General features: G+C 44.4%; 7 protein-coding genes across 7 annotated transcripts; 4 read left to right on the top strand and 3 right to left on the bottom strand.

Annotated features, from left to right (window-relative positions):
- Positions 1–11,634: 11,634 nt before the first annotated feature.
- LOC131427738 (histone H1B-like) lies at positions 11,635–12,309 on the top strand. Its single transcript, XM_058591195.1, has one exon. It carries the CDS (start codon positions 11,635–11,637, stop codon positions 12,307–12,309), a length of 675 nt encoding a protein of 224 aa, XP_058447178.1.
- A 6,902-nt stretch (positions 12,310–19,211) lies between these two features.
- On the bottom strand, positions 19,212–19,523 carry LOC131427728 (histone H4). The gene has a single exon (XM_058591183.1). It carries the CDS (start codon positions 19,521–19,523, stop codon positions 19,212–19,214), a length of 312 nt encoding a protein of 103 aa, XP_058447166.1.
- A 13,150-nt stretch (positions 19,524–32,673) lies between these two features.
- On the top strand, positions 32,674–33,348 carry LOC131427723 (histone H1B-like). Its single transcript, XM_058591172.1, has one exon. The coding sequence runs from the start codon at positions 32,674–32,676 to the stop codon at positions 33,346–33,348; it is 675 nt and encodes a 224-aa protein (XP_058447155.1).
- A 6,909-nt stretch (positions 33,349–40,257) lies between these two features.
- LOC131427717 (histone H4) lies at positions 40,258–40,569 on the bottom strand. The gene has a single exon (XM_058591163.1). The coding sequence runs from the start codon at positions 40,567–40,569 to the stop codon at positions 40,258–40,260; it is 312 nt and encodes a 103-aa protein (XP_058447146.1).
- A 6,893-nt stretch (positions 40,570–47,462) lies between these two features.
- Positions 47,463–48,137, top strand: LOC131425149 (histone H1B-like). The gene has a single exon (XM_058586777.1). It carries the CDS (start codon positions 47,463–47,465, stop codon positions 48,135–48,137), a length of 675 nt encoding a protein of 224 aa, XP_058442760.1.
- Positions 48,138–57,936: 9,799 nt separating this feature from the next.
- LOC131427710 (histone H1B-like) lies at positions 57,937–58,611 on the top strand. Its single transcript, XM_058591151.1, has one exon. It carries the CDS (start codon positions 57,937–57,939, stop codon positions 58,609–58,611), a length of 675 nt encoding a protein of 224 aa, XP_058447134.1.
- A 6,907-nt stretch (positions 58,612–65,518) lies between these two features.
- Positions 65,519–65,830, bottom strand: LOC131427700 (histone H4). The gene has a single exon (XM_058591138.1). It carries the CDS (start codon positions 65,828–65,830, stop codon positions 65,519–65,521), a length of 312 nt encoding a protein of 103 aa, XP_058447121.1.
- Positions 65,831–66,350: the final 520 nt, after the last annotated feature.

Here is a 66,350-nt window from a genome sequence, read left to right as displayed (position 1 = left end):
ATTATTATTATTTAATGGTAATACTTGCACCGTATATTTTGCATGTAAAATCCTAAATGCGCTCCACAATTCCGGTATTCTGATTTGGGAAAGATTGTTTTTTGGTTATTGCTTCTGATGACAAATATTCTCAGCCCAGCCAGCCGTTTGTGGTACGTGAACAACACACCACACATTTGACTCGTTGTGTTAGAAAGGACTTCGGTTTGTTTGATTCTAATTTTTCACTGTCGAAATTTTTAAACATCCTCTCTCTTGGAATTGACCTGTCCTGATGTTCAGGTTTAATATTTGCAAGATGAACCAAATTCAAATGGCAAAACAAGTTCATTACAAAAAATAGTAACCAAAATGCTTTCAGAACAACCGACACGCCCGGGCGTTGGCGACGTTGGCCAGCATTATTCGTTGGCAGTGCCATCGTGTTCCAGATTTCGGAAGGCATGTTCGGAAATATTATGCTCACGTAACATATCTGTTAGTCAAATTGTTTAAAAATTGTATTTTCCAAATGCAGAACACGGAAAAATTGAAAAGCTTAGTCACCGGTTCGTACTGCGTTTTGGTCGTTTGATCGATTTGCGCCAGACAGCAGGTTCAAGTTTGACCGATTCAATCTCGTGCGCGTCGCAACCGTCATCGAACGGGTTGTGTTAGTTGTCAAGAGAAAATATTTCTCTTCCCAATGAACCATGTTTCGTTGGAGTCCGCATTGTTTAAATGGTACTGTTTTACTATTTTTGACAATTCGAAATAAGCATGTACCGTTTGTCCGATATTGAATGCATATTTCGCTATCATCACTGCCCGTCCGGCTGTTCGCGAATGGTGGAGCAGAAAGTTCAAACATCGTAGCAAACATAAAACCACTCTTTGGCGATACTTCCGCTGCTGTCGATTCATTGTTTACAATTTAAAAAACAATAGTCCAGAAAAATTACCTACACCTACCTAGCACCGAATGGTAACCGTCATGTGCGTATTCCCTAACAGGGCCGACGGATTCGGTGCCCGAACGTATCGCACGATTCTACTGCATTCACACACTCGTTTGTATTCGCTTAGTCGTTCGCTCGTTCTACCTGCTTTAGAAAAGTGCACATTAGAAAAAATGGCTGAAACCGCTGTTGACGTATCGGCCGCAGCTCCGGTTGCTGCTTCACCGGCCAAGGCACCGAAGAAAGCCAAAGCCGCCAAGGGAGAAGCCAAAAAACCGAAGAAGCCATCGACACATCCACCAGTCAATGACATGGTAGTGGCTGCCATCAAGACGCTGAAGGAACGCAACGGATCTTCGCTGCAGGCCATCAAGAAGTACATCGCCGCCAACTACAAGTGCGACGTCGCCAAGCTGGCCCCGTTCATCAAGAAGGCCCTGAAATCTGGCGTCGAGAAGGGAAAGCTCACCCAGACCAAGGGTTCCGGTGCATCCGGCTCGTTCAAAATCAAAGCCGGTGCCAAGCAACCGGCTGGCGAGAAGAAGCCGAAGAAGGCTGCTGCCAAAAAACCGAAGAAGGCTGCCGGAGAGAAGAAAAAGGTTGCCAAGAAACCCGCTGGCGAGAAGAAACCGAAGGCCAAAAAGCCTGCAGGTGAGAAAAAGCCGAAAGCCGCCGCTGCAAAGAAGGCTAAGGCAGCACCAGCCAAGGCCGCCAAGAAGGCTGCTGCACCGAAGCAGAAGGCCACCAAGCCATCGAAAGCCGCTGCCAACAAGCCCAAGACCCCGAAGCCAAAGAAGGCCGCGCCAGCCAAAAAAGCTGCCCCGAAGAAGGTGGCTGCCAAGAAGTAAATTGACCCATCGTCAGTCAGTCATCATCATCATGTCGAATTCTACCGTTCTTATTTCGACGGTGTTCAACAAAACAGTCCTTTTCAGGACTACCAAAAAATCCATGCAAAGAATTAATCGATATTTCCTACTTCGCTCGCTTTTGGGTAGTCCGCTTCAACAAAACTGCACAGTAAGAAAAAAAAAAAAAGTATGCTTTTATCCATCACAGCAGCACTACTTTCTGAGCGTGTGCTTCACCGACACGCTATAGTGGATAAATTGGTGCGCAGCCATAGAGCCGACCCCGCTGCTACGCGCATGCTTCTCTTGTAGTACAATCAAATATGTTCGTTCGCTCAGTCGGTAAGCAGCGACGAAAGGATCGGTAGGTGATCAAATGAAAATGCGGACGGATTATGCACGATGATTGATGAAGTCCGTTCGTAAAAATCTAGCTTGCGAAAATTCATCAATAAAAATGGTTGATGTTTTTGTTCCCAATTATATTTGTATTTTAAAACTATCCCAGTTTTCCTTTTCTTGGAAAATGAATGCCGTTATAGTTTCCATTTAGTGTAGAGCCAGTTCGGACACGGTATCGCTCTGTACGCGGTTTTTCGTATAATCATATTTAATTTAGTAGCTTGACTCTCCAGACGATTGTCGTTTTCATTCAACCAACCTTGCTTGATCGGTAAAAAAAAAATAAATCTATTCTCCAGCGCAATCGACCACCGACCATCGACTTTTCACTTGTAATGTGGGAAATTATCCTAGAAGCTATGGAAAAAAAAACAAGTCTTATGGCGCTTGCATGAGTAAATATGATTGATCGATAGTAAAATAGTAAATTTCTATAAGTTCTTTATCAGAAAATTGTGGTCGTCCTGAAAAGGACGTTTTTTCGATTGGTTTCAGTGCGAATCAAGTGCAATTTAGGCCTTCTTTTCGGTTTTCTTCGGGAGCAACACTGCCTGGATGTTTGGCAGTACACCGCCCTGTGCGATGGTAACTCCGGAGAGCAGTTTGTTCAACTCCTCGTCGTTACGGATGGCCAGCTGCAGATGACGAGGGATGATTCTCGTTTTCTTGTTGTCACGGGCAGCGTTACCGGCCAATTCCAGCACTTCGGCGGCCAGGTATTCCATCACTGCCGCCAGATAGACCGGTGCACCGGCACCGACACGTTCGGCGTAGTTTCCTTTCCGAAGCAGACGGTGGATTCTGCCTACTGGGAACTGCAGACCAGCACGGTTCGAGCGGGACTTTGCCTTTCCCTTAACTTTTCCTCCTTTGCCACGGCCAGACATTTTCTTTTATGTGTTTTGTTTTCGTAAAAAATCCACGAAACGATGCTAACAGCTAGGATGCTAACTCGGTAATACTGGCTGCCGCAGTACTAACCCTCTGTTTTATACCATCTCGCTGTTTCTCGTTCTGCGAATAGGCAGAGCATAAAGCGCAAAAGAGGATCAAATTTTGACAAAGGGGCTGTCCCTACTGCGTTGCCTGTAGCAGGTATAAAACGGGGTTTCTTGGGCGAGCTAGCGTCATTTACGTGAAAACAGCTACTCTGAACGCACGTCAACGTTAGAACGATGGCACCGAAAACTAGTGGAAAGGCGGCCAAAAAATCCGGCAAGGCCCAGAAGAACATCGCCAAGGGTGATAAGAAGAAGAAGAAGATCCGCAGGAAGGAAAGCTACGCTATCTACATCTACAAAGTGTTGAAGCAGGTCCACCCTGATACCGGAGTATCCTCGAAGGCGATGAGCATCATGAACAGTTTCGTCAATGACATCTTCGAACGCATTGCATCCGAGGCATCGCGTTTGGCTCATTACAACAAACGTTCGACGATTACCTCTCGCGAAATCCAGACTGCCGTTCGTCTGCTTTTGCCAGGAGAGTTGGCCAAGCACGCCGTTTCTGAGGGAACCAAAGCCGTCACCAAGTACACCAGCTCCAAGTAAACTGAGAACAACACCGACCCCGTGTATGCGAGAACTAACAAACGGCCCTTTTAAGGGCCACAAACAAATCTACACAAAGTGTTAAATTCGAATTCTCGTGTGTTGTTTTGCTTGCTTCTTCTTTACTCGTTTCGATTGTGATGGTGGTGGCCGTTTGTGAAAGAAAGTGCAATAGAGGGAAGGTGCTGGGCAATTGGTTTGAGTGAGTTTAGTTGTTTTGAACAATCTCATCCAATTTGTGCATTACATTATGCTGGAACTGAATTCCTTGAAACCAGCCACACACCGTTGCGGAAGCGAGAGAGAGCGAATTGTTTTAGGCACTACTTTTGTACAGGGATGACCAAAGATTTCCCGCCTTTTCCGAAGAACGGCGAAAGAAGACATTGATAAAACAAAAAACTTATCACATTCTCAGAGGGTAAATTTTGAAAAGGCGTCCCATAGTAAAGTATTCTTCTATGATGCTTTGATGGTAAGACTTCATCACGAAGACGACAAGCAAATGTAAATTTCTTTCGAACATGCACTTTTTCATTTGATTGCGCGCGTGCGTGTGTGTTTGTTTTCGTGAAAATCGCAGGTTTTCGAGAAGAATAAATCTCCTGTGCCAAAATAACGAAAATGTCATTATCTCTAGCAACCGAAGTTTACTGTTTGCTTGTTAGGAACAATTAGATTTGTACCTGCAGGACAGAAAACATTAGTTTGTTCGATTTTGCGAGTGGTGATTTATATTTTAATAGCGATTTGAGTTAGCATTCATCATTTATCACTCATCCATCGATTATCAATGAAAGGAGATGAATTCGGAGACAAAGAACGAAAAAGAAGATTTTCCGCTTTCCAAAAACATACACCAATACATATGTATATCAACGTCATACTGGTTTACTTCAATGTATGGGTATTGGTTTTTCCCTCAGTCATAATAAAGTTCATTCTTATGTTCTCTAACTTGCTTTTCTCTCTCTCTCGCTCTCCCAACGCACCTCTGTTTGCGATAAGTTGGAACATGTTGTTCATGGCAGTCTACACACACACACACACACACACACACACAATTTGCGCAATAGTGCAACTGAGGTATGCGATTCACAAAATTGCTTGCTACTGAAAATTGCGGAAAAGAAAACACAAGACAAATTTTTTCAATTTTGTAGGCACAAGCGTTTTGAAACACGTACAATAACGGGAAGGTATCATATAAAGATTGGTTTTTACTTTTGTCGTTAAGTTTTTTTTTTCATGTACGTATTGTTTACCTCTCGGATGGTGGTAGGTAGAAACGAACAACCGTTTATACGACGCAAAGTCAAACCGATTTCCCATATCCCATCCATGAGCATGAGCAGAGGGAGAAAAAATACCGGTTAACCTGGACTACTTTTCACTTGAGAGTTTGAGAGATTTTTCACCATTTCAACCATTTTTCGTTCAGTTGCCATTTGTCATTGTTGCTAAGCTAACCTAACCATCCGAACAGCGAGAGTTCCGTTCACTGCGTTAGGATTGAGTAAGCCGCGTTCATCGTTTGATCATGTCAACGAAACTCAACAATCGATGCTAAATAAGCAACTTGCTATTGAGTAATCTTTCAGTAATTTCTTACATGGACCGTCGGAAAACAATTCGGAGTTCCTGTTTTCCAAGTAGATAGTCTTTCCAATAGGATATTCTAATGAGCAGCAGTTTTTATTTTTCCTGCTAGAATCGCACACCAATACACACTTACCAACCACTAAACTGCGGTTCGGTCTAGACAATTGGTGTACACTGTTGCCATAGTTGTTCGTCGGTTATTTTCATTCTCTCTTTCACGCCTCTCGCATTCTCGTAGTAGCCAATATTACTCTCCTTATTGTTTACGTTCGTGTCGCTATCGTATTTGTGGCATTCGTATTCGTTCGAAAATATATGTTAGTCGAATGGTCGAAACATCATCGGATTGATGAAAATATGTTCAAACAATCAAAATTATTCGCCAATCCAACAAAACTTTCATTGGCGAGAGTGTACTGTTTAATGAACTCTTCTCTCAATGTTTCAATATTCAGTTGCAATACTTAAAGCTCTAAACGTTTTCTCGAAAAATACCGACACAAGTTACCAAGCTAATTGGATTGGTGGTACTGACGATGCTTTTGGTTGTCAATAATAAACAATGCCACGTGTAGGGGCCGCTAATGTAATGTAAATGAATATACAGACACACACACACACACACACACACGCACGCGCGCGTTTATGCGACCTTGCCCTCCGGTTCTGAGACCGATGGCTGAACTTAGGTACAGCTTGATTTTCGTTTCCTCATATACACATTACATTACCATTTGTTTTTGGCCTGTGTGTGTGGCAGTGTTTATTCACCATCATGGTGGTAGCTACGATATCTTCTTCTTCTTCTTCTTTTTTTCTAGTCGGTCGTCACCATTCATGAGATGATGCCGACCAATGACACAGATACATGCGCTATATTGGATCGGTGTGTCGTCACGGATACGAACGAAAATTATTCTCTTATTTCTCGTGCGACACTTTCTCTAAGATTATATGATCAAGTTTGGATGTTTTAATGGCTGCATTTTCCGGTAAATCGATGGGAAAGATTTTCGCCATTGAACTCACATCGATCATTCTAAAATTCCGATTCGTCTGGTATGACCGATTTTGTCTTCTGTTTTCCAAACACTGAAAAAGCGGACATCATTTTCGCATCAGGTAGATACACCGATTCAGGGTAAAATTCCGAAAACGAAAATGAACAAAGGTCGCTATACTTGATTTGCGCATTATACTTTCCAGGCGTATCACAACTTTAGCAATCTTTAATTCAAAGCAATCTTAAATATTTCTTTATCACAGTGAGGTGGTCGTCCTGAAAAGGACGGGTTCTGTAAGGGGGGTAACACCAATATGTTCCGGAAATCGCAATTTAGGCCTTTTTCTCGGTTTTCTTCGGGAGCAGCACTGCCTGGATGTTTGGCAGTACACCGCCCTGTGCGATGGTAACTCCGGAGAGCAGTTTGTTCAACTCCTCGTCGTTACGGATGGCCAGCTGCAGATGGCGAGGGATGATTCTCGTTTTCTTGTTGTCACGGGCAGCGTTACCGGCCAATTCCAGCACTTCGGCGGCCAGGTATTCCATCACTGCCGCCAGATAGACCGGTGCACCGGCACCGACACGTTCGGCGTAGTTTCCCTTCCGGAGCAGACGGTGGATTCTGCCTACTGGGAACTGCAGACCAGCACGGTTTGAGCGGGACTTTGCCTTTCCCTTAACTTTTCCTCCTTTACCACGGCCAGACATTTTGTGTGTGCGTGTTTCTGCGTAAAAAATCCACGAGATGCTGTTAACGACTAGACAGCCAATTCAGTAATACTGGCTGCCGCCGTACTAACCCTCTGTTTTATATCGTCTCACTGTTTCCCGTTCTGCGAACAGGAAAAGGAATTCTAACAAAGGGGCAGTCCATGCGCCGCTCTCAATAGCAGGTATAAAACGAGCTGTCATATGGCAAATAGCGTCATTTAAGTTAAAGCAGTTACTCTGAACGTACGAGAACCGTCAAGCACGATGGCACCGAAAACCAGTGGAAAGGCAGCCAAAAAATCCGGCAAGGCCCAGAAAAACATCGCCAAGGGAGATAAGAAAAAGAAGAAGATCCGCAGGAAGGAAAGCTACGCTATCTACATCTACAAAGTGTTGAAGCAGGTCCACCCTGATACCGGAGTATCCTCGAAGGCGATGAGCATCATGAACAGTTTCGTCAATGACATCTTCGAACGCATTGCATCCGAGGCATCGCGTTTGGCCCATTACAACAAACGTTCGACGATTACCTCTCGCGAAATCCAGACCGCCGTTCGTCTGCTTTTGCCAGGAGAGTTGGCCAAGCACGCCGTTTCGGAAGGAACCAAAGCCGTCACCAAGTACACTAGCTCCAAGTAAACTGAGTGAGAACAACCAAACCCCCCCGATCGTGTGTGTGCATACGAATCGCCAAGCATAATCGGCCCTTTTAAGGGCCACAAACAAATCTACACAAAGTGTTAAGTTCGCATATTTCCCTCATTCAATCACCAAACACATTTTGTTCGTTGATGATTTTACTTTCATCAGCCAACAAACACCTAACGAGAAAAACAGAACAAATTATGAACAACACAGGTACAATTGTTCTCGCGTTTCGGAGTATTCATCCATGCCATATGGACAATATATTGTTCGGAGCAAAAATATGTTGGTTTCGAAATAAAGAAAAGTATCGATTACTTTTCGGACCAATCGACAGACTTGGTCGACCAACCAAATAATAAATTGCTACACATACACATGCATGCTACTGTAAACCAACCAATGACATATCAACAGCAATCGTTTTTCTATCCTAGGCGGCTTTGAGCAAATGCTGCATGTTGTATAGTCGAAATTCGAAGCCAACAGCATTGACAGTTGACCAGAACAGTTGAATGGGAATGAATGATTTCGAAAAGATAGTTCATGTTAAACAACATAACTAATTTCTTTTCTCAAATGTTACGTTTTTCAGCGGCGCGTTGAGTAGTACTCAAGTGTCAACAGCAGTTTGAAACTCACAACCGACCAGAAATAATAATGTCGTGTTTGCTTGATGCGAAACCGAAAACCAGTTTCCACCCTAACGACTGCTGGTTAAATTGTTTGTTTGAAAACCTAGTTGTTGGACTGAAAAATCTAGTCAGTTTCGAACCCGGTTGAATTCACACTACTCACTACTCTATTGCACACTTCTTACTATTCTCATATCATCACCACCACCACCACCATCATCATCATCATCATCATCATGATTATAGATTATAATGAATACCAGCAAATGCTAACTAATTCTTTGCGAAACATATTGGTGGCCCTGAAAAGGGCCTTTTATCCTTCCGTATTATGTTATGTGTGTTCTCGTTACGACGTTTAACCTCCGAAACCATACAGAGTGCGACCCTGTCGCTTCAGAGCATACACGACATCCATGGCGGTGACGGTCTTGCGCTTGGCGTGTTCAGTGTAGGTTACTGCATCTCGGATCACATTTTCCAGGAACACCTTCAGCACTCCACGAGTTTCCTCATAGATCAGACCGGAGATACGCTTGACACCACCACGACGAGCCAGACGACGGATAGCGGGCTTGGTAATTCCCTGGATGTTATCACGAAGCACTTTACGATGACGCTTGGCGCCTCCTTTTCCGAGTCCCTTTCCTCCTTTGCCGCGACCAGTCATTTTTCTCTGCTAGCTGCTTGTTCTTGCAAGTAAGACAGTACAAGTGAAACTAATGCCACTTCGCAGACCGGTGCTTTTTTTTATACCTACCGAGAGGGTCCGTTTCGTGCTTTGCTTTGTGCTGATTGGCTGCTTCAGAGCGGTCGGGCAGGTATAAAACAGCCAGCCAGGTCCGTTTTGAGCTCATTCTGTGTTTTGTTTTCAACGCGTACAGTACGGTGTAGAGAGAAAGGATAAGCAAAAGAAAGAAATAATGGCTCGTACCAAGCAGACCGCTCGTAAATCGACCGGAGGAAAGGCTCCTCGTAAGCAACTGGCGACAAAGGCTGCTCGCAAAAGTGCTCCTGCTACTGGCGGAGTGAAGAAACCCCATCGTTATCGGCCAGGAACAGTAGCCCTTCGGGAGATCCGTCGTTACCAGAAATCGACTGAGCTGTTGATTCGCAAGCTGCCGTTCCAGCGTTTAGTGCGTGAAATTGCCCAAGATTTCAAGACCGACCTTCGCTTCCAGAGTTCCGCCGTCATGGCACTGCAGGAGGCCAGCGAAGCCTATCTAGTCGGTTTGTTCGAGGACACCAATCTATGCGCGATCCACGCCAAGCGTGTTACCATCATGCCAAAGGACATCCAGCTGGCTCGTCGGATCCGTGGCGAACGTGCTTAAACAGGCTATCGGCTTTCGTTTGATCTCACAACATATACCCCAAAGGCCCTTTTCAGGGCCACCCAATCAATTACCAACGAGTTTACGAATTCGAATATTTTCCCTTAAACAATCACATACTCAGACACACACACACAAGTTGCGCGCGCACAGAAAATGACATCCGATCCGTTGCACAATTCATGCCCCCCATATGGAAAGTCAGTAATCTATAGGTGTTTGAAATGTTTTCCTTATTTTTTGGTCTTTCATTTTTGTTTCTGCTAAAGTAGCAGTTGAGAGGAGAATAGACGACCTGCTGACAGACAAGCAGCACAGACAATACACATTGCTTCCCTGTTACATAGTTCAGCAAAATTTGTAACCCAGCTTGCAACACATCGTGCACTCGCCGTGTCATGCCATGTGACTGACTGCCTGACAATTCTGACGGGATTCGGCCACCAGTTACTAGTATTACTCTGCTACTGCTACTCTCAATACACTATACTATACAATATTGGTTCAAAATCATGAAAATACCAATTTGTTTCGTTCCAAGACTACCCCGACAGACGCTTGCTTGCCGTTGACATAGTCAACGTCCCATCCCCAGACGACTGGTGGGGATGTTTCTGGCGAAAGAAATACACAGCAATTGCCAATCTTTGAATAGTAGGCTAATGTTCGGTTGGGTTCGGTGCTTTCTTCCGGTACGTGACAATTTTCGGCCAATATCTATCAAATATAAGCAACACTCAAATTCGGTATCAAATCAAATCACTGCTCGAGTTCTTTGTTGCCAATCGATTGAGACTGAGAGACTGACTATGTCTGGCACGCACGCTAGACAGATGGAGGTGTCGAAGGATTATTATTATTATTTAATGGTAATACTTGCACCGTATATTTTGCATGTAAAATCCTAAATGCGCTCCACAATTCCGGTATTCTGATTTGGGAAAGATTGTTTTTTGGTTATTGCTTCTGATGACAAATATTCTCAGCCCAGCCAGCCGTTTGTGGTACGTGAACAACACACCACACATTTGACTCGTTGTGTTAGAAAGGACTTCGGTTTGTTTGATTCTAATTTTTCACTGTCGAAATTTTTAAACATCCTCTCTCTTGGAATTGACCTGTCCTGATGTTCAGGTTTAATATTTGCAAGATGAACCAAATTCAAATGGCAAAACAAGTTCATTACAAAAAATAGTAACCAAAATGCTTTCAGAACAACCGACACGCCCGGGCGTTGGCGACGTTGGCCAGCATTATTCGTTGGCAGTGCCATCGTGTTCCAGATTTCGGAAGGCATGTTCGGAAATATTATGCTCACGTAACATATCTGTTAGTCAAATTGTTTAAAAATTGTATTTTCCAAATGCAGAACACGGAAAAATTGAAAAGCTTAGTCACCGGTTCGTACTGCGTTTTGGTCGTTTGATCGATTTGCGCCAGACAGCAGGTTCAAGTTTGACCGATTCAATCTCGTGCGCGTCGCAACCGTCATCGAACGGGTTGTGTTAGTTGTCAAGAGAAAATATTTCTCTTCCCAATGAACCATGTTTCGTTGGAGTCCGCATTGTTTAAATGGTACTGTTTTACTATTTTTGACAATTCGAAATAAGCATGTACCGTTTGTCCGATATTGAATGCATATTTCGCTATCATCACTGCCCGTCCGGCTGTTCGCGAATGGTGGAGCAGAAAGTTCAAACATCGTAGCAAACATAAAACCACTCTTTGGCGATACTTCCGCTGCTGTCGATTCATTGTTTACAATTTAAAAAACAATAGTCCAGAAAAATTACCTACACCTACCTAGCACCGAATGGTAACCGTCATGTGCGTATTCCCTAACAGGGCCGACGGATTCGGTGCCCGAACGTATCGCACGATTCTACTGCATTCACACACTCGTTTGTATTCGCTTAGTCGTTCGCTCGTTCTACCTGCTTTAGAAAAGTGCACATTAGAAAAAATGGCTGAAACCGCTGTTGACGTATCGGCCGCAGCTCCGGTTGCTGCTTCACCGGCCAAGGCACCGAAGAAAGCCAAAGCCGCCAAGGGAGAAGCCAAAAAACCGAAGAAGCCATCGACACATCCACCAGTCAATGACATGGTAGTGGCTGCCATCAAGACGCTGAAGGAACGCAACGGATCTTCGCTGCAGGCCATCAAGAAGTACATCGCCGCCAACTACAAGTGCGACGTCGCCAAGCTGGCCCCGTTCATCAAGAAGGCCCTGAAATCTGGCGTCGAGAAGGGAAAGCTCACCCAGACCAAGGGTTCCGGTGCATCCGGCTCGTTCAAAATCAAAGCCGGTGCCAAGCAACCGGCTGGCGAGAAGAAGCCGAAGAAGGCTGCTGCCAAAAAACCGAAGAAGGCTGCCGGAGAGAAGAAAAAGGTTGCCAAGAAACCCGCTGGCGAGAAGAAACCGAAGGCCAAAAAGCCTGCAGGTGAGAAAAAGCCGAAAGCCGCCGCTGCAAAGAAGGCTAAGGCAGCACCAGCCAAGGCCGCCAAGAAGGCTGCTGCACCGAAGCAGAAGGCCACCAAGCCATCGAAAGCCGCTGCCAACAAGCCCAAGACCCCGAAGCCAAAGAAGGCCGCGCCAGCCAAAAAAGCTGCCCCGAAGAAGGTGGCTGCCAAGAAGTAAATTGACCCATCGTCAGTCAGTCATCATCATCATGTCGAATTCTACCGTTCTTATTTCGACGGTGTTCAACAAAACAGTCCTTTTCAGGACTACCAAAAAATCCATGCAAAGAATTAATCGATATTTCCTACTTCGCTCGCTTTTGGGTAGTCCGCTTCAACAAAACTGCACAGTAAGAAAAAAAAAAAAAGTATGCTTTTATCCATCACAGCAGCACTACTTTCTGAGCGTGTGCTTCACCGACACGCTATAGTGGATAAATTGGTGCGCAGCCATAGAGCCGACCCCGCTGCTACGCGCATGCTTCTCTTGTAGTACAATCAAATATGTTCGTTCGCTCAGTCGGTAAGCAGCGACGAAAGGATCGGTAGGTGATCAAATGAAAATGCGGACGGATTATGCACGATGATTGATGAAGTCCGTTCGTAAAAATCTAGCTTGCGAAAATTCATCAATAAAAATGGTTGATGTTTTTGTTCCCAATTATATTTGTATTTTAAAACTATCCCAGTTTTCCTTTTCTTGGAAAATGAATGCCGTTATAGTTTCCATTTAGTGTAGAGCCAGTTCGGACACGGTATCGCTCTGTACGCGGTTTTTCGTATAATCATATTTAATTTAGTAGCTTGACTCTCCAGACGATTGTCGTTTTCATTCAACCAACCTTGCTTGATCGGTAAAAAAAAAATAAATCTATTCTCCAGCGCAATCGACCACCGACCATCGACTTTTCACTTGTAATGTGGGAAATTATCCTAGAAGCTATGGAAAAAAAAACAAGTCTTATGGCGCTTGCATGAGTAAATATGATTGATCGATAGTAAAATAGTAAATTTCTATAAGTTCTTTATCAGAAAATTGTGGTCGTCCTGAAAAGGACGTTTTTTCGATTGGTTTCAGTGCGAATCAAGTGCAATTTAGGCCTTCTTTTCGGTTTTCTTCGGGAGCAACACTGCCTGGATGTTTGGCAGTACACCGCCCTGTGCGATGGTAACTCCGGAGAGCAGTTTGTTCAACTCCTCGTCGTTACGGATGGCCAGCTGCAGATGACGAGGGATGATTCTCGTTTTCTTGTTGTCACGGGCAGCGTTACCGGCCAATTCCAGCACTTCGGCGGCCAGGTATTCCATCACTGCCGCCAGATAGACCGGTGCACCGGCACCGACACGTTCGGCGTAGTTTCCTTTCCGAAGCAGACGGTGGATTCTGCCTACTGGGAACTGCAGACCAGCACGGTTCGAGCGGGACTTTGCCTTTCCCTTAACTTTTCCTCCTTTGCCACGGCCAGACATTTTCTTTTATGTGTTTTGTTTTCGTAAAAAATCCACGAAACGATGCTAACAGCTAGGATGCTAACTCGGTAATACTGGCTGCCGCAGTACTAACCCTCTGTTTTATACCATCTCGCTGTTTCTCGTTCTGCGAATAGGCAGAGCATAAAGCGCAAAAGAGGATCAAATTTTGACAAAGGGGCTGTCCCTACTGCGTTGCCTGTAGCAGGTATAAAACGGGGTTTCTTGGGCGAGCTAGCGTCATTTACGTGAAAACAGCTACTCTGAACGCACGTCAACGTTAGAACGATGGCACCGAAAACTAGTGGAAAGGCGGCCAAAAAATCCGGCAAGGCCCAGAAGAACATCGCCAAGGGTGATAAGAAGAAGAAGAAGATCCGCAGGAAGGAAAGCTACGCTATCTACATCTACAAAGTGTTGAAGCAGGTCCACCCTGATACCGGAGTATCCTCGAAGGCGATGAGCATCATGAACAGTTTCGTCAATGACATCTTCGAACGCATTGCATCCGAGGCATCGCGTTTGGCTCATTACAACAAACGTTCGACGATTACCTCTCGCGAAATCCAGACTGCCGTTCGTCTGCTTTTGCCAGGAGAGTTGGCCAAGCACGCCGTTTCTGAGGGAACCAAAGCCGTCACCAAGTACACCAGCTCCAAGTAAACTGAGAACAACACCGACCCCGTGTATGCGAGAACTAACAAACGGCCCTTTTAAGGGCCACAAACAAATCTACACAAAGTGTTAAATTCGAATTCTCGTGTGTTGTTTTGCTTGCTTCTTCTTTACTCGTTTCGATTGTGATGGTGGTGGCCGTTTGTGAAAGAAAGTGCAATAGAGGGAAGGTGCTGGGCAATTGGTTTGAGTGAGTTTAGTTGTTTTGAACAATATCATCCAATTTGTGCATTACATTATGCTGGAACTGAATTCCTTGAAACCAGCCACACACCGTTGCGGAAGCGAGAGAGAGCGAATTGTTTTAGGCACTACTTTTGTACAGGGATGACCAAAGATTTCCCGCCTTTTCCGAAGAACGGCGAAAGAAGACATTGATAAAACAAAAAACTTATCACATTCTCAGAGGGTAAATTTTGAAAAGGCGTCCCATAGTAAAGTATTCTTCTATGATGCTTTGATGGTAAGACTTCATCACGAAGACGACAAGCAAATGTAAATTTCTTTCGAACATGCACTTTTTCATTTGATTGCGCGCGTGCGTGTGTGTTTGTTTTCGTGAAAATCGCAGGTTTTCGAGAAGAATAAATCTCCTGTGCCAAAATAACGAAAATGTCATTATCTCTAGCAACCGAAGTTTACTGTTTGCTTGTTAGGAACAATTAGATTTGTACCTGCAGGACAGAAAACATTAGTTTGTTCGATTTTGCGAGTGGTGATTTATATTTTAATAGCGATTTGAGTTAGCATTCATCATTTATCACTCATCCATCGATTATCAATGAAAGGAGATGAATTCGGAGACAAAGAACGAAAAAGAAGATTTTCCGCTTTCCAAAAACATACACCAATACATATGTATATCAACGTCATACTGGTTTACTTCAATGTATGGGTATTGGTTTTTCCCTCAGTCATAATAAAGTTCATTCTTATGTTCTCTAACTTGCTTTTCTCTCTCTCTCGCTCTCCCAACGCACCTCTGTTTGCGATAAGTTGGAACATGTTGTTCATGGCAGTCTACACACACACACACACACACACACAATTTGCGCAATAGTGCAACTGAGGTATGCGATTCACAAAATTGCTTGCTACTGAAAATTGCGGAAAAGAAAACACAAGACAAATTTTTTCAATTTTGTAGGCACAAGCGTTTTGAAACACGTACAATAACGGGAAGGTATCATATAAAGATTGGTTTTTACTTTTGTCGTTAAGTTTTTTTTTTCATGTACGTATTGTTTACCTCTCGGATGGTGGTAGGTAGAAACGAACAACCGTTTATACGACGCAAAGTCAAACCGATTTCCCATATCCCATCCATGAGCATGAGCAGAGGGAGAAAAAATACCGGTTAACCTGGACTACTTTTCACTTGAGAGTTTGAGAGATTTTTCACCATTTCAACCATTTTTCGTTCAGTTGCCATTTGTCATTGTTGCTAAGCTAACCTAACCATCCGAACAGCGAGAGTTCCGTTCACTGCGTTAGGATTGAGTAAGCCGCGTTCATCGTTTGATCATGTCAACGAAACTCAACAATCGATGCAATAGCAACTTGCTATTGAGTAATCTTTCAGTAATTTCTTACATGGACCGTCGGAAAACAATTCGGAGTTCCTGTTTTCCAAGTAGATAGTCTTTCCAATAGGATATTCTAATGAGCAGCAGTTTTTATTTTTCCTGCTAGAATCGCACACCAATACACACTTACCAACCACTAAACTGCGGTTCGGTCTAGACAATTGGTGTACACTGTTGCCATAGTTGTTCGTCGGTTATTTTCATTCTCTCTTTCACGCCTCTCGCATTCTCGTAGTAGCCAATATTACTCTCCTTATTGTTTACGTTCGTGTCGCTATCGTATTTGTGGCATTCGTATTCGTTCGAAAATATATGTTAGTCGAATGGTCGAAACATCATCGGATTGATGAAAATATGTTCAAACAATCAAAATTATTCGCCAATCCAACAAAACTTTCATTGGCGAGAGTGTACTGTTTAATGAACTCTTCTCTCAATGTTTCAATATTCAGTTGCAATACTTAAAGCTCTAAACGTTTTCTCGAAAAATACCGACACAAGTTACCAAGCTAATTGGATTGGTGGTACTGACGATGCTTTTGGTTGTCAATAATAAACAATGCCACGTGTAGGGGCCGCTAATGTAATGTAAATGAATATACAGACACACACACACACACACACACACGCACGCGCGCGTTTATGCGACCTTGCCCTCCGGTTCTGAGACCGATGGCTGAACTTAGGTACAGCTTGATTTTCGTTTCCTCATATACACATTACATTACCATTTGTTTTTGGCCTGTGTGTGTGGCAGTGTTTATTCACCATCATGGTGGTAGCTACGATATCTTCTTCTTCTTCTTCTTTTTTTCTAGTCGGTCGTCACCATTCATGAGATGATGCCGACCAATGACACAGATACATGCGCTATATTGGATCGGTGTGTCGTCACGGATACGAACGAAAATTATTCTCTTATTTCTCGTGCGACACTTTCTCTAAGATTATATGATCAAGTTTGGATGTTTTAATGGCTGCATTTTCCGGTAAATCGATGGGAAAGATTTTCGCCATTGAACTCACATCGATCATTCTAAAATTCCGATTCGTCTGGTATGACCGATTTTGTCTTCTGTTTTCCAAACACTGAAAAAGCGGACATCATTTTCGCATCAGGTAGATACACCGATTCAGGGTAAAATTCCGAAAACGAAAATGAACAAAGGTCGCTATACTTGATTTGCGCATTATACTTTCCAGGCGTATCACAACTTTAGCAATCTTTAATTCAAAGCAATCTTAAATATTTCTTTATCACAGTGAGGTGGTCGTCCTGAAAAGGACGGGTTCTGTAAGGGGGGTAACACCAATATGTTCCGGAAATCGCAATTTAGGCCTTTTTCTCGGTTTTCTTCGGGAGCAGCACTGCCTGGATGTTTGGCAGTACACCGCCCTGTGCGATAGTAACTCCGGAGAGCAGTTTGTTCAACTCCTCGTCGTTACGGATGGCCAGCTGCAGATGGCGAGGGATGATTCTCGTTTTCTTGTTGTCACGGGCAGCGTTACCGGCCAATTCCAGCACTTCGGCGGCCAGGTATTCCATCACTGCCGCCAGATAGACCGGTGCACCGGCACCGACACGTTCGGCGTAGTTTCCCTTCCGGAGCAGACGGTGGATTCTGCCTACTGGGAACTGCAGACCAGCACGGTTTGAGCGGGACTTTGCCTTTCCCTTAACTTTTCCTCCTTTACCACGGCCAGACATTTTGTGTGTGCGTGTTTCTGCGTAAAAAATCCACGAGATGCTGTTAACGACTAGACAGCCAATTCAGTAATACTGGCTGCCGCCGTACTAACCCTCTGTTTTATATCGTCTCACTGTTTCCCGTTCTGCGAACAGGAAAAGGAATTCTAACAAAGGGGCAGTCCATGCGCCGCTCTCAATAGCAGGTATAAAACGAGCTGTCATATGGCAAATAGCGTCATTTAAGTTAAAGCAGTTACTCTGAACGTACGAGAACCGTCAAGCACGATGGCACCGAAAACCAGTGGAAAGGCAGCCAAAAAATCCGGCAAGGCCCAGAAAAACATCGCCAAGGGAGATAAGAAAAAGAAGAAGATCCGCAGGAAGGAAAGCTACGCTATCTACATCTACAAAGTGTTGAAGCAGGTCCACCCTGATACCGGAGTATCCTCGAAGGCGATGAGCATCATGAACAGTTTCGTCAATGACATCTTCGAACGCATTGCATCCGAGGCATCGCGTTTGGCCCATTACAACAAACGTTCGACGATTACCTCTCGCGAAATCCAGACCGCCGTTCGTCTGCTTTTGCCAGGAGAGTTGGCCAAGCACGCCGTTTCGGAAGGAACCAAAGCCGTCACCAAGTACACTAGCTCCAAGTAAACTGAGTGAGAACAACCAAACCCCCCCGATCGTGTGTGTGCATACGAATCGCCAAGCATAATCGGCCCTTTTAAGGGCCACAAACAAATCTACACAAAGTGTTAAGTTCGCATATTTCCCTCATTCAATCACCAAACACATTTTGTTCGTTGATGATTTTACTTTCATCAGCCAACAAACACCTAACGAGAAAAACAGAACAAATTATGAACAACACAGGTACAATTGTTCTCGCGTTTCGGAGTATTCATCCATGCCATATGGACAATATATTGTTCGGAGCAAAAATATGTTGGTTTCGAAATAAAGAAAAGTATCGATTACTTTTCGGACCAATCGACAGACTTGGTCGACCAACCAAATAATAAATTGCTACACATACACATGCATGCTACTGTAAACCAACCAATGACATATCAACAGCAATCGTTTTTCTATCCTAGGCGGCTTTGAGCAAATGCTGCATGTTGTATAGTCGAAATTCGAAGCCAACAGCATTGACAGTTGACCAGAACAGTTGAATGGGAATGAATGATTTCGAAAAGATAGTTCATGTTAAACAACATAACTAATTTCTTTTCTCAAATGTTACGTTTTTCAGCGGCGCGTTGAGTAGTACTCAAGTGTCAACAGCAGTTTGAAACTCACAACCGACCAGAAATAATAATGTCGTGTTTGCTTGATGCGAAACCGAAAACCAGTTTCCACCCTAACGACTGCTGGTTAAATTGTTTGTTTGAAAACCTAGTTGTTGGACTGAAAAATCTAGTCAGTTTCGAACCCGGTTGAATTCACACTACTCACTACTCTATTGCACACTTCTTACTATTCTCATATCATCACCACCACCACCACCATCATCATCATCATCATCATCATGATTATAGATTATAATGAATACCAGCAAATGCTAACTAATTCTTTGCGAAACATATTGGTGGCCCTGAAAAGGGCCTTTTATCCTTCCGTATTATGTTATGTGTGTTCTCGTTACGACGTTTAACCTCCGAAACCATACAGAGTGCGACCCTGTCGCTTCAGAGCATACACGACATCCATGGCGGTGACGGTCTTGCGCTTGGCGTGTTCAGTGTAGGTTACTGCATCTCGGATCACATTTTCCAGGAACACCTTCAGCACTCCACGAGTTTCCTCATAGATCAGACCGGAGATACGCTTGACACCACCACGACGAGCCAGACGACGGATAGCGGGCTTGGTAATTCCCTGGATGTTATCACGAAGCACTTTACGATGACGCTTGGCGCCTCCTTTTCCGAGTCCCTTTCCTCCTTTGCCGCGACCAGTCATTTTTCTCTGCTAGCTGCTTGTTCTTGCAAGTAAGACAGTACAAGTGAAACTAATGCCACTTCGCAGACCGGTGCTTTTTTTTATACCTACCGAGAGGGTCCGTTTCGTGCTTTGCTTTGTGCTGATTGGCTGCTTCAGAGCGGTCGGGCAGGTATAAAACAGCCAGCCAGGTCCGTTTTGAGCTCATTCTGTGTTTTGTTTTCAACGCGTACAGTACGGTGTAGAGAGAAAGGATAAGCAAAAGAAAGAAATAATGGCTCGTACCAAGCAGACCGCTCGTAAATCGACCGGAGGAAAGGCTCCTCGTAAGCAACTGGCGACAAAGGCTGCTCGCAAAAGTGCTCCTGCTACTGGCGGAGTGAAGAAACCCCATCGTTATCGGCCAGGAACAGTAGCCCTTCGGGAGATCCGTCGTTACCAGAAATCGACTGAGCTGTTGATTCGCAAGCTGCCGTTCCAGCGTTTAGTGCGTGAAATTGCCCAAGATTTCAAGACCGACCTTCGCTTCCAGAGTTCCGCCGTCATGGCACTGCAGGAGGCCAGCGAAGCCTATCTAGTCGGTTTGTTCGAGGACACCAATCTATGCGCGATCCACGCCAAGCGTGTTACCATCATGCCAAAGGACATCCAGCTGGCTCGTCGGATCCGTGGCGAACGTGCTTAAACAGGCTATCGGCTTTCGTTTGATCTCACAACATATACCCCAAAGGCCCTTTTCAGGGCCACCCAATCAATTACCAACGAGTTTACGAATTCGAATATTTTCCCTTAAACAATCACATACTCAGACACACACACACAAGTTGCGCGCGCACAGAAAATGACATCCGATCCGTTGCACAATTCATGCCCCCCATATGGAAAGTCAGTAATCTATAGGTGTTTGAAATGTTTTCCTTATTTTTTGGTCTTTCATTTTTGTTTCTGCTAAAGTAGCAGTTGAGAGGAGAATAGACGACCTGCTGACAGACAAGCAGCACAGACAATACACATTGCTTCCCTGTTACATAGTTCAGCAAAATTTGTAACCCAGCTTGCAACACATCGTGCACTCGCCGTGTCATGCCATGTGACTGACTGCCTGACAATTCTGACGGGATTCGGCCACCAGTTACTAGTATTACTCTGCTACTGCTACTCTCAATACACTATACTATACAATATTGGTTCAAAATCATGAAAATACCAATTTGTTTCGTTCCAAGACTACCCCGACAGACGCTTGCTTGCCGTTGACATAGTCAACGTCCCATCCCCAGACGACTGGTGGGGATGTTTCTGGCGAAAGAAATACACAGCAATTGCCAATCTTTGAATAGTAGGCTAATGTTCGGTTGGGTTCGGTGCTTTCTTCCGGTACGTGACAATTTTCGGCCAATATCTATCAAATATAAGCAACACTCAAATTCGGTATCAAATCAAATCACTGCTCGAGTTCTTTGTTGCCAATCGATTGAGACTGAGAGACTGACTATGTCTGGCACGCACGCTAGACAGATGGAGGTGTCGAAGGATTATTATTATTATTTAATGGTAATACTTGCACCGTATATTTTGCATGTAAAATCCTAAATGCGCTCCACAATTCCGGTATTCTGATTTGGGAAAGATTGTTTTTTGGTTATTGCTTCTGATGACAAATATTCTCAGCCCAGCCAGCCGTTTGTGGTACGTGAACAACACACCACACATTTGACTCGTTGTGTTAGAAAGGACTTCGGTTTGTTTGATTCTAATTTTTCACTGTCGAAATTTTTAAACATCCTCTCTCTTGGAATTGACCTGTCCTGATGTTCAGGTTTAATATTTGCAAGATGAACCAAATTCAAATGGCAAAACAAGTTCATTACAAAAAATAGTAACCAAAATGCTTTCAGAACAACCGACACGCCCGGGCGTTGGCGACGTTGGCCAGCATTATTCGTTGGCAGTGCCATCGTGTTCCAGATTTCGGAAGGCATGTTCGGAAATATTATGCTCACGTAACATATCTGTTAGTCAAATTGTTTAAAAATTGTATTTTCCAAATGCAGAACACGGAAAAATTGAAAAGCTTAGTCACCGGTTCGTACTGCGTTTTGGTCGTTTGATCGATTTGCGCCAGACAGCAGGTTCAAGTTTGACCGATTCAATCTCGTGCGCGTCGCAACCGTCATCGAACGGGTTGTGTTAGTTGTCAAGAGAAAATATTTCTCTTCCCAATGAACCATGTTTCGTTGGAGTCCGCATTGTTTAAATGGTACTGTTTTACTATTTTTGACAATTCGAAATAAGCATGTACCGTTTGTCCGATATTGAATGCATATTTCGCTATCATCACTGCCCGTCCGGCTGTTCGCGAATGGTGGAGCAGAAAGTTCAAACATCGTAGCAAACATAAAACCACTCTTTGGCGATACTTCCGCTGCTGTCGATTCATTGTTTACAATTTAAAAAACAATAGTCCAGAAAAATTACCTACACCTACCTAGCACCGAATGGTAACCGTCATGTGCGTATTCCCTAACAGGGCCGACGGATTCGGTGCCCGAACGTATCGCACGATTCTACTGCATTCACACACTCGTTTGTATTCGCTTAGTCGTTCGCTCGTTCTACCTGCTTTAGAAAAGTGCACATTAGAAAAAATGGCTGAAACCGCTGTTGACGTATCGGCCGCAGCTCCGGTTGCTGCTTCACCGGCCAAGGCACCGAAGAAAGCCAAAGCCGCCAAGGGAGAAGCCAAAAAACCGAAGAAGCCATCGACACATCCACCAGTCAATGACATGGTAGTGGCTGCCATCAAGACGCTGAAGGAACGCAACGGATCTTCGCTGCAGGCCATCAAGAAGTACATCGCCGCCAACTACAAGTGCGACGTCGCCAAGCTGGCCCCGTTCATCAAGAAGGCCCTGAAATCTGGCGTCGAGAAGGGAAAGCTCACCCAGACCAAGGGTTCCGGTGCATCCGGCTCGTTCAAAATCAAAGCCGGTGCCAAGCAACCGGCTGGCGAGAAGAAGCCGAAGAAGGCTGCTGCCAAAAAACCGAAGAAGGCTGCCGGAGAGAAGAAAAAGGTTGCCAAGAAACCCGCTGGCGAGAAGAAACCGAAGGCCAAAAAGCCTGCAGGTGAGAAAAAGCCGAAAGCCGCCGCTGCAAAGAAGGCTAAGGCAGCACCAGCCAAGGCCGCCAAGAAGGCTGCTGCACCGAAGCAGAAGGCCACCAAGCCATCGAAAGCCGCTGCCAACAAGCCCAAGACCCCGAAGCCAAAGAAGGCCGCGCCAGCCAAAAAAGCTGCCCCGAAGAAGGTGGCTGCCAAGAAGTAAATTGACCCATCGTCAGTCAGTCATCATCATCATGTCGAATTCTACCGTTCTTATTTCGACGGTGTTCAACAAAACAGTCCTTTTCAGGACTACCAAAAAATCCATGCAAAGAATTAATCGATATTTCCTACTTCGCTCGCTTTTGGGTAGTCCGCTTCAACAAAACTGCACAGTAAGAAAAAAAAAAAAAGTATGCTTTTATCCATCACAGCAGCACTACTTTCTGAGCGTGTGCTTCACCGACACGCTATAGTGGATAAATTGGTGCGCAGCCATAGAGCCGACCCCGCTGCTACGCGCATGCTTCTCTTGTAGTACAATCAAATATGTTCGTTCGCTCAGTCGGTAAGCAGCGACGAAAGGATCGGTAGGTGATCAAATGAAAATGCGGACGGATTATGCACGATGATTGATGAAGTCCGTTCGTAAAAATCTAGCTTGCGAAAATTCATCAATAAAAATGGTTGATGTTTTTGTTCCCAATTATATTTGTATTTTAAAACTATCCCAGTTTTCCTTTTCTTGGAAAATGAATGCCGTTATAGTTTCCATTTAGTGTAGAGCCAGTTCGGACACGGTATCGCTCTGTACGCGGTTTTTCGTATAATCATATTTAATTTAGTAGCTTGACTCTCCAGACGATTGTCGTTTTCATTCAACCAACCTTGCTTGATCGGTAAAAAAAAAATAAATCTATTCTCCAGCGCAATCGACCACCGACCATCGACTTTTCACTTGTAATGTGGGAAATTATCCTAGAAGCTATGGAAAAAAAAACAAGTCTTATGGCGCTTGCATGAGTAAATATGATTGATCGATAGTAAAATAGTAAATTTCTATAAGTTCTTTATCAGAAAATTGTGGTCGTCCTGAAAAGGACGTTTTTTCGATTGGTTTCAGTGCGAATCAAGTGCAATTTAGGCCTTCTTTTCGGTTTTCTTCGGGAGCAACACTGCCTGGATGTTTGGCAGTACACCGCCCTGTGCGATGGTAACTCCGGAGAGCAGTTTGTTCAACTCCTCGTCGTTACGGATGGCCAGCTGCAGATGACGAGGGATGATTCTCGTTTTCTTGTTGTCACGGGCAGCGTTACCGGCCAATTCCAGCACTTCGGCGGCCAGGTATTCCATCACTGCCGCCAGATAGACCGGTGCACCGGCACCGACACGTTCGGCGTAGTTTCCTTTCCGAAGCAGACGGTGGATTCTGCCTACTGGGAACTGCAGACCAGCACGGTTCGAGCGGGACTTTGCCTTTCCCTTAACTTTTCCTCCTTTGCCACGGCCAGACATTTTCTTTTATGTGTTTTGTTTTCGTAAAAAATCCACGAAACGATGCTAACAGCTAGGATGCTAACTCGGTAATACTGGCTGCCGCAGTACTAACCCTCTGTTTTATACCATCTCGCTGTTTCTCGTTCTGCGAATAGGCAGAGCATAAAGCGCAAAAGAGGATCAAATTTTGACAAAGGGGCTGTCCCTACTGCGTTGCCTGTAGCAGGTATAAAACGGGGTTTCTTGGGCGAGCTAGCGTCATTTACGTGAAAACAGCTACTCTGAACGCACGTCAACGTTAGAACGATGGCACCGAAAACTAGTGGAAAGGCGGCCAAAAAATCCGGCAAGGCCCAGAAGAACATCGCCAAGGGTGATAAGAAGAAGAAGAAGATCCGCAGGAAGGAAAGCTACGCTATCTACATCTACAAAGTGTTGAAGCAGGTCCACCCTGATACCGGAGTATCCTCGAAGGCGATGAGCATCATGAACAGTTTCGTCAATGACATCTTCGAACGCATTGCATCCGAGGCATCGCGTTTGGCTCATTACAACAAACGTTCGACGATTACCTCTCGCGAAATCCAGACTGCCGTTCGTCTGCTTTTGCCAGGAGAGTTGGCCAAGCACGCCGTTTCTGAGGGAACCAAAGCCGTCACCAAGTACACCAGCTCCAAGTAAACTGAGAACAACACCGACCCCGTGTATGCGAGAACTAACAAACGGCCCTTTTAAGGGCCACAAACAAATCTACACAAAGTGTTAAATTCGAATTCTCGTGTGTTGTTTTGCTTGCTTCTTCTTTACTCGTTTCGATTGTGATGGTGGTGGCCGTTTGTGAAAGAAAGTGCAATAGAGGGAAGGTGCTGGGCAATTGGTTTGAGTGAGTTTAGTTGTTTTGAACAATCTCATCCAATTTGTGCATTACATTATGCTGGAACTGAATTCCTTGAAACCAGCCACACACCGTTGCGGAAGCGAGAGAGAGCGAATTGTTTTAGGCACTACTTTTGTACAGGGATGACCAAAGATTTCCCGCCTTTTCCGAAGAACGGCGAAAGAAGACATTGATAAAACAAAAAACTTATCACATTCTCAGAGGGTAAATTTTGAAAAGGCGTCCCATAGTAAAGTATTCTTCTATGATGCTTTGATGGTAAGACTTCATCACGAAGACGACAAGCAAATGTAAATTTCTTTCGAACATGCACTTTTTCATTTGATTGCGCGCGTGCGTGTGTGTTTGTTTTCGTGAAAATCGCAGGTTTTCGAGAAGAATAAATCTCCTGTGCCAAAATAACGAAAATGTCATTATCTCTAGCAACCGAAGTTTACTGTTTGCTTGTTAGGAACAATTAGATTTGTACCTGCAGGACAGAAAACATTAGTTTGTTCGATTTTGCGAGTGGTGATTTATATTTTAATAGCGATTTGAGTTAGCATTCATCATTTATCACTCATCCATCGATTATCAATGAAAGGAGATGAATTCGGAGACAAAGAACGAAAAAGAAGATTTTCCGCTTTCCAAAAACATACACCAATACATATGTATATCAACGTCATACTGGTTTACTTCAATGTATGGGTATTGGTTTTTCCCTCAGTCATAATAAAGTTCATTCTTATGTTCTCTAACTTGCTTTTCTCTCTCTCTCGCTCTCCCAACGCACCTCTGTTTGCGATAAGTTGGAACATGTTGTTCATGGCAGTCTACACACACACACACACACACACACACACAATTTGCGCAATAGTGCAACTGAGGTATGCGATTCACAAAATTGCTTGCTACTGAAAATTGCGGAAAAGAAAACACAAGACAAATTTTTTCAATTTTGTAGGCACAAGCGTTTTGAAACACGTACAATAACGGGAAGGTATCATATAAAGATTGGTTTTTACTTTTGTCGTTAAGTTTTTTTTTTCATGTACGTATTGTTTACCTCTCGGATGGTGGTAGGTAGAAACGAACAACCGTTTATACGACGCAAAGTCAAACCGATTTCCCATATCCCATCCATGAGCATGAGCAGAGGGAGAAAAAATACCGGTTAACCTGGACTACTTTTCACTTGAGAGTTTGAGAGATTTTTCACCATTTCAACCATTTTTCGTTCAGTTGCCATTTGTCATTGTTGCTAAGCTAACCTAACCATCCGAACAGCGAGAGTTCCGTTCACTGCGTTAGGATTGAGTAAGCCGCGTTCATCGTTTGATCATGTCAACGAAACTCAACAATCGATGCTAAATAAGCAACTTGCTATTGAGTAATCTTTCAGTAATTTCTTACATGGACCGTCGGAAAACAATTCGGAGTTCCTGTTTTCCAAGTAGATAGTCTTTCCAATAGGATATTCTAATGAGCAGCAGTTTTTATTTTTCCTGCTAGAATCGCACACCAATACACACTTACCAACCACTAAACTGCGGTTCGGTCTAGACAATTGGTGTACACTGTTGCCATAGTTGTTCGTCGGTTATTTTCATTCTCTCTTTCACGCCTCTCGCATTCTCGTAGTAGCCAATATTACTCTCCTTATTGTTTACGTTCGTGTCGCTATCGTATTTGTGGCATTCGTATTCGTTCGAAAATATATGTTAGTCGAATGGTCGAAACATCATCGGATTGATGAAAATATGTTCAAACAATCAAAATTATTCGCCAATCCAACAAAACTTTCATTGGCGAGAGTGTACTGTTTAATGAACTCTTCTCTCAATGTTTCAATATTCAGTTGCAATACTTAAAGCTCTAAACGTTTTCTCGAAAAATACCGACACAAGTTACCAAGCTAATTGGATTGGTGGTACTGACGATGCTTTTGGTTGTCAATAATAAACAATGCCACGTGTAGGGGCCGCTAATGTAATGTAAATGAATATACAGACACACACACACACACACACACACGCACGCGCGCGTTTATGCGACCTTGCCCTCCGGTTCTGAGACCGATGGCTGAACTTAGGTACAGCTTGATTTTCGTTTCCTCATATACACATTACATTACCATTTGTTTTTGGCCTGTGTGTGTGGCAGTGTTTATTCACCATCATGGTGGTAGCTACGATATCTTCTTCTTCTTCTTCTTTTTTTCTAGTCGGTCGTCACCATTCATGAGATGATGCCGACCAATGACACAGATACATGCGCTATATTGGATCGGTGTGTCGTCACGGATACGAACGAAAATTATTCTCTTATTTCTCGTGCGACACTTTCTCTAAGATTATATGATCAAGTTTGGATGTTTTAATGGCTGCATTTTCCGGTAAATCGATGGGAAAGATTTTCGCCATTGAACTCACATCGATCATTCTAAAATTCCGATTCGTCTGGTATGACCGATTTTGTCTTCTGTTTTCCAAACACTGAAAAAGCGGACATCATTTTCGCATCAGGTAGATACACCGATTCAGGGTAAAATTCCGAAAACGAAAATGAACAAAGGTCGCTATACTTGATTTGCGCATTATACTTTCCAGGCGTATCACAACTTTAGCAATCTTTAATTCAAAGCAATCTTAAATATTTCTTTATCACAGTGAGGTGGTCGTCCTGAAAAGGACGGGTTCTGTAAGGGGGGTAACACCAATATGTTCCGGAAATCGCAATTTAGGCCTTTTTCTCGGTTTTCTTCGGGAGCAGCACTGCCTGGATGTTTGGCAGTACACCGCCCTGTGCGATGGTAACTCCGGAGAGCAGTTTGTTCAACTCCTCGTCGTTACGGATGGCCAGCTGCAGATGGCGAGGGATGATTCTCGTTTTCTTGTTGTCACGGGCAGCGTTACCGGCCAATTCCAGCACTTCGGCGGCCAGGTATTCCATCACTGCCGCCAGATAGACCGGTGCACCGGCACCGACACGTTCGGCGTAGTTTCCCTTCCGGAGCAGACGGTGGATTCTGCCTACTGGGAACTGCAGACCAGCACGGTTTGAGCGGGACTTTGCCTTTCCCTTAACTTTTCCTCCTTTACCACGGCCAGACATTTTGTGTGTGCGTGTTTCTGCGTAAAAAATCCACGAGATGCTGTTAACGACTAGACAGCCAATTCAGTAATACTGGCTGCCGCCGTACTAACCCTCTGTTTTATATCGTCTCACTGTTTCCCGTTCTGCGAACAGGAAAAGGAATTCTAACAAAGGGGCAGTCCATGCGCCGCTCTCAATAGCAGGTATAAAACGAGCTGTCATATGGCAAATAGCGTCATTTAAGTTAAAGCAGTTACTCTGAACGTACGAGAACCGTCAAGCACGATGGCACCGAAAACCAGTGGAAAGGCAGCCAAAAAATCCGGCAAGGCCCAGAAAAACATCGCCAAGGGAGATAAGAAAAAGAAGAAGATCCGCAGGAAGGAAAGCTACGCTATCTACATCTACAAAGTGTTGAAGCAGGTCCACCCTGATACCGGAGTATCCTCGAAGGCGATGAGCATCATGAACAGTTTCGTCAATGACATCTTCGAACGCATTGCATCCGAGGCATCGCGTTTGGCCCATTACAACAAACGTTCGACGATTACCTCTCGCGAAATCCAGACCGCCGTTCGTCTGCTTTTGCCAGGAGAGTTGGCCAAGCACGCCGTTTCGGAAGGAACCAAAGCCGTCACCAAGTACACTAGCTCCAAGTAAACTGAGTGAGAACAACCAAACCCCCCCGATCGTGTGTGTGCATACGAATCGCCAAGCATAATCGGCCCTTTTAAGGGCCACAAACAAATCTACACAAAGTGTTAAGTTCGCATATTTCCCTCATTCAATCACCAAACACATTTTGTTCGTTGATGATTTTACTTTCATCAGCCAACAAACACCTAACGAGAAAAACAGAACAAATTATGAACAACACAGGTACAATTGTTCTCGCGTTTCGGAGTATTCATCCATGCCATATGGACAATATATTGTTCGGAGCAAAAATATGTTGGTTTCGAAATAAAGAAAAGTATCGATTACTTTTCGGACCAATCGACAGACTTGGTCGACCAACCAAATAATAAATTGCTACACATACACATGCATGCTACTGTAAACCAACCAATGACATATCAACAGCAATCGTTTTTCTATCCTAGGCGGCTTTGAGCAAATGCTGCATGTTGTATAGTCGAAATTCGAAGCCAACAGCATTGACAGTTGACCAGAACAGTTGAATGGGAATGAATGATTTCGAAAAGATAGTTCATGTTAAACAACATAACTAATTTCTTTTCTCAAATGTTACGTTTTTCAGCGGCGCGTTGAGTAGTACTCAAGTGTCAACAGCAGTTTGAAACTCACAACCGACCAGAAATAATAATGTCGTGTTTGCTTGATGCGAAACCGAAAACCAGTTTCCACCCTAACGACTGCTGGTTAAATTGTTTGTTTGAAAACCTAGTTGTTGGACTGAAAAATCTAGTCAGTTTCGAACCCGGTTGAATTCACACTACTCACTACTCTATTGCACACTTCTTACTATTCTCATATCATCACCACCACCACCACCATCATCATCATCATCATCATCATGATTATAGATTATAATGAATACCAGCAAATGCTAACTAATTCTTTGCGAAACATATTGGTGGCCCTGAAAAGGGCCTTTTATCCTTCCGTATTATGTTATGTGTGTTCTCGTTACGACGTTTAACCTCCGAAACCATACAGAGTGCGACCCTGTCGCTTCAGAGCATACACGACATCCATGGCGGTGACGGTCTTGCGCTTGGCGTGTTCAGTGTAGGTTACTGCATCTCGGATCACATTTTCCAGGAACACCTTCAGCACTCCACGAGTTTCCTCATAGATCAGACCGGAGATACGCTTGACACCACCACGACGAGCCAGACGACGGATAGCGGGCTTGGTAATTCCCTGGATGTTATCACGAAGCACTTTACGATGACGCTTGGCGCCTCCTTTTCCGAGTCCCTTTCCTCCTTTGCCGCGACCAGTCATTTTTCTCTGCTAGCTGCTTGTTCTTGCAAGTAAGACAGTACAAGTGAAACTAATGCCACTTCGCAGACCGGTGCTTTTTTTTATACCTACCGAGAGGGTCCGTTTCGTGCTTTGCTTTGTGCTGATTGGCTGCTTCAGAGCGGTCGGGCAGGTATAAAACAGCCAGCCAGGTCCGTTTTGAGCTCATTCTGTGTTTTGTTTTCAACGCGTACAGTACGGTGTAGAGAGAAAGGATAAGCAAAAGAAAGAAATAATGGCTCGTACCAAGCAGACCGCTCGTAAATCGACCGGAGGAAAGGCTCCTCGTAAGCAACTGGCGACAAAGGCTGCTCGCAAAAGTGCTCCTGCTACTGGCGGAGTGAAGAAACCCCATCGTTATCGGCCAGGAACAGTAGCCCTTCGGGAGATCCGTCGTTACCAGAAATCGACTGAGCTGTTGATTCGCAAGCTGCCGTTCCAGCGTTTAGTGCGTGAAATTGCCCAAGATTTCAAGACCGACCTTCGCTTCCAGAGTTCCGCCGTCATGGCACTGCAGGAGGCCAGCGAAGCCTATCTAGTCGGTTTGTTCGAGGACACCAATCTATGCGCGATCCACGCCAAGCGTGTTACCATCATGCCAAAGGACATCCAGCTGGCTCGTCGGATCCGTGGCGAACGTGCTTAAACAGGCTATCGGCTTTCGTTTGATCTCACAACATATACCCCAAAGGCCCTTTTCAGGGCCACCCAATCAATTACCAACGAGTTTACGAATTCGAATATTTTCCCTTAAACAATCACATACTCAGACACACACACACAAGTTGCGCGCGCACAGAAAATGACATCCGATCCGTTGCACAATTCATGCCCCCCATATGGAAAGTCAGTAATCTATAGGTGTTTGAAATGTTTTCCTTATTTTTTGGTCTTTCATTTTTGTTTCTGCTAAAGTAGCAGTTGAGAGGAGAATAGACGACCTGCTGACAGACAAGCAGCACAGACAATACACATTGCTTCCCTGTTACATAGTTCAGCAAAATTTGTAACCCAGCTTGCAACACATCGTGCACTCGCCGTGTCATGCCATGTGACTGACTGCCTGACAATTCTGACGGGATTCGGCCACCAGTTACTAGTATTACTCTGCTACTGCTACTCTCAATACACTATACTATACAATATTGGTTCAAAATCATGAAAATACCAATTTGTTTCGTTCCAAGACTACCCCGACAGACGCTTGCTTGCCGTTGACATAGTCAACGTCCCATCCCCAGACGACTGGTGGGGATGTTTCTGGCGAAAGAAATACACAGCAATTGCCAATCTTTGAATAGTAGGCTAATGTTCGGTTGGGTTCGGTGCTTTCTTCCGGTACGTGACAATTTTCGGCCAATATCTATCAAATATAAGCAACACTCAAATTCGGTATCAAATCAAATCACTGCTCGAGTTCTTTGTTGCCAATCGATTGAGACTGAGAGACTGACTATGTCTGGCACGCACGCTAGACAGATGGAGGTGTCGAAGGATTATTATTATTATTTAATGGTAATACTTGCACCGTATATTTTGCATGTAAAATCCTAAATGCGCTCCACAATTCCGGTATTCTGATTTGGGAAAGATTGTTTTTTGGTTATTGCTTCTGATGACAAATATTCTCAGCCCAGCCAGCCGTTTGTGGTACGTGAACAACACACCACACATTTGACTCGTTGTGTTAGAAAGGACTTCGGTTTGTTTGATTCTAATTTTTCACTGTCGAAATTTTTAAACATCCTCTCTCTTGGAATTGACCTGTCCTGATGTTCAGGTTTAATATTTGCAAGATGAACCAAATTCAAATGGCAAAACAAGTTCATTACAAAAAATAGTAACCAAAATGCTTTCAGAACAACCGACACGCCCGGGCGTTGGCGACGTTGGCCAGCATTATTCGTTGGCAGTGCCATCGTGTTCCAGATTTCGGAAGGCATGTTCGGAAATATTATGCTCACGTAACATATCTGTTAGTCAAATTGTTTAAAAATTGTATTTTCCAAATGCAGAACACGGAAAAATTGAAAAGCTTAGTCACCGGTTCGTACTGCGTTTTGGTCGTTTGATCGATTTGCGCCAGACAGCAGGTTCAAGTTTGACCGATTCAATCTCGTGCGCGTCGCAACCGTCATCGAACGGGTTGTGTTAGTTGTCAAGAGAAAATATTTCTCTTCCCAATGAACCATGTTTCGTTGGAGTCCGCATTGTTTAAATGGTACTGTTTTACTATTTTTGACAATTCGAAATAAGCATGTACCGTTTGTCCGATATTGAATGCATATTTCGCTATCATCACTGCCCGTCCGGCTGTTCGCGAATGGTGGAGCAGAAAGTTCAAACATCGTAGCAAACATAAAACCACTCTTTGGCGATACTTCCGCTGCTGTCGATTCATTGTTTACAATTTAAAAAACAATAGTCCAGAAAAATTACCTACACCTACCTAGCACCGAATGGTAACCGTCATGTGCGTATTCCCTAACAGGGCCGACGGATTCGGTGCCCGAACGTATCGCACGATTCTACTGCATTCACACACTCGTTTGTATTCGCTTAGTCGTTCGCTCGTTCTACCTGCTTTAGAAAAGTGCACATTAGAAAAAATGGCTGAAACCGCTGTTGACGTATCGGCCGCAGCTCCGGTTGCTGCTTCACCGGCCAAGGCACCGAAGAAAGCCAAAGCCGCCAAGGGAGAAGCCAAAAAACCGAAGAAGCCATCGACACATCCACCAGTCAATGACATGGTAGTGGCTGCCATCAAGACGCTGAAGGAACGCAACGGATCTTCGCTGCAGGCCATCAAGAAGTACATCGCCGCCAACTACAAGTGCGACGTCGCCAAGCTGGCCCCGTTCATCAAGAAGGCCCTGAAATCTGGCGTCGAGAAGGGAAAGCTCACCCAGACCAAGGGTTCCGGTGCATCCGGCTCGTTCAAAATCAAAGCCGGTGCCAAGCAACCGGCTGGCGAGAAGAAGCCGAAGAAGGCTGCTGCCAAAAAACCGAAGAAGGCTGCCGGAGAGAAGAAAAAGGTTGCCAAGAAACCCGCTGGCGAGAAGAAACCGAAGGCCAAAAAGCCTGCAGGTGAGAAAAAGCCGAAAGCCGCCGCTGCAAAGAAGGCTAAGGCAGCACCAGCCAAGGCCGCCAAGAAGGCTGCTGCACCGAAGCAGAAGGCCACCAAGCCATCGAAAGCCGCTGCCAACAAGCCCAAGACCCCGAAGCCAAAGAAGGCCGCGCCAGCCAAAAAAGCTGCCCCGAAGAAGGTGGCTGCCAAGAAGTAAATTGACCCATCGTCAGTCAGTCATCATCATCATGTCGAATTCTACCGTTCTTATTTCGACGGTGTTCAACAAAACAGTCCTTTTCAGGACTACCAAAAAATCCATGCAAAGAATTAATCGATATTTCCTACTTCGCTCGCTTTTGGGTAGTCCGCTTCAACAAAACTGCACAGTAAGAAAAAAAAAAAAAGTATGCTTTTATCCATCACAGCAGCACTACTTTCTGAGCGTGTGCTTCACCGACACGCTATAGTGGATAAATTGGTGCGCAGCCATAGAGCCGACCCCGCTGCTACGCGCATGCTTCTCTTGTAGTACAATCAAATATGTTCGTTCGCTCAGTCGGTAAGCAGCGACGAAAGGATCGGTAGGTGATCAAATGAAAATGCGGACGGATTATGCACGATGATTGATGAAGTCCGTTCGTAAAAATCTAGCTTGCGAAAATTCATCAATAAAAATGGTTGATGTTTTTGTTCCCAATTATATTTGTATTTTAAAACTATCCCAGTTTTCCTTTTCTTGGAAAATGAATGCCGTTATAGTTTCCATTTAGTGTAGAGCCAGTTCGGACACGGTATCGCTCTGTACGCGGTTTTTCGTATAATCATATTTAATTTAGTAGCTTGACTCTCCAGACGATTGTCGTTTTCATTCAACCAACCTTGCTTGATCGGTAAAAAAAAAATAAATCTATTCTCCAGCGCAATCGACCACCGACCATCGACTTTTCACTTGTAATGTGGGAAATTATCCTAGAAGCTATGGAAAAAAAAACAAGTCTTATGGCGCTTGCATGAGTAAATATGATTGATCGATAGTAAAATAGTAAATTTCTATAAGTTCTTTATCAGAAAATTGTGGTCGTCCTGAAAAGGACGTTTTTTCGATTGGTTTCAGTGCGAATCAAGTGCAATTTAGGCCTTCTTTTCGGTTTTCTTCGGGAGCAACACTGCCTGGATGTTTGGCAGTACACCGCCCTGTGCGATGGTAACTCCGGAGAGCAGTTTGTTCAACTCCTCGTCGTTACGGATGGCCAGCTGCAGATGACGAGGGATGATTCTCGTTTTCTTGTTGTCACGGGCAGCGTTACCGGCCAATTCCAGCACTTCGGCGGCCAGGTATTCCATCACTGCCGCCAGATAGACCGGTGCACCGGCACCGACACGTTCGGCGTAGTTTCCTTTCCGAAGCAGACGGTGGATTCTGCCTACTGGGAACTGCAGACCAGCACGGTTCGAGCGGGACTTTGCCTTTCCCTTAACTTTTCCTCCTTTGCCACGGCCAGACATTTTCTTTTATGTGTTTTGTTTTCGTAAAAAATCCACGAAACGATGCTAACAGCTAGGATGCTAACTCGGTAATACTGGCTGCCGCAGTACTAACCCTCTGTTTTATACCATCTCGCTGTTTCTCGTTCTGCGAATAGGCAGAGCATAAAGCGCAAAAGAGGATCAAATTTTGACAAAGGGGCTGTCCCTACTGCGTTGCCTGTAGCAGGTATAAAACGGGGTTTCTTGGGCGAGCTAGCGTCATTTACGTGAAAACAGCTACTCTGAACGCACGTCAACGTTAGAACGATGGCACCGAAAACTAGTGGAAAGGCGGCCAAAAAATCCGGCAAGGCCCAGAAGAACATCGCCAAGGGTGATAAGAAGAAGAAGAAGATCCGCAGGAAGGAAAGCTACGCTATCTACATCTACAAAGTGTTGAAGCAGGTCCACCCTGATACCGGAGTATCCTCGAAGGCGATGAGCATCATGAACAGTTTCGTCAATGACATCTTCGAACGCATTGCATCCGAGGCATCGCGTTTGGCTCATTACAACAAACGTTCGACGATTACCTCTCGCGAAATCCAGACTGCCGTTCGTCTGCTTTTGCCAGGAGAGTTGGCCAAGCACGCCGTTTCTGAGGGAACCAAAGCCGTCACCAAGTACACCAGCTCCAAGTAAACTGAGAACAACACCGACCCCGTGTATGCGAGAACTAACAAACGGCCCTTTTAAGGGCCACAAACAAATCTACACAAAGTGTTAAATTCGAATTCTCGTGTGTTGTTTTGCTTGCTTCTTCTTTACTCGTTTCGATTGTGATGGTGGTGGCCGTTTGTGAAAGAAAGTGCAATAGAGGGAAGGTGCTGGGCAATTGGTTTGAGTGAGTTTAGTTGTTTTGAACAATCTCATCCAATTTGTGCATTACATTATGCTGGAACTGAATTCCTTGAAACCAGCCACACACCGTTGCGGAAGCGAGAGAGAGCGAATTGTTTTAGGCACTACTTTTGTACAGGGATGACCAAAGATTTCCCGCCTTTTCCGAAGAACGGCGAAAGAAGACATTGATAAAACAAAAAACTTATCACATTCTCAGAGGGTAAATTTTGAAAAGGCGTCCCATAGTAAAGTATTCTTCTATGATGCTTTGATGGTAAGACTTCATCACGAAGACGACAAGCAAATGTAAATTTCTTTCGAACATGCACTTTTTCATTTGATTGCGCGCGTGCGTGTGTGTTTGTTTTCGTGAAAATCGCAGGTTTTCGAGAAGAATAAATCTCCTGTGCCAAAATAACGAAAATGTCATTATCTCTAGCAACCGAAGTTTACTGTTTGCTTGTTAGGAACAATTAGATTTGTACCTGCAGGACAGAAAACATTAGTTTGTTCGATTTTGCGAGTGGTGATTTATATTTTAATAGCGATTTGAGTTAGCATTCATCATTTATCACTCATCCATCGATTATCAATGAAAGGAGATGAATTCGGAGACAAAGAACGAAAAAGAAGATTTTCCGCTTTCCAAAAACATACACCAATACATATGTATATCAACGTCATACTGGTTTACTTCAATGTATGGGTATTGGTTTTTCCCTCAGTCATAATAAAGTTCATTCTTATGTTCTCTAACTTGCTTTTCTCTCTCTCTCGCTCTCCCAACGCACCTCTGTTTGCGATAAGTTGGAACATGTTGTTCATGGCAGTCTACACACACACACACACACACACACACACAATTTGCGCAATAGTGCAACTGAGGTATGCGATTCACAAAATTGCTTGCTACTGAAAATTGCGGAAAAGAAAACACAAGACAAATTTTTTCAATTTTGTAGGCACAAGCGTTTTGAAACACGTACAATAACGGGAAGGTATCATATAAAGATTGGTTTTTACTTTTGTCGTTAAGTTTTTTTTTTCATGTACGTATTGTTTACCTCTCGGATGGTGGTAGGTAGAAACGAACAACCGTTTATACGACGCAAAGTCAAACCGATTTCCCATATCCCATCCATGAGCATGAGCAGAGGGAGAAAAAATACCGGTTAACCTGGACTACTTTTCACTTGAGAGTTTGAGAGATTTTTCACCATTTCAACCATTTTTCGTTCAGTTGCCATTTGTCATTGTTGCTAAGCTAACCTAACCATCCGAACAGCGAGAGTTCCGTTCACTGCGTTAGGATTGAGTAAGCCGCGTTCATCGTTTGATCATGTCAACGAAACTCAACAATCGATGCTAAATAAGCAACTTGCTATTGAGTAATCTTTCAGTAATTTCTTACATGGACCGTCGGAAAACAATTCGGAGTTCCTGTTTTCCAAGTAGATAGTCTTTCCAATAGGATATTCTAATGAGCAGCAGTTTTTATTTTTCCTGCTAGAATCGCACACCAATACACACTTACCAACCACTAAACTGCGGTTCGGTCTAGACAATTGGTGTACACTGTTGCCATAGTTGTTCGTCGGTTATTTTCATTCTCTCTTTCACGCCTCTCGCATTCTCGTAGTAGCCAATATTACTCTCCTTATTGTTTACGTTCGTGTCGCTATCGTATTTGTGGCATTCGTATTCGTTCGAAAATATATGTTAGTCGAATGGTCGAAACATCATCGGATTGATGAAAATATGTTCAAACAATCAAAATTATTCGCCAATCCAACAAAACTTTCATTGGCGAGAGTGTACTGTTTAATGAACTCTTCTCTCAATGTTTCAATATTCAGTTGCAATACTTAAAGCTCTAAACGTTTTCTCGAAAAATACCGACACAAGTTACCAAGCTAATTGGATTGGTGGTACTGACGATGCTTTTGGTTGTCAATAATAAACAATGCCACGTGTAGGGGCCGCTAATGTAATGTAAATGAATATACAGACACACACACACACACACACACACGCACGCGCGCGTTTATGCGACCTTGCCCTCCGGTTCTGAGACCGATGGCTGAACTTAGGTACAGCTTGATTTTCGTTTCCTCATATACACATTACATTACCATTTGTTTTTGGCCTGTGTGTGTGGCAGTGTTTATTCACCATCATGGTGGTAGCTACGATATCTTCTTCTTCTTCTTCTTTTTTTCTAGTCGGTCGTCACCATTCATGAGATGATGCCGACCAATGACACAGATACATGCGCTATATTGGATCGGTGTGTCGTCACGGATACGAACGAAAATTATTCTCTTATTTCTCGTGCGACACTTTCTCTAAGATTATATGATCAAGTTTGGATGTTTTAATGGCTGCATTTTCCGGTAAATCGATGGGAAAGATTTTCGCCATTGAACTCACATCGATCATTCTAAAATTCCGATTCGTCTGGTATGACCGATTTTGTCTTCTGTTTTCCAAACACTGAAAAAGCGGACATCATTTTCGCATCAGGTAGATACACCGATTCAGGGTAAAATTCCGAAAACGAAAATGAACAAAGGTCGCTATACTTGATTTGCGCATTATACTTTCCAGGCGTATCACAACTTTAGCAATCTTTAATTCAAAGCAATCTTAAATATTTCTTTATCACAGTGAGGTGGTCGTCCTGAAAAGGACGGGTTCTGTAAGGGGGGTAACACCAATATGTTCCGGAAATCGCAATTTAGGCCTTTTTCTCGGTTTTCTTCGGGAGCAGCACTGCCTGGATGTTTGGCAGTACACCGCCCTGTGCGATGGTAACTCCGGAGAGCAGTTTGTTCAACTCCTCGTCGTTACGGATGGCCAGCTGCAGATGGCGAGGGATGATTCTCGTTTTCTTGTTGTCACGGGCAGCGTTACCGGCCAATTCCAGCACTTCGGCGGCCAGGTATTCCATCACTGCCGCCAGATAGACCGGTGCACCGGCACCGACACGTTCGGCGTAGTTTCCCTTCCGGAGCAGACGGTGGATTCTGCCTACTGGGAACTGCAGACCAGCACGGTTTGAGCGGGACTTTGCCTTTCCCTTAACTTTTCCTCCTTTACCACGGCCAGACATTTTGTGTGTGCGTGTTTCTGCGTAAAAAATCCACGAGATGCTGTTAACGACTAGACAGCCAATTCAGTAATACTGGCTGCCGCCGTACTAACCCTCTGTTTTATATCGTCTCACTGTTTCCCGTTCTGCGAACAGGAAAAGGAATTCTAACAAAGGGGCAGTCCATGCGCCGCTCTCAATAGCAGGTATAAAACGAGCTGTCATATGGCAAATAGCGTCATTTAAGTTAAAGCAGTTACTCTGAACGTACGAGAACCGTCAAGCACGATGGCACCGAAAACCAGTGGAAAGGCAGCCAAAAAATCCGGCAAGGCCCAGAAAAACATCGCCAAGGGAGATAAGAAAAAGAAGAAGATCCGCAGGAAGGAAAGCTACGCTATCTACATCTACAAAGTGTTGAAGCAGGTCCACCCTGATACCGGAGTATCCTCGAAGGCGATGAGCATCATGAACAGTTTCGTCAATGACATCTTCGAACGCATTGCATCCGAGGCATCGCGTTTGGCCCATTACAACAAACGTTCGACGATTACCTCTCGCGAAATCCAGACCGCCGTTCGTCTGCTTTTGCCAGGAGAGTTGGCCAAGCACGCCGTTTCGGAAGGAACCAAAGCCGTCACCAAGTACACTAGCTCCAAGTAAACTGAGTGAGAACAACCAAACCCCCCCGATCGTGTGTGTGCATACGAATCGCCAAGCATAATCGGCCCTTTTAAGGGCCACAAACAAATCTACACAAAGTGTTAAGTTCGCATATTTCCCTCATTCAATCACCAAACACATTTTGTTCGTTGATGATTTTACTTTCATCAGCCAACAAACACCTAACGAGAAAAACAGAACAAATTATGAACAACACAGGTACAATTGTTCTCGCGTTTCGGAGTATTCATCCATGCCATATGGACAATATATTGTTCGGAGCAAAAATATGTTGGTTTCGAAATAAAGAAAAGTATCGATTACTTTTCGGACCAATCGACAGACTTGGTCGACCAACCAAATAATAAATTGCTACACATACACATGCATGCTACTGTAAACCAACCAATGACATATCAACAGCAATCGTTTTTCTATCCTAGGCGGCTTTGAGCAAATGCTGCATGTTGTATAGTCGAAATTCGAAGCCAACAGCATTGACAGTTGACCAGAACAGTTGAATGGGAATGAATGATTTCGAAAAGATAGTTCATGTTAAACAACATAACTAATTTCTTTTCTCAAATGTTACGTTTTTCAGCGGCGCGTTGAGTAGTACTCAAGTGTCAACAGCAGTTTGAAACTCACAACCGACCAGAAATAATAATGTCGTGTTTGCTTGATGCGAAACCGAAAACCAGTTTCCACCCTAACGACTGCTGGTTAAATTGTTTGTTTGAAAACCTAGTTGTTGGACTGAAAAATCTAGTCAGTTTCGAACCCGGTTGAATTCACACTACTCACTACTCTATTGCACACTTCTTACTATTCTCATATCATCACCACCACCACCACCATCATCATCATCATCATCATCATGATTATAGATTATAATGAATACCAGCAAATGCTAACTAATTCTTTGCGAAACATATTGGTGGCCCTGAAAAGGGCCTTTTATCCTTCCGTATTATGTTATGTGTGTTCTCGTTACGACGTTTAACCTCCGAAACCATACAGAGTGCGACCCTGTCGCTTCAGAGCATACACGACATCCATGGCGGTGACGGTCTTGCGCTTGGCGTGTTCAGTGTAGGTTACTGCATCTCGGATCACATTTTCCAGGAACACCTTCAGCACTCCACGAGTTTCCTCATAGATCAGACCGGAGATACGCTTGACACCACCACGACGAGCCAGACGACGGATAGCGGGCTTGGTAATTCCCTGGATGTTATCACGAAGCACTTTACGATGACGCTTGGCGCCTCCTTTTCCGAGTCCCTTTCCTCCTTTGCCGCGACCAGTCATTTTTCTCTGCTAGCTGCTTGTTCTTGCAAGTAAGACAGTACAAGTGAAACTAATGCCACTTCGCATTTTTTTACATTAAATATTTATTGTTTCTCTTTGGTTACATTTCTGTATGATATTACATGTCAAGTGATGTAGTAATGTTACTTTTCATCTTTTGATTTACGGTAATTTACTAGTTAATAATTTTGATTCAATTTCTTTTTAACAGTTTAACTGATAGACAGTTTGATTTATAAAACTAAACTACAACTAAAACTACAACAAAACTAAAATAGTGAACTAATAAGAGGGTATTCAGAAATTGCACATTTTTCTTGGAATTTTCCATTGGCTGCAATTAGTTTCTCGTTGACGGTAGTGACGTCTGCTAGTTGATGAACTGTTGAAGTCCTGGTGAACCACGGAAGATCCAGAATCATTTTCAGGGCTCTGTTCTGCAGCACTTGGATTTTGTTCCGATGTGTAACGGCACACCTCCCCCACACAGGCAACGCGTACTGAAACACTGGAGCGATGATCTGGGTGTAAACGGCTAACTTATTCTTGCGAATAAGAGATGACCTTCTCTTGATTAATGGGTAGAGACATTTGATGAGCAAAGAGCATTTAGATTTTATCTTGTCGACATGCGAGCGAAAAAGTAGTTTACGATCAAAAGTGAGCCCCAGATAGACCACCTCATTGGACCAGTCGATTTGAAGCCCATCAACCACGATCTTGCAATCAGCTGGAGGAGTGAGTCGCTGAGATAGGCTGTATGGAAACAGGATCGCCTGAGTTTTGGAAGCGTTAATTTTTATCTTCCAGGTGTTCATGTAGCTGACAACGGAATCAAGGCAGTTTTGCAGCTTTTTGGTGAGATGTTTTGTGACCCTTCCTTTGCAAAGGATAGCTGTATCATCCGCGAAGAAGCAGAATTGGCAACCATCAGGAAGTCGAGGGAAATCCGAGGTGTAGACGTTGTACAGTACTGGTCCGAGAATACTACCCTGAGGTACTCCGGCGGGTACAACAAACCCGTTCGATAGGGTTCCGTTCACGCTGACTTTGAAGCTTCTGCCACTGAGATAGTTTTGTACTATCTTGATGAGGTACACTGGGAAGTTGTAGCGATACATCTTGTAGATGAGACCTTCGTGCCAGACGTTGTCGAATGCCTTCTCGACGTCCAGCAGAGCCATGGCTGTAGACTTTGCGACGTGCTTGTTACGGTCGATGATGTTCACTACTCTTTGCAACTGATGAGTTGTGGAATGACCCTTTCTGAATCCGAACTGTTCGGGCAGGAAAATGTTGTTGTTTTCGATGTGCAATAGAACACGATCTAAGATGAGTCTTTCGAAGAGCTTGCTTAGCGACGACAGAAGGCTAATGGGACGATAGCTAGAGGGATTCGTTGGATCTTTAGATGGTTTAAGTAACGGTACAACCTTGGCGATTTTCCACTCCGAGGGGAAGTAGTTCAAATCGAGACATCTGTTGAAAACACTGGCAATAAAGGTGTAGGTCTGATGGCTGAGTTTCTTCAGTGTAAGGTTAAAAATCGAGTCAAAGCCCGGCGCCTTCATGTTTTTGGATGCTTTTACTGTTGCGGCAACTTGTTCGGGTTTAACCTTAACATTTTCCGGAACGTAGCAGCGGGTGTTACGCAAAGTGGACATCGTTTCTCGAACTGCGTCTTCCATGGGACTGACAACGGAATTACCCAGGTTGTGAGAGCGCAAAATGTGTTCGCCGATTGCGGTCGCTTTTTCAAACGGGGTTACCAGAATGTCGTTGTTCTGAGTTAACGGAGGGATTTGTTTCGGTTTTGACTTTAATACCTTTGACACCTTCCAGAAAGGCCGCGAGAACGGGTCTAGCCTTTGGATCATTGACGAGAAGTTTTCGTTTTTCAAGTCATCAACTCGAGAACTGATCAGCTCTGACAATTTCGATGCAACGTATTTTTTCGATAAATCGCCTGACCGTTGAAATTGGCGCCGTACTTTGTTACGTTGACGGATAATTGCTTTGGTCATCGTGTCGATTTTAAGCAATACTCCGTGGATCGGAACCTGTCTAACGCAGTGGTTCTCAGCTACAGAGATAGCGGCCTTCAGCTCGGATAAAGCCTCATCTATATCGTCAGTGTAATTCAACGCTTTAGTAGCATCGATATGCCGATCAACAATCCGGGCGAATTCCACCCAGTTGACGTCGTGGTAATTTTTCCTGGTTTGCGGTTCACCGCACTGAATATCACCACCGATTTGAAATGAAACCGGAAAATGATCAGAGCTGAGATCGTTTGTTGTAACTGGTTGGCTCAGCAAGTCGAAGTTCGACAGAACTATATCCAAGGTGGACGAGATGCCGGCAGGCGAAAGATATGTCGGCTGATACGGAGCGTGGATAGTGTAATAACCCAACTGTAGATCCTCGAAGAGAAGACACCCATTTTTATTCCTACGGATATTTCGCCATGTCTCGTGTTTCGCGTTTAAATCGCAAGCCAAGATAAACTTCTTGTCGGTTCTTGTTAGCTTCCCAAGATCGTTTTTAAACTTTCTTGCCATCCCATTGCCGTCATAGCACTGTGTCGGACAATAAGCGGCAATAATAATAATTTTTCCAGTATCGGAAGACACCTCGATACCGACGGCTTCGATCACCGATGTGCGATAGTGCGGTTGAATGATATATTTAATAGTTTTTCTGATGGCTAGAGCGACACCCCCTCCGCCCGAGTGGGTTCGATCCAGCCTAACTATGTTAAACCCAGGAAGGTACAGATTATTTCCGGGTTTTAAATGCGTTTCCGTGATAGCTACGATATCTGTTGATTGTTGCTCCAAGAGATCACACAACTCAACGCGTTTCCGCGACAATCCGCGGGCGTTCCATAAAACAATATTTAACGGGTTAACAGGCATATTGTATAATGAATTGCCCTAACACAGAAATCTGGTCAAATCTTGTTTGACATTTTTGCATTTTGTTGCACATCTCTGCGAAGATCGGCAAGAGTTGTTCGGTGGTAAATTTGGGCGGAAGATTTTGGTCCAAATGAGGGGTATTTAAATGGGGACTCACCTGAGCTGGTTGACCGTTCACTCCAGCAAGTGGCATTCCGGATCCTGCCAACAACGATGACCAGGGAACCGTAGGATTTGGCTGCGGCGGCAGTTGCTGTGTGGAGGAAGTTCCAGCGCCGTTCTTCCGATTTGACGCCAGCAAAGGAAACTCGCCGTTATTGAAAACCGGACCCTTGTTGGGTTTTCTTCCAGGCTGATGATTCTGCGATGCACGTTTCCGTATTTGTTTATACTCCTCCCTCTTGCGACACTGCTTGTCGGTAGACCGATGACCTTCACCGCAATGAATACATTTCAATACGGCGTCTCCTTCTGCAGGGCAGCTGGACGTTAAATGCACCTGACCGCAGTTGTTGCATCTCGGTTGAAGATGGCAGTTGCGTGTACCGTGTCCGAAGTTCAGACAGCGCATACACTGGGTGACGTCACGGTTTGTCCCACGGTACGGTTCCCAGCTCACGATCATACTGCTGATGGATCTAACAGCTTTCAAAGCGTTCAGTGTCACTGTACCTTTTTTAAAATGCACGAGGTACAGACAATCGCGATACTTGTTGGTGACATCCTTCCTAGTCATCGGGAAAACAGCAACCGGTTGGAGCTTGTATCGTTCGGCCAGCTCCGATGCGATGTCATTACCGCTCATCAGCGGTAAACCACGTACCACTGCTTTGAATGGCTTTTCCGTTGCCAAATCGTGCGAGAAATACTCTGCACCAGCACGATCGAGATAATTTTTTGCTTTCACGTACTCGGATTTGGTATGCAACATCACCTTGATGCCGATACCACACAGCTTGAATTCGGCTTGAATTCCATTTCGAATCAGTTCACGCTGTAACGTTGCGAGCGGGACTGATTTCACCATCAGCGGTGGAAGTTTCACTTTAGCTTCTTCTTCTTCTTCGGGCAGTTCATCGAGAGGGCCACCGAATCCGTTGACATCGCTTACGTTGGTTGCGGTACGGTTGCTTCTTATTTCCGAACGAGCGGAGTGCACTGACATCATAACACCAATTGTGGATTGATTCTGGTTCTGGTTTTGAATAACCACACGCGGACTGGGTGTGTTATTTTTGTTACGCTTAGGATTCGCCTTGGGACTAGCTTTTGAGCCTCTCGAGCGGCGTCTACGTTTCGCCATAAAAACTCAACAAACGAACGAACAAACGCGAGAGAACGAAAACACGTCTGAACACGTTCAACTATCGACAAAGAATGACTGCACTGAATGCCACTTCGCAGACCGGTGCTTTTTTTTATACCTACCGAGAGGGTCCGTTTCGTGCTTTGCTTTGTGCTGATTGGCTGCTTCAGAGCGGTCGGGCAGGTATAAAACAGCCAGCCAGGTCCGTTTTGAGCTCATTCTGTGTTTTGTTTTCAACGCGTACAGTACGGTGTAGAGAGAAAGGATAAGCAAAAGAAAGAAATAATGGCTCGTACCAAGCAGACCGCTCGTAAATCGACCGGAGGAAAGGCTCCTCGTAAGCAACTGGCGACAAAGGCTGCTCGCAAAAGTGCTCCTGCTACTGGCGGAGTGAAGAAACCCCATCGTTATCGGCCAGGAACAGTAGCCCTTCGGGAGATCCGTCGTTACCAGAAATCGACTGAGCTGTTGATTCGCAAGCTGCCGTTCCAGCGTTTAGTGCGTGAAATTGCCCAAGATTTCAAGACCGACCTTCGCTTCCAGAGTTCCGCCGTCATGGCACTGCAGGAGGCCAGCGAAGCCTATCTAGTCGGTTTGTTCGAGGACACCAATCTATGCGCGATCCACGCCAAGCGTGTTACCATCATGCCAAAGGACATCCAGCTGGCTCGTCGGATCCGTGGCGAACGTGCTTAAACAGGCTATCGGCTTTCGTTTGATCTCACAACATATACCCCAAAGGCCCTTTTCAGGGCCACCCAATCAATTACCAACGAGTTTACGAATTCGAATATTTTCCCTTAAACAATCACATACTCAGACACACACACACACAAGTTGCGCGCGCACAGAAAATGACATCCGATCCGTTGCACAATTCATGCCCCATATGGAAAGTCAGTAATCTATAGGTGTTTGAAATGTTTTCCTTATTTTTTGGTCTTTCATTTTTGTTTCTGCTAAAGTAGCAGTTGAGAGGAGAATAGACGACCTGCTGACAGACAAGCAGCACAGACAATACACATTGCTTCCCTGTTACATAGTTCAGCAATGTGTATTGTCCTGTTACCCAGCTTGCAACACATCGTGCACTCGCCGTGTCATGCCATGTGACTGACTGCCTGACAATTCTGACGGGATTCGGCCACCAGTTACTAGTATTACTCTGCTACTGCTACTCTCAATACACTATACTATACAATATGGGTTCAAAATCATGAAAATACCAATTTGTTTCGTTCCAAGACTACCCCGACAGACGCTTGCTTGCCGTTGACATAGTCAACGTCCCATCCCCAGACGACTGGTGGGGATGTTTCTGGCGAAAGAAATACACAGCAATTGCCAATCTTTGAATAGTAGGCTAATGTTCGGTTGGGTTCGGTGCTTTCTTCCGGTACGTGACAATTTTCGGCCAATATCTATCAAATATAAGCAACACTCAAATTCGGTATCAAATCAAATCACTGCTCGAGTTCTTTGTTGCCAATCGATTGAGACTGAGAGACTGACTATGTCTGGCACGCACGCTAGACAGATGGAGGTGTCGAAGGATTATTATTATTATTTAATGGTAATACTTGCACCGTATATTTTGCATGTAAAATCCTAAATGCGCTCCACAATTCCGGTATTCTGATTTGGGAAAGATTGTTTTTTGGTTTTTGCTTCTGATGACAAATATTCTCAGCCCAGCCAGCCGTTTGTGGTACGTGAACAACACACCACACATTTGACTCGTTGTGTTAGAAAGGACTTCGGTTTGTTTGATTCTAATTTTTCACTGTCGAAATTTTTAAACATCCTCTCTCTTGGAATTGACCTGTCCTGATGTTCAGGTTTAATATTTGCAAGATGAACCAAATTCAAATGGCAAAACAAGTTCATTACAAAAAATAGTAACCAAAATGCTTTCAGAACAACCGACACGCCCGGGCGTTGGCGACGTTGGCCAGCATTATTCGTTGGCAGTGCCATCGTGTTCCAGATTTCGGAAGGCATGTTCGGAAATATTATGCTCACGTAACATATCTGTTAGTCAAATTGTTTAAAAATTGTATTTTCCAAATGCAGAACACGGAAAAATTGAAAAGCTTAGTCACCGGTTCGTACTGCGTTTTGGTCGTTTGATCGATTTGCGCCAGACAGCAGGTTCAAGTTTGACCGATTCAATCTCGTGCGCGTCGCAACCGTCATCGAACGGGTTGTGTTAGTTGTCAAGAGAAAATATTTCTCTTCCCAATGAACCATGTTTCGTTGGAGTCCGCATTGTTTAAATGGTACTGTTTTACTATTTTTGACAATTCGAAATAAGCATGTACCGTTTGTCCGATATTGAATGCATATTTCGCTATCATCACTGCCCGTCCGGCTGTTCGCGAATGGTGGAGCAGAAAGTTCAAACATCGTAGCAAACATAAAACCACTCTTTGGCGATACTTCCGCTGCTGTCGATTCATTGTTTACAATTTAAAAACAATAGTCCAGAAAAATTACCTACACCTACCTAGCACCGAATGGTAACCGTCATGTGCGTATTCCCTAACAGGGCCGACGGATTCGGTGCCCGAACGTATCGCACGATTCTACTGCATTCACACACTCGTTTGTATTCGCTTAGTCGTTCGCTCGTTCTACCTGCTTTAGAAAAGTGCACATTAGAAAAAATGGCTGAAACCGCTGTTGACGTATCGGCCGCAGCTCCGGTTGCTGCTTCACCGGCCAAGGCACCGAAGAAAGCCAAAGCCGCCAAGGGAGAAGCCAAAAAACCGAAGAAGCCATCGACACATCCACCAGTCAATGACATGGTAGTGGCTGCCATCAAGACGCTGAAGGAACGCAACGGATCTTCGCTGCAGGCCATCAAGAAGTACATCGCCGCCAACTACAAGTGCGACGTCGCCAAGCTGGCCCCGTTCATCAAGAAGGCCCTGAAATCTGGCGTCGAGAAGGGAAAGCTCACCCAGACCAAGGGTTCCGGTGCATCCGGCTCGTTCAAAATCAAAGCCGGTGCCAAGCAACCGGCTGGCGAGAAGAAGCCGAAGAAGGCTGCTGCCAAAAAACCGAAGAAGGCTGCCGGAGAGAAGAAAAAGGTTGCCAAGAAACCCGCTGGCGAGAAGAAACCGAAGGCCAAAAAGCCTGCAGGTGAGAAAAAGCCGAAAGCCGCCGCTGCAAAGAAGGCTAAGGCAGCATCAGCCAAGGCCGCCAAGAAGGCTGCTGCACCGAAGCAGAAGGCCACCAAGCCATCGAAAGCCGCTGCCAACAAGCCCAAGACCCCGAAGCCAAAGAAGGCCGCTCCAGCCAAAAAAGCTGCCCCGAAGAAGGTGGCTGCCAAGAAGTAAATTGACCCATCGTCAGTCAGTCATCATCATCATGTCGAATTCTACCGTTCTTATTTCGACGGTGTTCAACAAAACAGTCCTTTTCAGGACTACCAAAAAATCCATGCAAAGAATTAATCGATATTTCCTACTTCGCTCGCTTTTGGGTAGTCCGCTTCAACAAAACTGCACAGTAAGAAAAAAAAAAAAAGTATGCTTTTATCCATCACAGCAGCACTACTTTCTGAGCGTGTGCTTCACCGACACGCTATAGTGGATAAATTGGTGCGCAGCCATAGAGCCGACCCCGCTGCTACGCGCATGCTTCTCTTGTAGTACAATCAAATATGTTCGTTCGCTCAGTCGGTAAGCAGCGACGAAAGGATCGGTAGGTGATCAAATGAAAATGCGGACGGATTATGCACGATGATTGATGAAGTCCGTTCGTAAAAATCTAGCTTGCGAAAATTCATCAATAAAAATGGTTGATGTTTTTGTTCCCAATTATATTTGTATTTTAAAACTATCCCAGTTTTCCTTTTCTTGGAAAATGAATGCCGTTATAGTTTCCATTTAGTGTAGAGCCAGTTCGGACACGGTATCGCTCTGTACGCGGTTTTTCGTATAATCATATTTAATTTAGTAGCTTGACTCTCCAGACGATTGTCGTTTTCATTCAACCAACCTTGCTTGATCGGTAAAAAAAAAATAAATCTATTCTCCAGCGCAATCGACCACCGACCATCGACTTTTCACTTGTAATGTGGGAAATTATCCTAGAAGCTATGGAAAAAAAAACAAGTCTTATGGCGCTTGCATGAGTAAATATGATTGATCGATAGTAAAATAGTAAATTTCTATAAGTTCTTTATCAGAAAATTGTGGTCGTCCTGAAAAGGACGTTTTTTCGATTGGTTTCAGTGCGAATCAAGTGCAATTTAGGCCTTCTTTTCGGTTTTCTTCGGGAGCAACACTGCCTGGATGTTTGGCAGTACACCGCCCTGTGCGATGGTAACTCCGGAGAGCAGTTTGTTCAACTCCTCGTCGTTACGGATGGCCAGCTGCAGATGACGAGGGATGATTCTCGTTTTCTTGTTGTCACGGGCAGCGTTACCGGCCAATTCCAGCACTTCGGCGGCCAGGTATTCCATCACTGCCGCCAGATAGACCGGTGCACCGGCACCGACACGTTCGGCGTAGTTTCCTTTCCGAAGCAGACGGTGGATTCTGCCTACTGGGAACTGCAGACCAGCACGGTTCGAGCGGGACTTTGCCTTTCCCTTAACTTTTCCTCCTTTGCCACGGCCAGACATTTTCTTTTATGTGTTTTGTTTTCGTAAAAAATCCACGAAACGATGCTAACAGCTAGGATGCTAACTCGGTAATACTGGCTGCCGCAGTACTAACCCTCTGTTTTATACCATCTCGCTGTTTCTCGTTCTGCGAATAGGCAGAGCATAAAGCGCAAAAGAGGATCAAATTTTGACAAAGGGGCTGTCCCTACTGCGTTGCCTGTAGCAGGTATAAAACGGGGTTTCTTGGGCGAGCTAGCGTCATTTACGTGAAAACAGCTACTCTGAACGCACGTCAACGTTAGAACGATGGCACCGAAAACTAGTGGAAAGGCGGCCAAAAAATCCGGCAAGGCCCAGAAGAACATCGCCAAGGGTGATAAGAAGAAGAAGAAGATCCGCAGGAAGGAAAGCTACGCTATCTACATCTACAAAGTGTTGAAGCAGGTCCACCCTGATACCGGAGTATCCTCGAAGGCGATGAGCATCATGAACAGTTTCGTCAATGACATCTTCGAACGCATTGCATCCGAGGCATCGCGTTTGGCTCATTACAACAAACGTTCGACGATTACCTCTCGCGAAATCCAGACTGCCGTTCGTCTGCTTTTGCCAGGAGAGTTGGCCAAGCACGCCGTTTCTGAGGGAACCAAAGCCGTCACCAAGTACACCAGCTCCAAGTAAACTGAGAACAACACCGACCCCGTGTATGCGAGAACTAACAAACGGCCCTTTTAAGGGCCACAAACAAATCTACACAAAGTGTTAAATTCGAATTCTCGTGTGTTGTTTTGCTTGCTTCTTCTTTACTCGTTTCGATTGTGATGGTGGTGGCCGTTTGTGAAAGAAAGTGCAATAGAGGGAAGGTGCTGGGCAATTGGTTTGAGTGAGTTTAGTTGTTTTGAACAATCTCATCCAATTTGTGCATTACATTATGCTGGAACTGAATTCCTTGAAACCAGCCACACACCGTTGCGGAAGCGAGAGAGAGCGAATTGTTTTAGGCACTACTTTTGTACAGGGATGACCAAAGATTTCCCGCCTTTTCCGAAGAACGGCGAAAGAAGACATTGATAAAACAAAAAACTTATCACATTCTCAGAGGGTAAATTTTGAAAAGGCGTCCCATAGTAAAGTATTCTTCTATGATGCTTTGATGGTAAGACTTCATCACGAAGACGACAAGCAAATGTAAATTTCTTTCGAACATGCACTTTTTCATTTGATTGCGCGCGTGCGTGTGTGTTTGTTTTCGTGAAAATCGCAGGTTTTCGAGAAGAATAAATCTCCTGTGCCAAAATAACGAAAATGTCTCAAAATCGGACATTATCTCTAGCAACCGAAGTTTACTGTTTGCTTGTTAGGAACAATTAGATTTGTACCTGCAGGACAGAAAACATTAGTTTGTTCGATTTTGCGAGTGGTGATTTATATTTTAATAGCGATTTGAGTTAGCATTCATCATTTATCACTCATCCATCGATTATCAATGAAAGGAGATGAATTCGGAGACAAAGAACGAAAAAGAAGATTTTCCGCTTTCCAAAAACATACACCAATACATATGTATATCAACGTCATACTGGTTTACTTCAATGTATGGGTATTGGTTTTTCCCTCAGTCATAATAAAGTTCATTCTTATGTTCTCTAACTTGCTTTTCTCTCTCTCTCGCTCTCCCAACGCACCTCTGTTTGCGATAAGTTGGAACATGTTGTTCATGGCAGTCTACACACACACACACACACACACACACAATTTGCGCAATAGTGCAACTGAGGTATGCGATTCACAAAATTGCTTGCTACTGAAAATTGCGGAAAAGAAAACACAAGACAAATTTTTTCAATTTTGTAGGCACAAGCGTTTTGAAACACGTACAATAACGGGAAGGTATCATATAAAGATTGGTTTTTACTTTTGTCGTTAAGTTTTTTTTTTCATGTACGTATTGTTTACCTCTCGGATGGTGGTAGGTAGAAACGAACAACCGTTTATACGACGCAAAGTCAAACCGATTTCCCATATCCCATCCATGAGCATGAGCAGAGGGAGAAAAAATACCGGTTAACCTGGACTACTTTTCACTTGAGAGTTTGAGAGATTTTTCACCATTTCAACCATTTTTCGTTCAGTTGCCATTTGTCATTGTTGCTAAGCTAACCTAACCATCCGAACAGCGAGAGTTCCGTTCACTGCGTTAGGATTGAGTAAGCCGCGTTCATCGTTTGATCATGTCAACGAAACTCAACAATCGATGCTAAATAAGCAACTTGCTATTGAGTAATCTTTCAGTAATTTCTTACATGGACCGTCGGAAAACAATTCGGAGTTCCTGTTTTCCAAGTAGATAGTCTTTCCAATAGGATATTCTAATGAGCAGCAGTTTTTATTTTTCCTGCTAGAATCGCACACCAATACACACTTACCAACCACTAAACTGCGGTTCGGTCTAGACAATTGGTGTACACTGTTGCCATAGTTGTTCGTCGGTTATTTTCATTCTCTCTTTCACGCCTCTCGCATTCTCGTAGTAGCCAATATTACTCTCCTTATTGTTTACGTTCGTGTCGCTATCGTATTTGTGGCATTCGTATTCGTTCGAAAATATATGTTAGTCGAATGGTCGAAACATCATCGGATTGATGAAAATATGTTCAAACAATCAAAATTATTCGCCAATCCAACAAAACTTTCATTGGCGAGAGTGTACTGTTTAATGAACTCTTCTCTCAATGTTTCAATATTCAGTTGCAATACTTAAAGCTCTAAACGTTTTCTCGAAAAATACCGACACAAGTTACCAAGCTAATTGGATTGGTGGTACTGACGATGCTTTTGGTTGTCAATAATAAACAATGCCACGTGTAGGGGCCGCTAATGTAATGTAAATGAATATACAGACACACACACACACACACACACACACGCACGCGCGCGTTTATGCGACCTTGCCCTCCGGTTCTGAGACCGATGGCTGAACTTAGGTACAGCTTGATTTTCGTTTCCTCATATACACATTACATTACCATTTGTTTTTGGCCTGTGTGTGTGGCAGTGTTTATTCACCATCATGGTGGTAGCTACGATATCTTCTTCTTCTTCTTCTTTTTTTCTAGTCGGTCGTCACCATTCATGAGATGATGCCGACCAATGACACAGATACATGCGCTATATTGGATCGGTGTGTCGTCACGGATACGAACGAAAATTATTCTCTTATTTCTCGTGCGACACTTTCTCTAAGATTATATGATCAAGTTTGGATGTTTTAATGGCTGCATTTTCCGGTAAATCGATGGGAAAGATTTTCGCCATTGAACTCACATCGATCATTCTAAAATTCCGATTCGTCTGGTATGACCGATTTTGTCTTCTGTTTTCCAAACACTGAAAAAGCGGACATCATTTTCGCATCAGGTAGATACACCGATTCAGGGTAAAATTCCGAAAACGAAAATGAACAAAGGTCGCTATACTTGATTTGCGCATTATACTTTCCAGGCGTATCACAACTTTAGCAATCTTTAATTCAAAGCAATCTTAAATATTTCTTTATCACAGTGAGGTGGTCGTCCTGAAAAGGACGGGTTCTGTAAGGGGGGTAACACCAATATGTTCCGGAAATCGCAATTTAGGCCTTTTTCTCGGTTTTCTTCGGGAGCAGCACTGCCTGGATGTTTGGCAGTACACCGCCCTGTGCGATGGTAACTCCGGAGAGCAGTTTGTTCAACTCCTCGTCGTTACGGATGGCCAGCTGCAGATGGCGAGGGATGATTCTCGTTTTCTTGTTGTCACGGGCAGCGTTACCGGCCAATTCCAGCACTTCGGCGGCCAGGTATTCCATCACTGCCGCCAGATAGACCGGTGCACCGGCACCGACACGTTCGGCGTAGTTTCCCTTCCGGAGCAGACGGTGGATTCTGCCTACTGGGAACTGCAGACCAGCACGGTTTGAGCGGGACTTTGCCTTTCCCTTAACTTTTCCTCCTTTACCACGGCCAGACATTTTGTGTGTGCGTGTTTCTGCGTAAAAAATCCACGAGATGCTGTTAACGACTAGACAGCCAATTCAGTAATACTGGCTGCCGCCGTACTAACCCTCTGTTTTATATCGTCTCACTGTTTCCCGTTCTGCGAACAGGAAAAGGAATTCTAACAAAGGGGCAGTCCATGCGCCGCTCTCAATAGCAGGTATAAAACGAGCTGTCATATGGCAAATAGCGTCATTTAAGTTAAAGCAGTTACTCTGAACGTACGAGAACCGTCAAGCACGATGGCACCGAAAACCAGTGGAAAGGCAGCCAAAAAATCCGGCAAGGCCCAGAAAAACATCGCCAAGGGAGATAAGAAAAAGAAGAAGATCCGCAGGAAGGAAAGCTACGCTATCTACATCTACAAAGTGTTGAAGCAGGTCCACCCTGATACCGGAGTATCCTCGAAGGCGATGAGCATCATGAACAGTTTCGTCAATGACATCTTCGAACGCATTGCATCCGAGGCATCGCGTTTGGCCCATTACAACAAACGTTCGACGATTACCTCTCGCGAAATCCAGACCGCCGTTCGTCTGCTTTTGCCAGGAGAGTTGGCCAAGCACGCCGTTTCGGAAGGAACCAAAGCCGTCACCAAGTACACTAGCTCCAAGTAAACTGAGTGAGAACAACCAAACCCCCCCGATCGTGTGTGTGCATACGAATCGCCAAGCATAATCGGCCCTTTTAAGGGCCACAAACAAATCTACACAAAGTGTTAAGTTCGCATATTTCCCTCATTCAATCACCAAACACATTTTGTTCGTTGATGATTTTACTTTCATCAGCCAACAAACACCTAACGAGAAAAACAGAACAAATTATGAACAACACAGGTACAATTGTTCTCGCGTTTCGGAGTATTCATCCATGCCATATGGACAATATATTGTTCGGAGCAAAAATATGTTGGTTTCGAAATAAAGAAAAGTATCGATTACTTTTCGGACCAATCGACAGACTTGGTCGACCAACCAAATAATAAATTGCTACACATACACATGCATGCTACTGTAAACCAACCAATGACATATCAACAGCAATCGTTTTTCTATCCTAGGCGGCTTTGAGCAAATGCTGCATGTTGTATAGTCGAAATTCGAAGCCAACAGCATTGACAGTTGACCAGAACAGTTGAATGGGAATGAATGATTTCGAAAAGATAGTTCATGTTAAACAACATAACTAATTTCTTTTCTCAAATGTTACGTTTTTCAGCGGCGCGTTGAGTAGTACTCAAGTGTCAACAGCAGTTTGAAACTCACAACCGACCAGAAATAATAATGTCGTGTTTGCTTGATGCGAAACCGAAAACCAGTTTCCACCCTAACGACTGCTGGTTAAATTGTTTGTTTGAAAACCTAGTTGTTGGACTGAAAAATCTAGTCAGTTTCGAACCCGGTTGAATTCACACTACTCACTACTCTATTGCACACTTCTTACTATTCTCATATCATCACCACCACCACCACCATCATCATCATCATCATCATCATGATTATAGATTATAATGAATACCAGCAAATGCTAACTAATTCTTTGCGAAACATATTGGTGGCCCTGAAAAGGGCCTTTTATCCTTCCGTATTATGTTATGTGTGTTCTCGTTACGACGTTTAACCTCCGAAACCATACAGAGTGCGACCCTGTCGCTTCAGAGCATACACGACATCCATGGCGGTGACGGTCTTGCGCTTGGCGTGTTCAGTGTAGGTTACTGCATATCGGATCACATTTTCCAGGAACACCTTCAGCACTCCACGAGTTTCCTCATAGATCAGACCGGAGATACGCTTGACACCACCACGACGAGCCAGACGACGGATAGCGGGCTTGGTAATTCCCTGGATGTTATCACGAAGCACTTTACGATGACGCTTGGCGCCTCCTTTTCCGAGTCCCTTTCCTCCTTTGCCGCGACCAGTCATTTTTCTCTGCTAGCTGCTTGTTCTTGCAAGTAAGACAGTACAAGTGAAACTAATGCCACTTCGCAGACCGGTGCTTTTTTTTATACCTACCGAGAGGGTCCGTTTCGTGCTTTGCTTTGTGCTGATTGGTTGCCTCAGACCGGTCGGGCAGGTATAAAACAGCCAGCCAGGTCCGTTTTGAGCTCATTCTGTGTTTTGTTTTCAACGCGTACAGTACGGTGTAGGGAGAAAGGATAAGCAAAAGAAAGAAATAATGGCTCGTACCAAGCAGACCGCTCGTAAATCGACCGGAGGAAAGGCTCCTCGTAAGCAACTGGCGACAAAGGCTGCTCGCAAAAGTGCTCCTGCTACTGGCGGAGTGAAGAAACCCCATCGTTATCGGCCAGGAACAGTAGCCCTTCGGGAGATCCGTCGTTACCAGAAATCGACTGAGCTGTTGATTCGCAAGCTGCCGTTCCAGCGTTTAGTGCGTGAAATTGCCCAAGATTTCAAGACCGACCTTCGCTTCCAGAGTTCCGCCGTCATGGCACTGCAGGAGGCCAGCGAAGCCTATCTAGTCGGTTTGTTCGAGGACACCAATCTATGCGCGATCCACGCCAAGCGTGTTACCATCATGCCAAAGGACATCCAGCTGGCTCGTCGGATCCGTGGCGAACGTGCTTAAACAGGCTATCGGCTTTCGTTTGATCTCACAACATATACCCCAAAGGCCCTTTTCAGGGCCACCCAATCAATTACCAACGAGTTTACGAATTCGAATATTTTCCCTTAAACAATCACATACTCAGACACACACACACAAGTTGCGCGCGCACAGAAAATGACATCCGATCCGTTGCACAATTCATGCCCCCCATATGGAAAGTCAGTAATCTATAGGTGTTTGAAATGTTTTCCTTATTTTTTGGTCTTTCATTTTTGTTTCTGCTAAAGTAGCAGTTGAGAGGAGAATAGACGACCTGCTGACAGACAAGCAGCACAGACAATACACATTGCTTCCCTGTTACATAGTTCAGCAAAATTTGTAACCCAGCTTGCAACACATCGTGCACTCGCCGTGTCATGCCATGTGACTGACTGCCTGACAATTCTGACGGGATTCGGCCACCAGTTACTAGTATTACTCTGCTACTGCTACTCTCAATACACTATACTATACAATATTGGTTCAAAATCATGAAAATACCAATTTGTTTCGTTCCAAGACTACCCCGACAGACGCTTGCTTGCCGTTGACATAGTCAACGTCCCATCCCCAGACGACTGGTGGGGATGTTTCTGGCGAAAGAAATACACAGCAATTGCCAATCTTTGAATAGTAGGCTAATGTTCGGTTGGGTTCGGTGCTTTCTTCCGGTACGTGACAATTTTCGGCCAATATCTATCAAATATAAGCAACACTCAAATTCGGTATCAAATCAAATCACTGCTCGAGTTCTTTGTTGCCAATCGATTGAGACTGAGAGACTGACTATGTCTGGCACGCACGCTAGACAGATGGAGGTGTCGAAGGATTATTATTATTATTTAATGGTAATACTTGCACCGTATATTTTGCATGTAAAATCCTAAATGCGCTCCACAATTCCGGTATTCTGATTTGGGAAAGATTGAACAACAACACCACACATTTGACTCGTTGTGTTAGAAAGGACTTCGGTTTGTTTGATTCTAATTTTTCACTGTCGAAATTTTTAAACATCCTCTCTCTTGGAATTGACCTGTCCTGATGTTCAGGTTTAATATTTGCAAGATGAACCAAATTCAAATGGCAAAACAAGTTCATTACAAAAAATAGTAACCAAAATGCTTTCAGAACAACCGACACGCCCGGGCGTTGGCGACGTTGGCCAGCATTATTCGTTGGCAGTGCCATCGTGTTCCAGATTTCGGAAGGCATGTTCGGAAATATTATGCTCACGTAACATATCTGTTAGTCAAATTGTTTAAAAATTGTATTTTCCAAATGCAGAACACGGAAAAATTGAAAAGCTTAGTCACCGGTTCGTACTGCGTTTTGGTCGTTTGATCGATTTGCGCCAGACAGCAGGTTCAAGTTTGACCGATTCAATCTCGTGCGCGTCGCAACCGTCATCGAACGGGTTGTGTTAGTTGTCAAGAGAAAATATTTCTCTTCCCAATGAACCATGTTTCGTTGGAGTCCGCATTGTTTAAATGGTACTGTTTTACTATTTTTGACAATTCGAAATAAGCATGTACCGTTTGTCCGATATTGAATGCATATTTCGCTATCATCACTGCCCGTCCGGCTGTTCGCGAATGGTGGAGCAGAAAGTTCAAACATCGTAGCAAACATAAAACCACTCTTTGGCGATACTTCCGCTGCTGTCGATTCATTGTTTACAATTTAAAAAACAATAGTCCAGAAAAATTACCTACACCTACCTAGCACCGAATGGTAACCGTCATGTGCGTATTCCCTAACAGGGCCGACGGATTCGGTGCCCGAACGTATCGCACGATTCTACTGCATTCACACACTCGTTTGTATTCGCTTAGTCGTTCGCTCGTTCTACCTGCTTTAGAAAAGTGCACATTAGAAAAAATGGCTGAAACCGCTGTTGACGTATCGGCCGCAGCTCCGGTTGCTGCTTCACCGGCCAAGGCACCGAAGAAAGCCAAAGCCGCCAAGGGAGAAGCCAAAAAACCGAAGAAGCCATCGACACATCCACCAGTCAATGACATGGTAGTGGCTGCCATCAAGACGCTGAAGGAACGCAACGGATCTTCGCTGCAGGCCATCAAGAAGTACATCGCCGCCAACTACAAGTGCGACGTCGCCAAGCTGGCCCCGTTCATCAAGAAGGCCCTGAAATCTGGCGTCGAGAAGGGAAAGCTCACCCAGACCAAGGGTTCCGGTGCATCCGGCTCGTTCAAAATCAAAGCCGGTGCCAAGCAACCGGCTGGCGAGAAGAAGCCGAAGAAGGCTGCTGCCAAAAAACCGAAGAAGGCTGCCGGAGAGAAGAAAAAGGTTGCCAAGAAACCCGCTGGCGAGAAGAAACCGAAGGCCAAAAAGCCTGCAGGTGAGAAAAAGCCGAAAGCCGCCGCTGCAAAGAAGGCTAAGGCAGCACCAGCCAAGGCCGCCAAGAAGGCTGCTGCACCGAAGCAGAAGGCCACCAAGCCATCGAAAGCCGCTGCCAACAAGCCCAAGACCCCGAAGCCAAAGAAGGCCGCGCCAGCCAAAAAAGCTGCCCCGAAGAAGGTGGCTGCCAAGAAGTAAATTGACCCATCGTCAGTCAGTCATCATCATCATGTCGAATTCTACCGTTCTTATTTCGACGGTGTTCAACAAAACAGTCCTTTTCAGGACTACCAAAAAATCCATGCAAAGAATTAATCGATATTTCCTACTTCGCTCGCTTTTGGGTAGTCCGCTTCAACAAAACTGCACAGTAAGAAAAAAAAAAAAAGTATGCTTTTATCCATCACAGCAGCACTACTTTCTGAGCGTGTGCTTCACCGACACGCTATAGTGGATAAATTGGTGCGCAGCCATAGAGCCGACCCCGCTGCTACGCGCATGCTTCTCTTGTAGTACAATCAAATATGTTCGTTCGCTCAGTCGGTAAGCAGCGACGAAAGGATCGGTAGGTGATCAAATGAAAATGCGGACGGATTATGCACGATGATTGATGAAGTCCGTTCGTAAAAATCTAGCTTGCGAAAATTCATCAATAAAAATGGTTGATGTTTTTGTTCCCAATTATATTTGTATTTTAAAACTATCCCAGTTTTCCTTTTCTTGGAAAATGAATGCCGTTATAGTTTCCATTTAGTGTAGAGCCAGTTCGGACACGGTATCGCTCTGTACGCGGTTTTTCGTATAATCATATTTAATTTAGTAGCTTGACTCTCCAGACGATTGTCGTTTTCATTCAACCAACCTTGCTTGATCGGTAAAAAAAAAATAAATCTATTCTCCAGCGCAATCGACCACCGACCATCGACTTTTCACTTGTAATGTGGGAAATTATCCTAGAAGCTATGGAAAAAAAAACAAGTCTTATGGCGCTTGCATGAGTAAATATGATTGATCGATAGTAAAATAGTAAATTTCTATAAGTTCTTTATCAGAAAATTGTGGTCGTCCTGAAAAGGACGTTTTTTCGATTGGTTTCAGTGCGAATCAAGTGCAATTTAGGCCTTCTTTTCGGTTTTCTTCGGGAGCAACACTGCCTGGATGTTTGGCAGTACACCGCCCTGTGCGATGGTAACTCCGGAGAGCAGTTTGTTCAACTCCTCGTCGTTACGGATGGCCAGCTGCAGATGACGAGGGATGATTCTCGTTTTCTTGTTGTCACGGGCAGCGTTACCGGCCAATTCCAGCACTTCGGCGGCCAGGTATTCCATCACTGCCGCCAGATAGACCGGTGCACCGGCACCGACACGTTCGGCGTAGTTTCCTTTCCGAAGCAGACGGTGGATTCTGCCTACTGGGAACTGCAGACCAGCACGGTTCGAGCGGGACTTTGCCTTTCCCTTAACTTTTCCTCCTTTGCCACGGCCAGACATTTTCTTTTATGTGTTTTGTTTTCGTAAAAAATCCACGAAACGATGCTAACAGCTAGGATGCTAACTCGGTAATACTGGCTGCCGCAGTACTAACCCTCTGTTTTATACCATCTCGCTGTTTCTCGTTCTGCGAATAGGCAGAGCATAAAGCGCAAAAGAGGATCAAATTTTGACAAAGGGGCTGTCCCTACTGCGTTGCCTGTAGCAGGTATAAAACGGGGTTTCTTGGGCGAGCTAGCGTCATTTACGTGAAAACAGCTACTCTGAACGCACGTCAACGTTAGAACGATGGCACCGAAAACTAGTGGAAAGGCGGCCAAAAAATCCGGCAAGGCCCAGAAGAACATCGCCAAGGGTGATAAGAAGAAGAAGAAGATCCGCAGGAAGGAAAGCTACGCTATCTACATCTACAAAGTGTTGAAGCAGGTCCACCCTGATACCGGAGTATCCTCGAAGGCGATGAGCATCATGAACAGTTTCGTCAATGACATCTTCGAACGCATTGCATCCGAGGCATCGCGTTTGGCTCATTACAACAAACGTTCGACGATTACCTCTCGCGAAATCCAGACTGCCGTTCGTCTGCTTTTGCCAGGAGAGTTGGCCAAGCACGCCGTTTCTGAGGGAACCAAAGCCGTCACCAAGTACACCAGCTCCAAGTAAACTGAGAACAACACCGACCCCGTGTATGCGAGAACTAACAAACGGCCCTTTTAAGGGCCACAAACAAATCTACACAAAGTGTTAAATTCGAATTCTCGTGTGTTGTTTTGCTTGCTTCTTCTTTACTCGTTTCGATTGTGATGGTGGTGGCCGTTTGTGAAAGAAAGTGCAATAGAGGGAAGGTGCTGGGCAATTGGTTTGAGTGAGTTTAGTTGTTTTGAACAATCTCATCCAATTTGTGCATTACATTATGCTGGAACTGAATTCCTTGAAACCAGCCACACACCGTTGCGGAAGCGAGAGAGAGCGAATTGTTTTAGGCACTACTTTTGTACAGGGATGACCAAAGATTTCCCGCCTTTTCCGAAGAACGGCGAAAGAAGACATTGATAAAACAAAAAACTTATCACATTCTCAGAGGGTAAATTTTGAAAAGGCGTCCCATAGTAAAGTATTCTTCTATGATGCTTTGATGGTAAGACTTCATCACGAAGACGACAAGCAAATGTAAATTTCTTTCGAACATGCACTTTTTCATTTGATTGCGCGCGTGCGTGTGTGTTTGTTTTCGTGAAAATCGCAGGTTTTCGAGAAGAATAAATCTCCTGTGCCAAAATAACGAAAATGTCATTATCTCTAGCAACCGAAGTTTACTGTTTGCTTGTTAGGAACAATTAGATTTGTACCTGCAGGACAGAAAACATTAGTTTGTTCGATTTTGCGAGTGGTGATTTATATTTTAATAGCGATTTGAGTTAGCATTCATCATTTATCACTCATCCATCGATTATCAATGAAAGGAGATGAATTCGGAGACAAAGAACGAAAAAGAAGATTTTCCGCTTTCCAAAAACATACACCAATACATATGTATATCAACGTCATACTGGTTTACTTCAATGTATGGGTATTGGTTTTTCCCTCAGTCATAATAAAGTTCATTCTTATGTTCTCTAACTTGCTTTTCTCTCTCTCTCGCTCTCCCAACGCACCTCTGTTTGCGATAAGTTGGAACATGTTGTTCATGGCAGTCTACACACACACACACACACACACACACAATTTGCGCAATAGTGCAACTGAGGTATGCGATTCACAAAATTGCTTGCTACTGAAAATTGCGGAAAAGAAAACACAAGACAAATTTTTTCAATTTTGTAGGCACAAGCGTTTTGAAACACGTACAATAACGGGAAGGTATCATATAAAGATTGGTTTTTACTTTTGTCGTTAAGTTTTTTTTTTCATGTACGTATTGTTTACCTCTCGGATGGTGGTAGGTAGAAACGAACAACCGTTTATACGACGCAAAGTCAAACCGATTTCCCATATCCCATCCATGAGCATGAGCAGAGGGAGAAAAAATACCGGTTAACCTGGACTACTTTTCACTTGAGAGTTTGAGAGATTTTTCACCATTTCAACCATTTTTCGTTCAGTTGCCATTTGTCATTGTTGCTAAGCTAACCTAACCATCCGAACAGCGAGAGTTCCGTTCACTGCGTTAGGATTGAGTAAGCCGCGTTCATCGTTTGATCATGTCAACGAAACTCAACAATCGATGCTAAATAAGCAACTTGCTATTGAGTAATCTTTCAGTAATTTCTTACATGGACCGTCGGAAAACAATTCGGAGTTCCTGTTTTCCAAGTAGATAGTCTTTCCAATAGGATATTCTAATGAGCAGCAGTTTTTATTTTTCCTGCTAGAATCGCACACCAATACACACTTACCAACCACTAAACTGCGGTTCGGTCTAGACAATTGGTGTACACTGTTGCCATAGTTGTTCGTCGGTTATTTTCATTCTCTCTTTCACGCCTCTCGCATTCTCGTAGTAGCCAATATTACTCTCCTTATTGTTTACGTTCGTGTCGCTATCGTATTTGTGGCATTCGTATTCGTTCGAAAATATATGTTAGTCGAATGGTCGAAACATCATCGGATTGATGAAAATATGTTCAAACAATCAAAATTATTCGCCAATCCAACAAAACTTTCATTGGCGAGAGTGTACTGTTTAATGAACTCTTCTCTCAATGTTTCAATATTCAGTTGCAATACTTAAAGCTCTAAACGTTTTCTCGAAAAATACCGACACAAGTTACCAAGCTAATTGGATTGGTGGTACTGACGATGCTTTTGGTTGTCAATAATAAACAATGCCACGTGTAGGGGCCGCTAATGTAATGTAAATGAATATACAGACACACACACACACACACACACACGCACGCGCGCGTTTATGCGACCTTGCCCTCCGGTTCTGAGACCGATGGCTGAACTTAGGTACAGCTTGATTTTCGTTTCCTCATATACACATTACATTACCATTTGTTTTTGGCCTGTGTGTGTGGCAGTGTTTATTCACCATCATGGTGGTAGCTACGATATCTTCTTCTTCTTCTTCTTTTTTTCTAGTCGGTCGTCACCATTCATGAGATGATGCCGACCAATGACACAGATACATGCGCTATATTGGATCGGTGTGTCGTCACGGATACGAACGAAAATTATTCTCTTATTTCTCGTGCGACACTTTCTCTAAGATTATATGATCAAGTTTGGATGTTTTAATGGCTGCATTTTCCGGTAAATCGATGGGAAAGATTTTCGCCATTGAACTCACATCGATCATTCTAAAATTCCGATTCGTCTGGTATGACCGATTTTGTCTTCTGTTTTCCAAACACTGAAAAAGCGGACATCATTTTCGCATCAGGTAGATACACCGATTCAGGGTAAAATTCCGAAAACGAAAATGAACAAAGGTCGCTATACTTGATTTGCGCATTATACTTTCCAGGCGTATCACAACTTTAGCAATCTTTAATTCAAAGCAATCTTAAATATTTCTTTATCACAGTGAGGTGGTCGTCCTGAAAAGGACGGGTTCTGTAAGGGGGGTAACACCAATATGTTCCGGAAATCGCAATTTAGGCCTTTTTCTCGGTTTTCTTCGGGAGCAGCACTGCCTGGATGTTTGGCAGTACACCGCCCTGTGCGATGGTAACTCCGGAGAGCAGTTTGTTCAACTCCTCGTCGTTACGGATGGCCAGCTGCAGATGGCGAGGGATGATTCTCGTTTTCTTGTTGTCACGGGCAGCGTTACCGGCCAATTCCAGCACTTCGGCGGCCAGGTATTCCATCACTGCCGCCAGATAGACCGGTGCACCGGCACCGACACGTTCGGCGTAGTTTCCCTTCCGGAGCAGACGGTGGATTCTGCCTACTGGGAACTGCAGACCAGCACGGTTTGAGCGGGACTTTGCCTTTCCCTTAACTTTTCCTCCTTTACCACGGCCAGACATTTTGTGTGTGCGTGTTTCTGCGTAAAAAATCCACGAGATGCTGTTAACGACTAGACAGCCAATTCAGTAATACTGGCTGCCGCCGTACTAACCCTCTGTTTTATATCGTCTCACTGTTTCCCGTTCTGCGAACAGGAAAAGGAATTCTAACAAAGGGGCAGTCCATGCGCCGCTCTCAATAGCAGGTATAAAACGAGCTGTCATATGGCAAATAGCGTCATTTAAGTTAAAGCAGTTACTCTGAACGTACGAGAACCGTCAAGCACGATGGCACCGAAAACCAGTGGAAAGGCAGCCAAAAAATCCGGCAAGGCCCAGAAAAACATCGCCAAGGGAGATAAGAAAAAGAAGAAGATCCGCAGGAAGGAAAGCTACGCTATCTACATCTACAAAGTGTTGAAGCAGGTCCACCCTGATACCGGAGTATCCTCGAAGGCGATGAGCATCATGAACAGTTTCGTCAATGACATCTTCGAACGCATTGCATCCGAGGCATCGCGTTTGGCCCATTACAACAAACGTTCGACGATTACCTCTCGCGAAATCCAGACCGCCGTTCGTCTGCTTTTGCCAGGAGAGTTGGCCAAGCACGCCGTTTCGGAAGGAACCAAAGCCGTCACCAAGTACACTAGCTCCAAGTAAACTGAGTGAGAACAACCAAACCCCCCCGATCGTGTGTGTGCATACGAATCGCCAAGCATAATCGGCCCTTTTAAGGGCCACAAACAAATCTACACAAAGTGTTAAGTTCGCATATTTCCCTCATTCAATCACCAAACACATTTTGTTCGTTGATGATTTTACTTTCATCAGCCAACAAACACCTAACGAGAAAAACAGAACAAATTATGAACAACACAGGTACAATTGTTCTCGCGTTTCGGAGTATTCATCCATGCCATATGGACAATATATTGTTCGGAGCAAAAATATGTTGGTTTCGAAATAAAGAAAAGTATCGATTACTTTTCGGACCAATCGACAGACTTGGTCGACCAACCAAATAATAAATTGCTACACATACACATGCATGCTACTGTAAACCAACCAATGACATATCAACAGCAATCGTTTTTCTATCCTAGGCGGCTTTGAGCAAATGCTGCATGTTGTATAGTCGAAATTCGAAGCCAACAGCATTGACAGTTGACCAGAACAGTTGAATGGGAATGAATGATTTCGAAAAGATAGTTCATGTTAAACAACATAACTAATTTCTTTTCTCAAATGTTACGTTTTTCAGCGGCGCGTTGAGTAGTACTCAAGTGTCAACAGCAGTTTGAAACTCACAACCGACCAGAAATAATAATGTCGTGTTTGCTTGATGCGAAACCGAAAACCAGTTTCCACCCTAACGACTGCTGGTTAAATTGTTTGTTTGAAAACCTAGTTGTTGGACTGAAAAATCTAGTCAGTTTCGAACCCGGTTGAATTCACACTACTCACTCTATTGCACACTTCTTACTATTCTCATATCATCACCACCACCACCATCATCATCATCATCATCATCATCATCATGATTATAGATTATAATGAATACCAGCAAATGCTAACTAATTCTTTGCGAAACATATTGGTGGCCCTGAAAAGGGCCTTTTATCCTTCCGTATTATGTTATGTGTGTTCTCGTTACGACGTTTAACCTCCGAAACCATACAGAGTGCGACCCTGTCGCTTCAGAGCATACACGACATCCATGGCGGTGACGGTCTTGCGCTTGGCGTGTTCAGTGTAGGTTACTGCATCTCGGATCACATTTTCCAGGAACACCTTCAGCACTCCACGAGTTTCCTCATAGATCAGACCGGAGATACGCTTGACACCACCACGACGAGCCAGACGACGGATAGCGGGCTTGGTAATTCCCTGGATGTTATCACGAAGCACTTTACGATGACGCTTGGCGCCTCCTTTTCCGAGTCCCTTTCCTCCTTTGCCGCGACCAGTCATTTTTCTCTGCTAGCTGCTTGTTCTTGCAAGTAAGACAGTACAAGTGAAACTAATGCCACTTCGCAGACCGGTGCTTTTTTTTATACCTACCGAGAGGGTCCGTTTCGTGCTTTGCTTTGTGCTGATTGGTTGCCTCAGACCGGTCGGGCAGGTATAAAACAGCCAGCCAGGTCCGTTTTGAGCTCATTCTGTGTTTTGTTTTCAACGCGTACAGTACGGTGTAGGGAGAAAGGATAAGCAAAAGAAAGAAATAATGGCTCGTACCAAGCAGACCGCTCGTAAATCGACCGGAGGAAAGGCTCCTCGTAAGCAACTGGCGACAAAGGCTGCTCGCAAAAGTGCTCCTGCTACTGGCGGAGTGAAGAAACCCCATCGTTATCGGCCAGGAACAGTAGCCCTTCGGGAGATCCGTCGTTACCAGAAATCGACTGAGCTGTTGATTCGCAAGCTGCCGTTCCAGCGTTTAGTGCGTGAAATTGCCCAAGATTTCAAGACCGACCTTCGCTTCCAGAGTTCCGCC

The sequence above is a fragment of the Malaya genurostris genome, chromosome 1 (assembly GCF_030247185.1).
Source record: "Malaya genurostris strain Urasoe2022 chromosome 1, Malgen_1.1, whole genome shotgun sequence".
Taxonomy (NCBI): Eukaryota; Metazoa; Arthropoda; class Insecta; order Diptera; family Culicidae; genus Malaya; species Malaya genurostris.
The sequence above is the reverse complement of the archived record's forward strand: the minus strand, read 5'-3'. Positions and strand labels throughout refer to the sequence as shown.

What these genes read in the sequence shown, in the direction of transcription:
- LOC131427728 (XM_058591183.1), bottom strand. Translation starts at nt 19,523, where the DNA reads ATGACTGGTCGCGGCAAAGGAGGAAAGGGACTCGGAAAAGGAGGCGCC.
- LOC131427710 (XM_058591151.1), top strand. Translation starts at nt 57,937, where the DNA reads ATGGCTGAAACCGCTGTTGACGTATCGGCCGCAGCTCCGGTTGCTGCT.
- LOC131427700 (XM_058591138.1), bottom strand. Translation starts at nt 65,830, where the DNA reads ATGACTGGTCGCGGCAAAGGAGGAAAGGGACTCGGAAAAGGAGGCGCC.
- LOC131427717 (XM_058591163.1), bottom strand. Translation starts at nt 40,569, where the DNA reads ATGACTGGTCGCGGCAAAGGAGGAAAGGGACTCGGAAAAGGAGGCGCC.
- LOC131425149 (XM_058586777.1), top strand. Translation starts at nt 47,463, where the DNA reads ATGGCTGAAACCGCTGTTGACGTATCGGCCGCAGCTCCGGTTGCTGCT.
- LOC131427723 (XM_058591172.1), top strand. Translation starts at nt 32,674, where the DNA reads ATGGCTGAAACCGCTGTTGACGTATCGGCCGCAGCTCCGGTTGCTGCT.
- LOC131427738 (XM_058591195.1), top strand. Translation starts at nt 11,635, where the DNA reads ATGGCTGAAACCGCTGTTGACGTATCGGCCGCAGCTCCGGTTGCTGCT.